General features: G+C 48.6%; 1 protein-coding gene across 1 annotated transcript; it reads right to left on the reverse strand.

The window, feature by feature from the left end:
- Positions 1 to 34,955: 34,955 nt before the first annotated feature.
- KRT8 (keratin 8) lies at positions 34,956 to 56,677 on the reverse strand. The gene is made up of 9 exons (XM_038752127.1): positions 56,294 to 56,677; positions 46,995 to 47,203; positions 44,042 to 44,102; positions 43,297 to 43,392; positions 41,904 to 42,068; positions 40,304 to 40,429; positions 38,410 to 38,630; positions 36,972 to 37,033; positions 34,956 to 35,422 (listed from the first exon to the last, which is right to left on the reverse strand). Exons 1-9 carry the CDS (start codon positions 56,588 to 56,590, stop codon positions 35,250 to 35,252), a joined length of 1,410 nt encoding a protein of 469 aa, XP_038608055.1. The 5' UTR covers positions 56,591 to 56,677; the 3' UTR covers positions 34,956 to 35,249.
- Between the last annotated feature and the right edge of the window lie 15,412 nt (positions 56,678 to 72,089).

The raw sequence follows: 72,089 nt of genomic DNA on the forward strand, positions 1-72,089 counted from the left end.
CATTCATTGAATCGTATTTGTTGAACGCTTACTGTGTGCAGAGCACTGTACTAAGCGCTTGGGAAGTGCAAGTTGGCAACATATAGAGACGGTCCCTACCCATCATGGATGGGTGAGATGATCTCTGAACTTCCTTTCCAGCAAGTCACTTCCCTTCTCTGGGCCTCAGTTCCCTCATCTGTAAAAATAATAATAATAATGTTGGTATTTGTTAAGCGCTTGCTATGTGCCAAGCACTGTTCTAAGCACTGGGGTAGATATAAGGTGATCAGTTTGTCCCATGGGGGGCTCACAGTCTTTATCCTTATTTTACAGATGAGGTAACTGAGGCACAGTGAAGTGACTTACCCAAAGTCACACAGCTGATAAGTGACAGAGCCGGGATTAGAACCCACGACCCCTGACTCCCAGCCCCTGCTCTTTCCAGTAAGCCACGCTGCTTCTCTAAAATGGGGATGGAGACTGTGAGCTCTACGTGGGACAGGGACTGTGTCCAACTCTATTTGCTTAGTACAGTGCTCTGCACACAGTAAGCGCTCAATAAATACGATTGAATAAATTTGCTTGTATCCACTCCAAGGCTTAGTCCAGTACCAGGCACATAGTAAGCGCTTAACAAATAGCATCATTATTATTATTGTTATTAGTATCTGTGCCTGTGCTTGTATGTGTGTGAGTGTGTGTGCACATCTGTGTATACACATATGTACATGTGTGGGGGAATAGTGGGGCAACTATTGGGAAGCAGCGTGGCTCAGTGGAAAAAAGCATGGGCTTTGGAGTCAGAGGTCATGGGTTCAAATCCCAGCTCCGCCAATTGGCAGCTGTGTGACTTTGGGCAAGTCACTTAACTTCTCTGTGCCTCCGTTCCCTCAACTGTAAAATGGGGATGAAGACTGTGAGCCCCATGTGGGACAACCTGATCACCTTGTAACCTCCCCGGAGCTTAGAACAGTGCTTTGCACATAGTAAGCGCTTAATAAATGCCATCGTTATTAATATTATTATTATTAACTGCTCTAGAATCCAGTTTTTCCTCCTGCTGAGCCCATGGGGGCTAAAAACAGCCCTGCTTCCCACCGGCTGGGAACCACCAGGCCCAGGAACCGAAACCAGAAAGGGACCCAGCCCAGCCCCTCCCCACCCTCCAGCTTCTCCTGGGAACGGGGGCCAGGGGGTTGGCCTCCCACACACACTGACACCCCGTCCTTACCCCTGCCTCTATCCCTGTCACTCATTCAATTGTATTTATTGAGCGCTTATGGTGTGCAGAGCACTGCACTAAGCGCTTGGAAGAGCACGCTACAACAATAAACAGACACATTCCCTGTCCACAACAAGCTTACTGTCTGGGGCTGGGGGAGACAGACATGAATAGAAATAAATAAACGACAGCTATCAACCAATCAATCATATTTATTGAGCGCTTACTGTGTACAGAGCACTGTACTAAGCGCTTGGGAAGTACAAGTTGGCAACACATAGAGACAATCCCTACCCAACAATCAATCAATCAATCGTATTTATTGAGCGCTTACTGTGTGCCGAGCACTGTACTAAGTGCTTGGGAAGTACAAGTTGGCAACACATAGAGACGATCCCTACCCAACAATCAATCAATCAATCATATTTATTGAGCACTTACTGTGTCCAGAGCACTGTACTAAGCGCTTGGGAAGTACAAGTTGGCAACACATAGAGACGGTCCCTACCCAACAGTGGGCTCACAGTCTAGAAGGGGGAGATAGAGAACAAAACCAAACATGCTAACAAAATAAATAAATAGAATAGACATGTACAAGTAAAATAAATAAATAGAGTAATAAATACGTACAAACATATATACAGGTGCGTATATACAGCTATGGTGTGGGGCTGGGAGGGGGGATCAAGTCAGGGTGAAGCAGAAAGGAGTGGGAGAAGAGGAGAGCAGGGCTTAGTCAGGGAAGGAAGGCCTCTTGGAGGCCTTGCAGAGAAGCAGCATGGCTCAGTGGAAGGAGCACGGGCTTTGGAGTCAGAGGGCATGGGTTCGAATCCCGGCTCCGCCACATGTCTGCTGTGTGACCTTGGGCAAGTCACTTAACTTCTCTGAGCCTCAGTTACCTCATCAGTAAAATGGAGATTAAGACTGTGAACCCCACATGGGACAACCTGATCACTTTGTATCTCCCCAGGCGCTTAGAACAGTGCTTTGCACATAGTAAAGTCTCCCCCTTTTAGACTGTGAGCCCACTGTTGGGTAGGGACTGTCTCTATATGTTGCCAATTTGTACTTCCCAAGCGCTTAGTACAGTGCTCTGCACATAGTAAGTGCTCAATAAATACAATTGATGATGATGATGATAGTAAGCGCTTCACAAATGCCAACATTATTATTACTGGAGGAGGCGTGCCTTCAATAATACTTTGAAGCGGGGGAAATTGTCTTTGTCTGACTCTGCTCTTCTCCCCAGCCCTGCCCCTGCTTCTACCAGGAAGACCCCCCCACCCCACCTGCCTCAGTTTCCTTTCTCATCACCCCACCCCGGCCCCTCAATCCATCCTGCACCCAAATCTGTCTCAGTTCCCCCCACCCAGCGCCATCAGCACGGTGTCTGCTCCCAGCCCTGGGGCACGGGCACAGCCGGGAAAACAAACCGGTCTCTCGCCCCTGGCAGGGTTGGGGGGTGGAGGGCGGGATTCCTGCCGGGGCAGGCCCAGGGAGGTTACCTGCGGTCAGGATTCCCCCGCCTCCAGTGAGGAGGGGAGGGACACTACAGGGAGCTGGGAGAAGTCCCGAAAAAAGGAAGGAAAGACAGGAGTCAGGGCACTTTCGGGGGGCAGAGGAAGAGAGGGGGGCAGGATCATGGAAGAGCTGGGCTTTCTGATTGCATCTGTGAGGCCTGTGAGACTGTGAGCCCTCTGTTGGGTAGGGACCGTCTCTATATGTTGCCAACTTGTACTTCCCAAGCGCTTAGTACAGTGCTCTGCACACAATAAGCGCTCAATAAATACGACTGATGATGATGATGATGATCTGCTGAGGCCTGGAGGTAGGAGGTGGCACCTGCTGACTCTGGGGGAACTTCAGGGCCAGTTCTGGGGTCCTCTACCTTGCCCGTCCACTATCTAAGAGCAAGGAAATCAGCCTCGCTTTTTAATCATTATTATCTAAGAGCCAGGAAACCAGTCTCACTTTTTAATCATGATAATTGGTGGTATCTGTTAATCAATCAATCAATCGTATTTATTAAGCGCTTACTGTGTGCAGAGCATTGTACTAAGCACTAGGGAAGTACAAGTTGGCAACATCTAGAGACGGTCCCTACGCAACAGTGGGCTCACAGTCTAGAAGGGGAAGGCAGAGAACGAAACAAAACATGTTAACAAAATAAATAGGATATGTACAAGTAAAATAAATAAATAAATAAATAAATAAATAGAGAAATAAATCCGTACAAACATATATACATATATACGGGGGTTGTGGGGAAGAGAAGGAGGTAAGGCGGGGGGATGGAGAGGGGGAGGAGGGGGAGAGGAAGGAGGGGGCTCAGTCTGGGAAGGCCTCCTGGAGGAGGTGAGCTCTCAGTAGGGCCTTGAAGGGAGGAAGAGAGCTAGCTCTGCGGATGTCTGTACTAAGCACTGAGGCGGAGACAAACAAATCGGGTTGGACATAATTCCTGGCCCACGTGGGGCTCACAGTCTCAATCTCCATTTGACATTCTCCATTTTAACTGAGGCACAGAGTAGTTGTGATTTGCCCATGTTCACACTCCATTATTATTAATAATAATAATAATAAATAATTAAATAATAATATAATTATAATAATGATGATGGCATTTGTTAAGCGCTTACTATGTGCAAAGCACTGTTCTAAGCACTGGGGGGGATACAAGGTGATCAAGTTATCCCACGTGGGCTCACAGTCTTAATCCCCATTTTACAGGTGAGGTACTGAGGCTCAGAGAAGTTAAGTGACTTCCTCAAGGTCACACAGCAGACTTGGGGCGGAGCTGGGATTCGAACCCATGACCTCTGACTCCAAAGCCCGGGCTCTTTCCACTGAGCCACGAAATAAATAATAATAAAATAATAATTTTTATTATTGAAAATAATAATAATGGTACTTGTTAAGCGCTTACTATGTGCCAAGCACTGTTCCAAGTACTCGGGTAGATACAAGATAATCAGGTGGGACACAATCCCTGTCCCACATGGGGGTCACAGTCAAAGTAGGAGGGAGAATAGGGATTGAATCCCCAGTTTACAAATGAGGTAATTGAAGTACAGTGAATGGCTCAATGAGGAAAAGCATGGGCTTGGGAGTCAGAAGCCATGGGTTCTAATCCCGACTCCACCACTTGTCAACTGTGTGACTTTGCACAAGTCACTTAACTTCTCTGTACGTCAGTTACCTCATCTGTAAAATGGGGATTAAAAGTGTGAGCCTCATGTGGAACAACCTGACTACCTTTTACTCCCACCCCCTCACCAGCGCTTAGAACAGTGCTTGGCACACAGTAAGCGCTTAACAAATGCCCTCATTATTATTATTATTAAGTGACTTGCCCAAGTTCAAACAGCAGGCACGTGGTAGAGCTGGGGTTAGAACTAGATTGTCTGATTCCCAGGACTGTGCTCTTTCCACCTGGCCACGCTGCTTTTCTCCGCTTCTCATTTTATCCTGGCTAGTAAAACCCTCCATCCCAACTGAGTGGAGGGAAAGGGAGATGGGTTGGGGGGAGGGGGGGGTACTTAAAACCACCCTCTCTCTCCTCACATATCTGGAGAAGCAGCGTGGCACAATGGAAAGAGCACGGGCTCTGGAGTCAGAGGTCAGAGGTTCAAATCCTGGCTCCACCACTTGTCAGCAGTGAGTCTTTGGGCAAGTCACTTAACTTCTCTGGGCCTCACTTACCTCATCTGCAAAATGGGGGTTAAGACTGTGAGCCCCTTGGGACAACCTGATCGCCTTGTAACCTCCCCAGCACTTAGAACAGTGCTTTGCACATAGTAAGTGCTTAATAAATGCCATTATTATTATATCTCTGAAACCACTTTCAGCCTCCTCCTTCCCACTGGCACTCTACCTGACTGAGTCCCTTTCCAGAGAATCAATTAATCATATTTATTGAGCGCTTACTGTGTGCAGAGCACTGTACTAAGCGCTTGGGAAGTACAAGTTGGCAACATATAGAGACAGTCCCTACCCAACAGTGGGCTCACAGTCTAGAAAAAGTCTAGTCTCTAGTCTAGAGAAAGCCCAGAATGCACTGATGTTCCTTCCATGAATGCAGGGTGGGCAGGCTGGCTGGTGGATCTGGGTGGGCTGGTACTTATTTTCAATAATAATAATAATAATGGCATTTATTAAATGCTTACTATGTGCAAAGCACTGTTCTAAGCGCTGGGGAGGTTACAAGGTGATCAGGTTGTCCCATGGGGGCTCACAGTCTTCATCCCCATTTTACAGATGAGGTCACTGAGGCACGGAGAAGTGAAGTGACTTGCCCAAAGTCGCACAGCCCAAAATGCCAATGCCTGGATTGGGAGGGGCGCTGAGGGGAAAGGAGTCAGCAAAGGTCTCAGGCTTTTGTGAGATTTCTGGGGGCTGGGAGAACAGGGGGTACAGAGGGTGGGGCAGAGGGGAGAAGTGGCAGGGTCCCTGCCCTCGAGAGGCTGCCAACCTGCTAGGGGAAAGAATGAGTGTGTACACACACACACACACACACACACACACACACACACACACACACACACACACACACACACACACACACACACACACACACCCCACCACCACCACCACCACCACCACCCCCCCCCCATCCCCAGGCCTCCAGGAGCACAGCCACCAGACACACAGACAAGGAGTGCTGTAGGGTTGCAGTAATCAATCAATCAGTGGTATTTATCGAGCACTTACTGCATGCAGAGCACTGTACTAAGCTATTGGGAGAGTCCAATACAATAATACCAATACAATAATAACAATAATGATGCTGATGATGGAATAGTAATAACAATAATGGTATTTGTTAAGCGCTTACTTTGTTCCACGTAGAGCCTTTCCCTGCCCACACTGAGCTGGCAGTCTAGAGGGATAATGATGGCATTTATTAAGCGCTTACTATGTGCAAAGCACTGCTCTAAGCGCTGGATGATCAGAGGGATGATCAGAGGAACCAGAGCCTGGTGGGGGGCAGTCTAGGAGAACTTCCAGGGGGAGGAGCTGGGTTTTCGGTCTCCTTCGGGAGCAGGTGGTTCTGCAAAGAGGAAGGGGCCAGGGGCATCCAGACTATCCAACCCTCTCCTCTCCTGCTCCCCCTCCTTCTGGGGCCGGGGTGCGGTGGGGGTCCCAGACTGAGCCCCCTTTTTCCTCTCCTTATCCCCATCCCCCCACCCTACCTCCTTCCCCTCCCCACAGCACTTGTATATATATTTGTACAGATTTATTACTCTATTTTACTTGTATACATTTACTATTCTATTTATTTTGTTAATGATGTGCATCTAGCTTTAATTCTATTTTCATTCATTCATTCATTCAATCGTATTTATTGAGCGCTTACTGTGCGCTGAGCACTGGATATTTGTTCTGACGATTTTAACACCTGTCTCCATGTTTCGTTTTGTTGTCTGTCTCCCCCTTCTAGACTGTGAGCCCATTAGTGGGTAGGGACCGTCTCTAGATGTTGCCGAGTTGGACTTCCCAAGTGCTTAGTCCAGTGCTCTGCACACAGTAAGTGCTCAATAAATATGATTGAATGAATTAATGAATGAATGCTCTGTTCGGGGGGGTGGGGGGTGAATCTGGGGGTGCAGCCTTGGGCCTGAGGGGTGGGAGGGAGGAGCAGAGAGCAGGGAAATCTGTACAATCTGTACAAGTACAGATCTGTTGCCAAATTCGTTCATTCATTCCTTCAAGTGTATTTATTGAGCGCTTACTGTGTGCTGAGCACTGGACTAAGCACTTGGGAAGTACAAGTCGGCAACACACAGAGACGGTCACTACCCAACAACGGGCTCACAGTCTCCAAGGAGGAGACAGACAACAAAACAAAACATGTAGACAGGTGTCAAAACTGTCAGAACAAACAGAATTATAGCTACATTCATTCATTTGATCGTATTTATTGAGCGCTTACTGTGTGCAGAGCACTGGACTAAGCTATATGCACTTCATTAACAAAACAGAGTAGCAAATATGTACAAGTAAAATAGAGTAATAGATCTGTAAAAATATATACAAGTGCTGTGGGGAGGGGAAGGAGGAAAGGTGGGAGGGGTGGGGAGGAGGAGAGGAAAAAGGGGGCTTAGTCTGGAAAGGCCTCCTGGAGGAGGTGAGCTCCCTTTTTCCTTTTTCCATTATTATTATTATTACTATTATTATGAATGAATGAATGAATGAATAGGTCTGCCCCACTGAAACCACATCAGTCCCCGCCTGGGCCAGGAGGTGGCGCCAGTCTGTGTCAGCGCCCCATCCTTAATAATAATAATAATAATAATAATGGTATTTCTTAAGCGCTTACTATGTGCAAAGCACTGTTCTAAGCGCTGGGGAGATGACAAGGTGATCAGGTTGTCCCACGGGGGGGCTCACAGTTTTTAATCCCCATTTTACAGATGAGGGAACTGAGGCACAGAGAAGTTAAGCCTTAGCCTCCTCTCATCCATCTGTTTGTCTGAGGGGGCAGAGTTGGAGTCTCCTCGCCCCCAACCCTGACCCCCTAACTCTTCCTTAGTTAGTTAGTTAGTTAGTCTAGTTAGTTAGTTAGTTAGTCTCCCACCTCCAGGCTCTCCCCCTCACGGTAGAAATGCCCTCCATCCTCCTCTTCCCCCCAATCACAACCCTGATTTGCCCTAGGTGAAACCCACCTCCTCCAGGAGATTCTCCCAGATTAGTCCTGGAAGTGTCTACCAACTCTGTTAGACTGGACGCTCCCAAACGTTTAGGACAGCGGTCGAACAGGCTCCAGTCTCTCTGATTTCTTCCAACTGACCCCCTGCCCCCTGTCTCTGCAGATGTTTGTGCCTTTAGCAATCTGTATTTTGGGGGGTGACTCTGTGTGCAACGCTTCTGTTGTTCGTACTTTTGGCAATCTGCATTTTAGGGGGGTAATGTGCGTGTGGAACGTTTCTGCTGTTGGTGCCTTTAACACTCTGTATTTTAGGGGAGAGGCTGTGTGTGTTTGTGTGTGCATGTATGGGGGAATGTTTCTGCCATTTGTGCCTTTGGCAATCTGAATTTTGGGGGGGGTAACTGTGTGTGGGTGTGAGGTGTGAGGTTTCTGTTGTTTGTGCCTTAAGCAATCTGTATGGGGGGGCGTGTGTCTGTGTGTGTGTAACATTTCTGTACAGTGCTCTTTGCACACAGTAAGCGCTCAATTCATTCATTCATTCATTCAATCGTATTTATTGAGCGCGTACTGTGTGCACAGCACTGTACTAAGCGCTTGGGAACTACAAGTTGGCAACATCTAGAGACGGTCCCTACCCAATAGCGGGCTCACAGTCTAGAAGGGGGAGACAGACAACAAAACATATTAACAAAAATAAAATAAATAGAGTTCATTCATTCATTCAATTGTATTTATGGAGCGTTTACTGTGTGCAAAGCACCTGACTAAGCGCTTGGGAACTACAAGTTGGCAACATCTAGAGACGGTCCCTACCCAACAGCGGGCTCACAGTCTAGAAGGGGGAGACAGACAACAAAACATATTAACAAAATAAAATAAATAGAATTCATTCATTCATTCAATCGTATTTATTGAGCGCTTACTGTGTGCAGAGCAGTGTACTAAGCGCTTGGGAACTACAAGTTGTCAACATCTAGAGACGGTCACTACCCGACAGTGGGCTCGCAGTCTAGAAGGGGGAATACAGACAACAAAACAAAACATATTAACAAAATAAAATAAATAGAATAAATATGTACAAGTAAAATAAATAGAGTAGTAAATATGCACAAACATATATACATATATACAGGTGCTGTGGGGAGGGGAAGGAGGTAAATAAATACGATTGAATGAATGAATGTTATTTGTACCTTTAGCAGTCTGTATTTGGGGAGGTAACTGTGTGTCTGTGTGTGAGGAACGTTTATGTTGTTTGTGCATTTAGCAATCTGTATTTGGGGGTGACTGTGTGTGTGTGTATGTGTGTGCAAAACATTTCTGTTTGTGCCTTTAACAGTCTGTATTTTGTGGGGGTAACTGTGTGCATGTGTGTGTGTTGACTCCCCCAGCAGCCCCTCAAGGGCAATCAATCAATCAATCAATCAATCGTATTTATTGAGCACTTACTGTCTGCAGAGCACTGTACTAAGCGCTTGGGAAGTACAATTCGGCAACACATAGAGACAGTCCCTACCCAACAGCGGGCTCACAGTCTAGAAGGGGGAGACAGAGAACAAAACCAAACATACTGACAAAATAAAATAAATAGAATAGATATGTACAAGATAAATAAATAGAGTAATAAATATGTACAAACATGTATTCAGGTGCTGTGGGGAAGGGAAGGAGGTAAGATGGGGGGGATGGAGAGGGGGATGAGGGGGAGAGGAAGGAAGGCCCTGCTGAGAGCTCACCTCCTCCAGGAGGCCTTCCCAGACTGAGCCCCTTCCTTCCTCTCCCCCTCGTCCCCCTCTCCATCCCCTGCATCTTACCTCCTTCCCTTCCCCAAAGCACCTGTATATATGTATATATGTTTGTACATATTTATTACTCTATTTATTTATTTTACTTGTACCTATTTATTCTATTTATTTTATTTTGTTAGTATGTTTGGTTTTGTTCTCTGTCTCCCACTGTTGGGTAGGGACTGTCTCTCTATGTTGCCAGCTTGTACTTCCCAAGCGCTTAGTCCAGTGCTCTGCACACAGTAAGCGCTCAATAAATACGATTGACGACGATGATGTTGAGTTCTCCCCCTTCTAGACGGTGAGCCCACTGTTAGGTAGGGACTGTCTCTATATGTTGCCAGCTTGTACTTCCCAAGCGCTTAGTCCAGTGCTCTGCACACAGTAAGCGCTCAATAAATATGATTGGTTGATTGATCGATCGATGGGGGTCAGCCTGGGAAGGCCTCCTGGAGGAGGTGAGCTCTCAGTAGGGCCTTGAAGCTCTCAGTAGGGCCTTGAAGGGCAGGGACCCTGTCTTCCCCTTCTCCACCCCACATACCCCACGAATGAGCCCCCGTGGGGGACCAAAGGGGGACCCCTTCCCCAGTGGGCCGGACCACCTGCGTTCAGCCCAGTCCCACAGTGAGGACGCCCCAGGGGACCTGGTGGGTGGACCCGTTTTCCCAGGATCCTATAGGCCTGGGGTGACTCACTGCTGACAGTGGGCCTTTCCTGGGCCCTGGGCTGTGGGTGATGTCACCCCCAAAGAAGCTGACTCCCCCTCTTCCCCGCCCCCATGAGCCACCTGAGAGGTCAACCCATCCATCCCCCTGTCTCCGGGCCGCTCCCAACACCCTCCATGCACACACGCTCCACTTACGGGCCCCCTCCCCACTGCTTGGGTGGAAGGAACTGTCTTCCCTGCGTCCTTCCTACTGCTGTCCCAGCCCCGCAGTGGGGAAAGAAGGAGGAGGACAGGAATCAATCAATCAATCAATCGTATTTATTGAGCGCTTACTATGTGCAGAGCACTGTACTAAGCGCTTGGGAAGTACAAATTGGCAACACGTAGAGACAGTCCCTACCCAACAGTGGGCTCACAGTCTAAAAGGGGGAGACAGAGAACAGAACCAAACATACCAACAGAATAAAATAAATAGGATAGAAATGTACAAGTAAAATAAATAAATAAATAAATAGAGTAATAAATATGTTTTCATGGTATTTGCTAAGTGCCTACTATCTTACTTCTCTTCCCCACAGCACCTGTATATATGTTTATACATATTTATTGTACATATTTATTACTCTATTAATTATTACTATTACTATTATTACTATTACTCTATTAATTGTTAATTACTCTATTGATTATTATTAATTACAAATAATTACATATTTAGTACAGTGCTCTGCACACAGTAAGCGCTCAATAAATATGATTGATGATATTTATTACTCTATTTATTTATTTTACTTGTACATATCTATTCTATTTATTTTATTTTGTTAGTATGTTTGGTTTTGTTCTCTGTCTCCCCCTTTTAGACTGGGAGCCCACTGTTGGGTAGGGACTGTCTCCATATGTTGCCAACTTGGACTTCCCAAGCGCTTAGTACAGTGCTCTGCACACAGTAAGCGCACAATAAATACGATTGATTGACTGATTGATTGTATTAAGCATTGAGAAGCAGCGTGGTTCAGTGGAAAGAGCCCGGGCTTTGGAGTCAGAGGTCATGGGTTCAAATCCCGGCTCCACCGCTTGTCAGCTGTGTGACTTTGGGCAAGTCACTTCACTTCTCTGGGCCTCAGAAACCTCATCTGTGAAATGGGGATGAAGACTGTGAGCCCCCCATGGGACAACCTGTTCACCTTGTAACCTCCCCAGTGCTTAGAACAGTGCTTTGCACATAGTTATTTTTAGAAGCAGTGTGGCTCGGCGGAAAGAGCCCGGGCTTTGGAGTCAGTGGTCATGGGTTCAAATCCTGACTCCGCCGCTTGTCAGCTGTGTGACTTTGGGCAAGTCACTTCACTTCTCTGGGCCTCAGTGACCTCATCTGTAAAATGGGGATGAAGATTGTGAGCCCCTCGTGGGACAACCTGATTACCTTGTATCAACCCCAGCGCTTAGAACATTGAGCCCACTGTTGGGTAGGGACCGTCTCTATATGTTGCCAACTTGTACTTCCCAAGCGCTTAGTCCAGTGCTCTGCACACAGTAAGCGCTCAATAAATACGATTGAATGAATGAATGCTTTGCACATAGTAAGCGCTTACAAATACCAACATTATTTATTATTATTACCCCAGCGCTATGTGCGGGGCACATAGTGAGCACTTAATAAACACCATAATTATTATGATTATGATCATTAATCGAGTTGGACACAGTCCCTGTCCCACAGCGGGCCCCCAGTCTCCCTCCTCATTTTCCAATCAATCGATCAATCATTGAGCGCTTACTGTGTGCAGAGCACTGGACTGAGCGCTTGGGAAGTACAAGTTGGCAACATAGAGAGACAGTCCCTACCCAACAGTGGGCTGACAGTCTAGAAGGTTCCAGACGAGGCCCGGAAAAGTGAAGTGACTTGTCCAAGGTCACACAGCAGCCAAGGATTAAGGGGAGAGGAGGGGGGGTGGGGGCGGGGACCCTTAGAAATCCCAAAAATGTCCCGAGCCAGCAGATCTGCTTGTTGTCTTCCGAAAAAGGCCGCCCCCTCCCTCTCCCTCCAGCTGGCTGGGCCTGTGAATCAGAGGCAGGTTAGGGAAGAGGGCCATGGGTGTGTGTGTGAAAATCGAATTCCCCTCGGGGACGCTCAGGCAATTACCGGCGTGAAAACGAGCAGGAGGCAAATTCGGGCTTCGCCAACAATAGGTCCCGGGCCCCACCCCTCCGCCTCACCTGGGACCAGGTATGCGGGGCCGGAGACGGCTGGGAAAAACAGGACCGCGCTGGACCCACCCGGTGACCTCTCCGGGGAAGGGTGGTCGGGTAATAATAATAGTAATATTGCTATTTGTTCATGACGATGGCATTTGTTACGCACTTACTATGTGCAAAGCACTGATACAAGGTGATCAGATTGTCCCACTTGGGGCTCACAGTCTTCATCCCCATTTTCCAGGCGAGGTAACTGAGGCACAGAGAAGCTAAGTGACTCGCCCAGGGTCACCCAGCAGACAAGTGGAGGAGCCGGGATTCGAACCTACGACATCTGACTCCAAAGCCCGGGCGCTTTCCACTGATCCATGCTGCTTCTCAAGCGCTTACTATGTGCCAAGCACTGTTCTAAGAGCTGGGGGGGGCGGGGGGATACAAGGTCATCAAGGTTGTCCCAGGTGGGGCTCACAGTCTTCATCCCCATTTTCCAGACGAGGGAACTGAGGCCCAGAGAAGTGAAGTGACTGGCCCACAGTCACCCAGCTGACAAGTGGCAGAACTGGGATTCAAACCCATGACCTCTGACTCCAAAGCCCGGGCTCTTTCCACTGATCCATGCTGCTTCTCAAGCACTTACTATGTGCCAAGCACTGTTCTAAGAGCTGGGGGTGATACAAGGTCATCAAGGTTGTCCCTCGTTGGGTCACAGTCTTCATCCCCATTTTCCAGACAAGGGAACTGAGGCCCAGAGAATAATAATAATAATAATACGATGGAATTTATTAAGCTCTTACTATGAGCAAAGTACTGTACTAAGCACTGGGGAGGTTACAAGGTGATCAGGTTGTCCCATGGTGGCGGGCTCACAGTCTTAATCCCCATTTTACAAATGCTGTAACTGAGGCCCAGAGAAGCGAAGTGACTGGCCCAAAGTCACCCAGCTGACAAGTGGCGGAGCCGGGATTAGAATCCATGACCTCTGACTCCCGGGCTCTTTCCACCAAGCCACGCTGCTTCTCTAGAGGTTGGGTAGAATTCATTCAATCGTATTTACTAAGCGCTTACTGTGTGCAGAGCACTGGACTAAGCGCTAGAATAGCAACAGCCCCAAAGCAGCGGGGAATGGGTCTGTTGGTTCATTCTTCAATCATATTTATTGAGCGCTTACTGTGTGTTGAGCACTGGACTAAGCGCTTGGGAAGTACAAGTTGGCAACATATAGAGATGGTTCCTACCCAGCGTTGGTTGTTGCAGTGTGCTCTCCCAAGAGCTTTGTACAGTGCTCTGCATTCAGGAGGCGCTCAGTAAATACCACTGACTCGCACCGTGCCTTGTTCTCGCCTGTTTTGCCGCCAACCCCTGACACATGTCTTGCCCCTGACCTGGAATGCCCGCCCTCCTCAAATCCGACAGACAAGTACTCTCCCCCCACCCCCTTCAAAGCCTTATTGAGCGCCTTTCTTCTCCAAGAGGCCTTCCCAATCAATCATATTTATTGAGCGCTTATTGTGTGCAGAGCACTGTACTAAGCACTTGGGAAGTACAAGTTGGCAACATATAGAGACGGTCCCTACCCAACAGTGGGCTCACAGTCTAGACTAAGCCCTACTTTTCCTCGTCTCCCACTCTCTTCTACGTCGCCCCACTTTCTCCCTTTGCTCTTCCCTCCTACCAGCCCCGTGGCATTTATGCACATATCTGTCATTTTATTTATTTATATTGATGTCTGTCTCCCCACCACAGACTGTAAGCTAGCTGTGGGCAGGGAATGGCACTGTATTAAGCTCATTCATTCAATCATATTTATTGAGCACTTACTGTGTGCAGAGCACTGTACTAAGTGTTTGGGAAGTACAAGTTGGCAACATATAGAGATGGCCCCTACCCAACAGTGGGCTCACAGTCTAGAAGGGGGAGACAGACAACAAAACAAAACATGTGGACAGGTGTATAAATGGTGACAGAATAAACAGTGTGTTGTACTTTCCCGAGAGCTTAGTACAGTGCTCTGCACACAGTAAGTGCTCAATAAATGCTATCGAATGAATGAATGGATTGACTGAATGATTGTAGGAGCCAAGGTGCGGGGAGGCGGGGATCAGAGAGGCTGAAACTGCCCTAAAGAGATCCACAATTCCTTCCATTCTGTCGTCCTGGGAGACCAGCAAACTGGACCACGCTCTTTCCACTGAGCCACGCCGCTTCTCCCCTTCAAAGCGTGGGCTTTGGAGTCAGAGGTCATGGGTTCGAATGTCTGCTGTGTGACCATGGGCAAGTCACTTCACTTCTCTGAGCCTCAGTTCCCTCATCTGTAAAATGGGGATGAAGACTGTGAGCCCCCCCAGTGGGACAACCTGATCACCTTGTAACCTCTCCGGCGCTTAGAACATAGTAAGCGCTTAACAGATGCCATTGTTGTTATTATTATTGTGTGGCGTGATGGGAAAAATCAGGATCCAAGCTGCGACCCTGGCGGGTGAGCAGGAAGGAGGGCGGAGGCATCCAGGGGAATCAAAGCGACTCATCCCTGTGGGGTGAGGGGGAGGAGAGTTGGGAAGCCGCCCCACCCAGACGCCACCGCTGAAGGCCTCCCTCCTCCCCTCCCTTCAATTCCCATCACACCCTGAGTAGTAAAACTGGCTTTTATGACCACTGTGGGGGCTGCTGCTTGTGTGTGTGTGTGTTTGTGTGTGTGTGTGTGGGCCCGCTGTGGCTGGGGGGAAGAGCGGGGGGGTGGGGGGCATACCTGTGTGGGAGGGTATGTCCCTGCATGCCTGTGTGTGTGAATGTGAGAGCACCTGTGTGTGTGCATACGTGCATGCCTGGGTGCCTCCTTGGAGTTGTGTGTTTGTGTAGTTGTAGGTTTGAGGGGACTGTGGAGGCGGTGTGCATACCTACGTGCCTAAATAAGATTGAATACCTAGAGAAGCAGCATGGGCTAGTGGATAGAGTACGGGCCTGAGGGTCAGAAGGAACTGGGTTCTAATCCAGACTCTTCCGGGTGACCTTGAGCAAGTCTCTCCTCTGGGCCTCAGTTCCCTCATCTGGAAAATGGGGATTAAGATCGTGAGCCCCTTATGGGACTGTATCCAACCCGATTTGCTTGTTTAGTACAGTGCCTGGAACATAGTAAGCGCTTAACAAATGCCACAATTATTACGAATATTATTACATGCCTGCGTGTGTGACTGTTTATATTCATGCCTGTCTCTGGGTGTTTGCGTGTGGGTGTGTGTAGGCAGCTGTATGTGTGAGTGTGTGGGGAACAGTGGGGGGTGACCAGCACACTGTCCCGTTGTTAGCCCCCAGCTCCCCGAGCTCAGGGAGGCGCCCAGGCACAGAGGGCCCCGGGGGACCCTCACCCTCTGTGGACCCTGGCAAAGGTGCCAGGGACTCTGTGCCCCTGCCATGGCTCAAAGCATTATTTGCTAGCCTTAATTAGGGCAGGGGTTGGGGTTCGACTGCTTGGACTCCTCTGGAGGCAGGAAGGGGAGGGGGTTCTGCGGCCTTGGCCTCTCTGGGTGGGGAGGAGGGGTCTCTGCAGACCTAACCCCACTGTACACATGCAGTTCACCCCTGGGCACTACTAGCTGAGAACTCTTCCCTAGGGTCTGGAAGAAGCTGCAGAGACGGGGCAGGGGGCACGACAGAGACCAGTCCACTCCAAACCCTGACTCCCCCCAACCCTTGAGCTCTCGGGGGTCTTGGTGGGCATGACCAGTGGCCATCCTGCTGCTGTCCTGAACCAGCCTGCGACCCAGGGGCACCGGGCAGGGCCCAAATCTGGCCCAGAGAGCCAGAGAGGGCAGGGAACAGAGGACATTCATTCATTCAATCGTATTTATTGAGCGCTTACTGTGTGCAGAGCACTGTACTAAGCGCTTGGGAAGTACAACTTGTACTTATAATAATAATAATGGTATTTGTTAAGCGCTTACTATGTGCAAAGCACTGTTCTAAGCGCTGGGAGGGGATACAAGGTGATGAGGTTGTCCCATGTCGGGCTCACGGTCTCACTCCCCATTTTACAGATGAGGTAACTGAGGCTCAGAGAAGTTAAGTGACTTGCCCAAGGTCACAAAGCAGACATGTGGCGGAGCTGGGATTCGAACCCATGACCTCTGACTCCAAAGCCCGGGCTCTTTCCACTGAGCAACGCTGAGTGCTCTGCACACAGTAAGCACTCAATAAATACGTTTGAATGGATGAATGAATGAATGAAAAGGACAGGGAGCAGGGGGGCAAGAGGCAGAGAAGCAGCATGGCTCACTGGAAAGAGCCTGGGCTTTGGAGTCAGAAGTCATGGGTTCAAATCCCGGCTCTGCCACTTGTCAGCTGTGTGACTTTGGGCAAGTCACTTAACTTCTCTGGGCCTCAGTTACCTCATCTGTAAAATGGGGATTAAGTGGGACAACCTGATCACCCTGTATCCTCCCCAGCACTTAGAACAGTGCTTTGCACCTAGTAAGCGCTTAACAAATGTCATTATTATTATTATTATTATTAGAGAGACAGAGGCAAAGGCGGGGGGAGACAGAAGGCGGAGGGGGCAGAGGGCAGAGATGGGGGCTCTTGGGGTTGAGGAGTGGGGGAAATGGTGGGAGCAAAACAGGTTCCCCCCCTTGAGAGCCAGGGCCAGAGGGGTTCGGGCAGGGGGACCCATGTGGGCCCGGCCCCCAGCTGTGCCCATGAGTGCCCACGGGACCGAGCGGAGAGCCAGTTGGCACCCGCTGATTGGCTGGGCAGCGGCTCTCCCCAGGGAAGGGAGGAGGGTCAGGGCGGCTCCGGCTGAGTCACCAGGCCCGGCCTGGCGCTGGCCCTGTGCCCGGGGCCCGGGGGGCCCAGCGGCCCCGCCTCACCCGTGCCCTTGCCCCCTCCCACCCGGCCCGCTGGGATCTGCTGAATCAGCCGGGGAGAGTTGAGGCCTGTCCTGGCCAGCCAGGAGGGTGTGGGAGAGGGGGGCTCTTCCAGCTGGGAACACTGAGTCCTCGCGGGCCTTCCAAGGGACAGGCACAGCGGGCAGGGGGGCTTCTATAAGGGAGTGGGTCTCTGTAGCTGAAACTTTCTGGGGTCTCTATAGCCCAGGCCCTACTGGGGAGGGTCTCTGCAGGTTTGGCCCTGCTGGGCTCCCTGCAGTCTGAGCCCCTCAGAAGGATTCTGTAGTCCAGGCCCCTCTGGGGTCTCCCCAGACTGAATCCTCCCCCCCCCCCCCCCGGCCACGGGGTCTCTGCAGCCTGAAAACCCTGGTGGGAGAGGGGGGCTTTTCCCACTGGGAACACTGGGTCCTCGCGGCCTTCCGAGGGACAGGCACAGCGGGCAGGGGGGCTTCTATAAGGGAGCGGGTCTCTGTAGCCGAAACTTTCTGGGGTCTCTAGAGCCCAGGCCCTTCTGGGGAGGGTCTCCGCAGGTTTGGCCCTGCTGGGTTCCCTCTAGTCTGAGCTCCTCAGAAGGATTTTGTAGTCCAGGCCCCTCTGGGGTCTCCCCAGACTGAATCCTCCCCCCCGGTCTCTGCAGCCTGAAAACCCTGGTGGGAGAGGGGGGCTTTTCCCACTGGGAACACTGGGTCCTCGCGGCCTTCCGAGGGACAGGCACAGCGGGCAGGGGGGCTTCTATAAGGGAGTGGGTCTCTGTAGCTGAAACTTTCTGGGGTCTCTAGAGCCCAGGCCCTTTTGGGGAGGGTCTCTGCAGGTTTGGCCCTGCTGGGGTCCCTGCAGTCTGAGTCCCTCAGAAGGATTCTGTAGTCCAGGCCCCTCTGGGGTCTCTCCAGACTGAATCCCTCCCTCCCCCCCGGGGTCTCTGCAGCCTGAAAACCCTGGGGTCTCTGCAGTCTGAAACCCTCCGGATCCCCGCGGCCTGGGACCCCCAAAACTGTAGCCAGTGACTGATTCGGGGGCTCTTGAGGGAGACCTCAAAGAGGTCAGGGGTGTGGGGGTGGGCGGTCTGGCCTGGTCTCCCCTCTGCTCAGGGAGCCGGGGAGGAAGCCGGGCTGGACCGGAGCTGGAGATGGCTTAGAGAAGCAGGGTGGCTCAGTGGAAAGAGCCCGGGCTTTGGAGTCAGAGGTCGTGGGTTCAAATCCCGGCTCTGCCAATTGTCAGCTGGGTGACTTTGGGCAAGTCACTTCGCTTCTCTGGGCCTTAGTTGCCTCATCTGCAAAATGGGGATGAAGACTGTGAGCCCCCTTTGGGACAACCTGCTCACTCTGTAACCTCCCCAGCGCTTAGAACAGTGCTTTGCACATAGTAGGCGCTTAATAAATATCATCATTATTATTATGGGGTGGGGTGGGAGTTGGGGGGGGTCAGAGGGGCTGGAGTCAGATGGGACCAGGGGGGCTGAGTCCGAGGGGCTGGAGCCGGACCGGAGCTGAGTCGGGGGCCGGGCACTGAAGTGGGCAGCCCTGCCTGGATGGTCGGCTCCCAGCAGAGGGGCCCACAGCCCTGGCACCAGTTTCCATTCATTCATTCATTCAATCGTATTTATTGAGCACTTACTGTGTGCAGAGCACTGTACTAAGTGCTTGGAAAGCACAGCTTCACCCCCCTCACCCCAACTCCTTGCCCCCACCTACCCTCAGACCCCCGGCCCCTGCGGTAGTCCTGGGATTCCCCCCGACCCCTCTGAGGATCTCAGAGCACACTTTAAGGCCCAGGCAGGTGAGCAGGCAAGGTGTGCGTCCCCGGGGGTCCCGGTTCCCAGATCCCCCCACTTTCCAGCCCTGCCATGGCTGCGGCCCGGGGTGGGGTGGGGGAAGTGACACGCAAATTCATGAAGCGTTCCACATTTTTCTATTTATTCCGATGCCATGGCACCTGTCCACATATTTTGTTTTGTTGTCCGTCTCTTCCTTCTAGACTGTGTGCCCGTTGTTGGGTAGGGGCCGTCTCTAGATGTTGCCGACTTGGGCTTCCCAAGCGCTTAGTACAGTGCTCTGCACACAGTAAGCGCTCAATAAATACGATTGAATGAATGGGTTGGGGGGATTCACACCTTGAGGCCTGTGGGTTCTGTGGGGCCTAAGCCAAGGGGTTAAGGAAGGGGCGGAGGGTGTTTGTGATGTTGCCAGAGCAACCACGTTGTGTCAGCCAGACCGGCCTGGCCGCACCCCACACACCTCCTCCCTCCCACCCTGCCCTGCCCCAGGGCAGGGATTGACACACATACACACTCTCACACACACCACACACACACTGACTCCCTTAGACTCTGCACACATGCAGACATGCAGAGTCCCACCGACTCCACACATTCACACACATTCAGACACATACAATGCAGAGCCTTCACACAGTGCTTTGCACATTGTAAGCACTTAGTCCAGTGCTCTGCACACAGTCAGCGCTCAGTAAATACGACTGAATTGAATGAATGAATGAATGTAAGCACTTAACAAATGCCATCATTAGTATATTATTATTATTATTCACAAGGACACACATACATGCGGAAAGATACATACAGTCGTGCTATGCACACATTTCCTGTGAACTCCACACACACACACACACACACACACACACACTCTTCCGTACAAATGCCTTCACACATTTTCATTCAAACACACACACACACACACACACACATTCAGACATAAAAACACAAACACACTCAGTGTGTACACACACTCCCAAGTTCCCATGCTCCCACGCTGTCACAAATGCATTTGCCAACACACTCAGGGAAAGACATACACACACATACACACACACCTAGGCATTCAGACATGAACACAAACACACTCAATGTGTACGCACACTCCCAAGTGCCCAGGCTCCCACACTCTCAAAAACACATTTGCAAACACACTCAGGGAAAGACACACACACTCTCTCCCCCAAACACCCCGGATGGCGCACACACACACACACACACACACACACACTCACTCACTCACTCCCTTAGACTCTGCACACATGCAGACATACAGAGTCCCACCGACTCCACACAGACACACACATTCAGACACTTACAATGCAGAGCCTTCACACGGTGCTTTACATATTGTAAGTGCTTAGTACAGTGCTCTGCACACAGTAAGCGCTCAATAAATACTATTGAATGAATGAATGTAAGCACTTAACAAATGCCATTATTAGTATATTATTATTATTCACAAGGACACACACACATCCATGTGGAGAGATACATACAGAGTCATGCTATGCACACATTTCCTGTGGACTCACACACACACACACATACACACTGTTCCACACAAATGCCTTCACATATTTTCATTCAAACTCACACACACACATGCACACTCTTCCACACAAATGCCTTCACACATTTTCATTCAAACTCACACACACATACACACTCTTCCATACAAATGCCTTCACACATTTTCATTCAAACACACACACACACACACACACACACCCTGGGCATTCAGACATAAAAACACAAACACACTCAGTGTGTACACACACTCCCAAGTTCCCTGCTCCCACGCTCTCACAAACGCATTTGCCAACACACTCAGGGAAAGACATACACACATATACACACACACCTAGGCATTCAGACATAAACACAAACACACTCAACGTGTACGCACACTCCCAAGTGCCCAGGCTCCCACACTCTTAAAAACACATTTGCAAACACACTCAGGGAAAGACACACACACTCTCTCCCCCAAACACCCCGATGACGTGTGCGCATACACACACACACCCACATACCCATAGATCTCTGGATCTCTACACACTCACCAATGAAACACATAGAGCCCCATAAACACATCCTGACATCACACAAACCAGCCCACTCTCCCGCACACCACAGTGTCACTCTGTCACACATAAATGCCACATCCATTCGGTCACACATTTTCACTCCCATTACTACCCCATCACACTCACACACTGACACATACCCAATAAAACGCACCTCATTACTATCCCACGTTGTCACACCAGTCATACACATTCAATTTCCCACACAATGTCCCTCTCATAGTCATAGTCACACACACACACAGTATATAGCACGCATAAACACTCTACACAACCCAACACTGTCAGCACTTATGTATATATCTGTAATTTTATTGATTTAAATAATAATAATGATAATAATGGTATTTATTAAGCGCTTACTAGGTGCAAAGCACTGTTCTAAGTTCTGGGGGGATACAAGGTAATCAGGTTGTCCCACAGGGGGTCACAGTCTTAATCCCCATTTTACAGATGAGGTGACTGAGGCACAGAGAAGTTAAGTGACTTGTCCAAAGTCACACAGCTAATGAATGTCTGTCTCCCCCGCCCCAGACAGAGCTCGACGTGGGCAGGGAATGTCACTGCTTATCGTCGAATTGTACTTTCCCAAGCGCTTAGTACAGTGCTCCCCACACAGTAAGCGCTTAATAAATGGGATTGAATGAATGACTGAATGAATTCACAGTCACATATTGCCGCACTGTCACAGATAACCGCAAATTGTCACACACTCCCACAGTATTATACACACTTGCACACACAAACCAGCACAAATGATCGTATTGTACCGCACTGTCACAGTTACACACTGCCTCCCTGCTCCACACAATCACACTCAGAGCCGTGCATGTCCAACCAATCGGTGCTATTTATTGAGCGCTTGCACTGCGCAGAGCACTGCTTGGGAAAGTCCAATACAACAGAATTAGCAGGCACGTTTCCTGCCCATAACGAGCCGACAGCCTAAACTGTCGCGAGCGGAGGCATGCCACTGTACGTGGGCTCACAAACTCAGGCTCGCACCTCGAGGACAAACACACAGAATCACTCGCCAGTGCACACAGGGTCGTCATCATCATCAATCGTATTTACTGAGCGCTTACTATGTGCAGAGCACTGTACTAAGCGCTTGGGAAGTACAAACTGGCAACATATAGAGACGGTCCCTACCCAACGGTGGGCTCACAGTCTAAAAGGGGGAGACAGAGAACAAAGGTTACACAACCACAGGGCCGCAGATCCACGCAGAAGCGCGCCGACGCTCACAAAGTGCGCACAAAGAGGCCCATCATCATCATCATCATCATCAATCGTATTTATTGAGCGCTTACTGTGTGCAGAGCACTGTACTAAGCGCTTGGGAAGTACAAGTTGGCAACATATAGAGACAGTCCCTACCCTTCTCCTTATGTCCCTGCCCGCTGTGCCCACCCTCTGCCCCCGGTCCGAGCCCCCCAGCCCTGCCCGCCCCAAGCCCCCAGACCCACAAAGTGGCTCCCCAACACCCCCAGGCCCCCCCCATCTGCCCGCCGGCCCCCCACCCTCCTCTCCGGAGGCTCTGAGACGCTGCTTGCCCGGGCCTGTTTGGGCGCGGCTACTCCCTACCCGCCTCCTGCTCAGCTTCCTCGACTGGCAGCGGGCAGGGGTTGGCACCAGCCAGCCCCCACAAGCCACCCTGGGGAGGGTCCCCACTTCACTGGGCCCGTCCCCCCTTCTCCCAGGTTTCGGGGACTCCCAGACAGAGTGGCTGGGGAAACTGAGGCTCCAGCCCCCACCCTATCGCCCTCTCTGGGGGAGTCTTTAAAAATAATAATAATAATGATAATGGCAAGTCGCTTCACTTCTCTGTGCCTCAGTTACCTCCTCTGTAAAACGGGGATGAAGACTGTGAGGCCCCCCGTGGGACAACCTGATCGCCTTGTAACCTCCTCAGCGCTTAGAACGGTGCTTTGCACCTAGTAAGAATAATAATAATAATAATGATGGCATTTGTTAAGCGCTTACTATGTGCAAAGCACTGTTCTAAGCGCTGGGGCGCTTAACAAATACTATTATTATTATTATTATTATTATTATTATTATTATTAAAAGGGGGGCTTAATCTGGGAAGACCTCTTGGAGGAGGTGAGCCTTCAGTTGGGCTCTGAAGGGGGGAAGTGTGCTAGTTTGCAGATGTGAGGAGGGAGGGCTAGTGAAGTGTATATATGTTTGTACATTTTTATTACTCTATTTAGTTTACTTGTACATATCTATTCTATTTATTTTATTTTGTTAGTATGTTTGGTTTTGTTCTCTGTCTCCCCTTTTAGACTGTGAGCCCAATGTTGGGTAGGGACTGCCTCTATATGTTGCCATTTTGTACTTCCCAAGCGCTTAGTACAGTGCTCTGCACATAGTAAGCGCTCAATAAATATGATTGATTGATTGATTGATTGCAAAGCATTTTAGACTGTGAGCCCACTGTTGGGTAGGGACTGTCTCTATATGTTGCCAATTTGTACTTCCCAAGCACTTAGTACAGTGCTCTGCACATAGTAAGCGCTCAATAAATACGATTGATGATGATGCAAAGCACTGTTCTAAGCACTGGGGGGGTTACAAGGTGATCAGGTTGTCCCACAGTCTTAATCCCCATTTTACAGATGAGGGAACTGAGGCCCAGAGAAGTGAAGTGACTTGCCCAAAGTCCCACAGCTGACAATCGGAGGAGTCGGGATTTGAACCCATGACCTCTGACTCCAAAGCCCGGGCTCTTTCCACTGAGGCACGCTGCTTTGGAGCCCAGGTCTCTGCAGCCTGGGTGTCTCTGGGATCTCTGCACTATCCCGGTGTGGACCCCCGGCCCACGTCCCGCCTCTGGCCTGGAATGCCTTCCCTCCTCACATCTGCAAACTAGCACACATCCCCCCTTCAGAGAAGGCTCACCTCCTCCGAGAGGTCTTCCCAGATTAAGCCCCCCTTTTAATAATAATAATAATAATGATGATGGTATTTGTTAAGCGCTTACTAGGTGCAAAGCACCGTTCTAAGCGCTGAGGAGGTTACAAGGTGATCAGGTTGTCCCACGGGGAGCCTCACCATCTTCATCCCCATTTTACAGATGAGGTAACTGAGGCACAGAGAAGTGAAGCGACTTGCCCAAACTCACACAGCTGACAGTTGGCGGAGCAGGAATTTGAACCCATGACCTCTGACTCCAAAGCCCGGGCTCTTTCCACTGAGCCATGCTGCCTTTTCCCCAGCTCCCCCTCCCCATCGCCCCAATTTGCTCCCTTTACTCTACCCCAGTGCCCGCCCCACAGCACTTACAGTGCTCTGCACACAGTAAGCGCTCAATAAATACGATTGATGATGATATGTACATCATCATCATCATCAATCGTATTTATTGAGCGCTTACTGTGTGCAGAGCACTGTACTAAGCGCTTGGGAAGTACAAGTTGGCAACATATAGAGACAGTCCCTACCCAATAGTACATATCTATAATTCTATTTATTTATATTAATGCCTGTTTACTTGTTTTGATAATAATAATGATGGTATTTGTTAAGCACTTACTATGTGCAAAACACTGTTCTAAGTGCCGGGGAGGTTACAAAGTGATCAGATTTCCCCCTTCTAGACTGTGAGCCCACTGTTGGGTAGGGACCGTCTCTATACGTTGCCAACTTGTACTTCCCAAGCGCTTAGTACGGTGCTCTGCACACAGTAAGCGCTCAATAAATACGATTGAATGAATGAATGAAAGGTTGTCCCACTTGGGGCTCACAGTCTTAATCCCCATTTTACAGATGAGGCAACTGAGGCCCAGAGAAGTGAAGCGACTTACCCAAAGTCACACAGCTGACAAGTGGCGGAGCCGGGATTCGAACCCATGACTTCTGAATCCCAAGCCCGCGCTCTTTCCACTGAGCCACGCTGCATCCCCGCTGATGTGTATATATCTATAATTCTTTTTATTTCTATCGATGCCGTTGATCCCTGTCTACTTGGTTTGATGTCTGTCTCCCCCCTTCTAGACTGTGAGCCCGTTGTGGGCAGGGATTGTCTCTGTTGCTGAATTGTCCTTTCTAAGTGCTTAGTACAGTGCTCTGCACACAGTAAGCGCCCAATAAATATGATTGAGTGAATGAATGAAAGGAAGGCTCTCTGCAGCTCTTTCTTCTAGACTGTAAGCCCACTCTTCTAGACTGTAAGCCCACTGTTGGGTAGGGACCGTCTCTATATGTTGCCAACTTGTACTTCCCAAGCGCTTAGTACAGTGCTCTGCACCCAGTAAGCGCTCAATAAATACGATTGAATGAATGCAGCCCGGATGTCTCTGCAAGAAGTCTCTGCAGCCTGGGTCTCTCGGGGAGGTCTCTGAAACTGGTTCCTCATGGTAGGGGTCTCTGTAGCCCGGGCTTCATTCATTCATTCATTCAATCATATTTATTGAGTGCTTACTGTGTGCAGAGCACTGTACTAAGCGCTTGGGAGAGTACAACATAATAAACAGTGCTTTTTCTGCAGAGTCTCTGCAGGCAGGGTGTCTCTGGGATCTCTACAGCCTAGCTGACCCTGCAGGAAGTCAGCCCTGGTCTCTCGGGGAGATCCCTGTAACTGGAATGCGGACTTGGGAGTCCGAAAGTCATGGGTTCTAATTCCGACTCCACCGCTTGTCTGCTGTGTGACCTTGGGCAAGTCACTTCTCTTCTCTGTGCCTCAGTTACCTCATCTGGAAAATGGGGAGTGAGACTGTGAGCCCCACATGGGACAGGGACCGTGTCCAGCCCAGTTTGCTTGTATCTACCCCCGCGCTTAGTACAGTGCCTGGTGCACACAGTAAGTGCTTAACAAATACTACATTATTATTATTATTATTATTATTATTATTATTATTATCATCATTATCATTATCTGGGTCCTCTGTGAATCTCTACAGGCCAGGTATCTCTATAGGGAGTCTTGCAGCCCAGGTATCTCTGCAGAGACTCTCCGCAGTCCAGGTCTCTGTGGGGTCTCTGAAATCCCTCAAGGCCCTACTGAGAGCCCACCTCATCATCATCATCATCATCAATCGTATTTATTGAGCGCTTAATATGTGCAGAGCACTGTACTAAGCGCTTGGGAAGTACAAATTGGCAACACAAATTGGCAACCTCCTCCAGGAGGGCTTCCCAGACTGAGCCCCCTCCTTCCTCTCCCCCTCCTCCCCCTCTCCATTCCCCCCGTCTTACCTCCTTCCCCTCCCCACAGCACCTGCATATATGTATATATGTTTGTATGTACTTATTACTCTAATTATTGACTTATTTTATTTGTACGTATTTATTCAATTTATTTTATTTTGTTAATATGTTTGTTTTTGTTCTCTGTCTCCCCTTTCTAGACTGTGAGCCCACTGTTGGGTGGGGACCGTCTCTATAGGTTGCCGACTTGGACTTCCCAAGCGCTTAGTACAGTGCTCTGCACACAGTAAGAAGCAGCATAGCTCACTGGAAAGAGCCCGGGCTTTGGAGTCAGAGGTCATGGGTTCAAATCCCAGCTCTGCCAATTGTCAGCTGTGTGACTTTGGGCAAGTCACTTCACTTCTCTGGGCCTCAGTTCCCTCTTCTGTAAAATGGGGATGAAGACTGTAAGCCCCCCGTGGGACAACCTGATCACCTTGTAACCTCCCCAGCGCTTAGAACAGTGCTTAGCACAGAGTAAGCGCTTAATAAATGCCATTATTATTATTATTCTCTGGGCCTCAGTTCCCTCATCTAGAAAATGGGGATGAAGACTGTGAGCCCCTGTGGGACAACCTGATCACCTTGTAACCTCCCCAGCGCTTAGAACAGTGCTTTGCACAGAGTAAGTGCTTAATAAATGCCATTATTATTATTCTCTGGGCCTCAGTTCCCTCATCTAGAAAATGGGGATGAAGACCGTGAGCCCCTGTGGGACAACCTGATCACCTTGTAACCACCCCAGAGCTTAGAACAGTGCTTTGCACAGAGTAAGTGCTTAATAAATGCCATTATTATTATTCTCTGGGCCTCAGTTCTCTCATCTAGAAAATGGGGATGAAGACCGTGAGCCCCTATGGGACAACCTGATCATCAATCGCATTTATTGAGCGCTTACTGTGTGCAGAGCACTGTACTAAGCGCTTGGGAAGTACAAATTGGCAACATATAGAGACAGTCCCTACCCAACAGTGGGCTCACCACCTTGTAACCCCCCCAGCGCTTAGAACAGTGCTCTGCACAGAGTAAGCACTTAATAAATGCCATCATCATTATTATTATTATTCTCTGGGCCTCAGTTCCCCCATCTGGAAAATGGGGATGAAGACTGGGAGCCCCACCTGGGACCACCTGATGACCTTGTATCTCCCCCAGCGCTTAGAAGAGTGCTTGGCACATAGTAAGTGCTTAAAAAACACTATTATTATTATTATTATTATTATTATCCCCACCCCCACCCGTACCTCCTTGGGGAAGCAGAGAAAGAGGGAGAGCGCCCCCTTGGGAAAGAAGGGAAGTAGTGACCCGGGCCTCTGGATCTCTCTCTCCCCCTCGTCCCCCTCTCCATCCCCCCCATCTTACCTCCTTCCCTTCCCCACAGCACCTGTATAGATGTATATATGTTTGTACAGATTTATTACTCTATTTATTGATTTATTTTACTTGTACGTATCTATTCTATTTATTTTATTTGGTTAATATGTTTGGTTTTGTCCTCTGTCTCCCCCTTCTAGACTGTGAGCCCGCTGTTGGGTAGGGACCGTCTCTAGATGTTGCCAACTTGGACTTCCCAAGCGCTTAGTCCATCGCTCTGCACACAGTAAGCGCTCAATAAATACGATTGATTGATTGATTGCCTTAGTGTCTCTCTGTCTCTGCCTTTCCGTCTCTGTCTCCCTGCTCAGGACGGAACAGTCGTCAGGAGGAGGAGGAGGAGGTGGTGGAAATCCAGGGCGGGAGAAGAGCTCCAGGACGGACGACGCGTGAAAGGTTAGATGGAGTTAAAGGAGTTGCTAAGCGCTTAGTACAGTGCTCTGCACACAGTAAGCGCTCAATAAAGACGGTGGAATGAATTAAATGAATGAGTTCGGACGAGAACCCGATTCCCTGTTGACTTCTCGGGGCTCCGTCCCATCAATCTAGAACAGTGCTCCAGCACTTAGAACAGTGCTTTGAACATAGTAAGCGCTTAACAAATGCCATCATTATTATTATTATTATCAATCTATGGCTCTTTATAGGGAAGCAGCAGGGCTCAGGGGAAAGATCCTGGGCTTGGGAGTCAGAGGTTGTGGGTTCCAATTCTGACTTTGGGCAAGTCACTTCACATTTCTGGGCCTCAGTTACCTCATCTGTAAAATGGGGGTTAAAAGTGTGAGCCCCACTTGGGACAATCTGATCACCCTGTACCTACCCCAGCGCTTAGAACAGTGCTTGGCACATAGTAAGTGCTTAACAAATACCATCATTATTAGTAAGCGCTCGATAAATACAGTGGAAAGAGCTCAGGCTTTGGAGTCAGGGGTCATGGGTTCAAATCCCTGCTCCGCCAATTGTCAGCTGTGTGACTTCGGGCAAGTCTCCAGGCCTCAGTTCCCTCATCTGTAAAATGGGGATGAAGACCGTGAGCCCTCTGTGGGACAACCTGATAATAATAATAATAATAATAATAATAATAATAATAATAATGGCATTTATTAAGCGTTTACTATGTGCAAAGCACTGTTCTAAGCATTGGGGAGGTTACAAGGTTGTAACAGGTTGTCCCACAGGGGGCTGATGGTCTTCATCCCCATTTTACAGGTGAGGTAACTGAGGCCCAGAGAAGTTAACTGACTTGCCCAAAGTCACACAGCTGACAATTGGCAGAGCAGAGAAGCAGCGTGGCTCAGTGGAAAGAGCCCGGGCTTGGGAGTCAAAGGTCACAGGTTCTAATCCCGGCTCTGCCACGTGTCTGCTATGTGACCTTGGGCAAGTCACTTAACTTCTCTGAGCCTCAGTTACCTCATCTGTAAAATGGGGATTAAGACTGTGAGCCCCACCTGGGACAACCTGATCACCTCGTATCCCTCCAGCGCTTAGAACAGTGCTTTGCACATAGGAAGCGCTTAACAAACGCCATCATTATTATTATTATTATTTGAACCCATGATCTCTGACTCCAAAGCCCACGCTCTTTTCCACTGAGCCACCTGATCACCTTGTAACCTCCCCAGCGCTTAGAACAGTGCTTTGCACATAGTAAGCGATTAATAAATGCCATTATTATTATAAATACGAATGAATGAATTAATGGATGGATGGATGGATGAATGAATGATCGCTCAGCGCCGCCTGCTCCGCTGCGCCCCTAGCGGCTGGAGGAGGAACTGGCGCGGAGCCGCCCACCTTCATTTCTGCTCCTCTGCTGCCCCCCAGCGGTCACAATCAACCAATCCACCCATGAGATTTACTGAGCGCTTACGTTGTGCGGACCACTGTACTAAACATTTGGGAGAGTGCAAACCATCAGAATTGTTAATAATAATAATAATGAATGGTTAGTGATTATTATAATAATCAATACAATATATGATATATGTAAATGCTATATACAAATTAAATGTTATATAAATGCTATATAACATACATGCAAACCATCAGAATTGTTAATAATAATAATGAATGGTCAATGATTATTATAATAGTAAATACAATATATGTAAATGTTATATAAAAATTAAACGTTGTATAAATGTTATAGAACTTTATATATGTATATATTATATGCAATTATATATTACATAAATATTATATAATTATATATAATAGAGTATTATATTATATAATTTATGTTTATGAATGAATGTCACATAAATATAAAATATGTAATAATAGTGGTGTGTATTATATATAAGAAATATACAAAATATAACTCTAATATAAATGTATGTGTGGTATATAAAATAATATATAACAATAATTAATATTGGTAATGATAATTGTATTTGTTAAGCGCTTACTTTGTGCAGAGCACTGAACTAAACATTTGGGAGAGTACAAAACAACAGAATTAATAATAATAATGATGGTATCTGTTCTAAGCACTGGGGAGGTTACAAGGTGATCAGATTGTTCCATGTGGGGCTCACAGTCTAAATCCCCATTTTATAGATGAGGGAACTGAGGTACAGAGAAGTTAAGTGAGTTGCCCAAAGTCACACTGCTGACAAGTGGCAGAGCCAGAATTTGAACCCATGACCTCTGACTCCCAAGCCCGTGCTCTTTCCATTGAGCCACACTGCTTCTCTAATAATAATAATAATGATGGCCTTTGTTAAGCGCTTACTATGTGCCAAGCACTGTTCTAAGCTCTGGGGGAGATACAAGGTGATCAGGTTGTCCTACGTGGGGCTCGCGGTCTTCATCCCCATTTTACAGATGAGGGAACTGAGGCACCGAAAAGTGAAGTGACTTGCCCAAGGCAACACAGCAGACAAGGGGCGGAGAAGCAGCTTGTCTTAGGGGAAAGAGCCCGGGTTTGGGAGTCAGAAGTAGTGGGTTCTAATCCCGGGTCCTCTACTTGGCAGCTGTGTGACTTTGGGAAAGTAGCTTAACTTCTCTGTGCCTCAGTCACCTTATCTGTAAAATGGGGATTGAGACTGTGAGCCCCACGTGGGACAGGGACCCTGTCCAACCCCATTTGCTTGTATCCACCCCAGTGCTTAATAATAACAGCAATAATAATTACGGTATTTAAGTGCTTACTATGTGCCAAGCACTGTTCTAAGCACTGGGGTAGATACAAGGTAATCAGGTGGTCCCCCGTGGGGCTCACAGTCTTCATCCCTATTTTACAGATGTGGGAACTGAGGCCCAGAGAGGTTAAGTTGAGAAGCGGAGAAGTAGCTGTGAAGCAGCTGTGGCTTAGTGGAAAGATCGTGGGCTTTGGAGTCAGAGGTCATGGGTTCGAATCCCGGCTGTGCCACTTGTCAGCTGTGTGATTTTGGGCAAGTCACTTCACTTCTCTGGGCCTCAGTTCCCTCATCTGTAAAATGGGGACTAAGACTGTGAGCCCCATGTGGGACAACCTGATAACCTTGTATCTTCCCCACTGCTTTGCACATAGCGCTTAACAAATACCATTATTAATATTATTATTATTAAGTGACTTACCCAAGGTCACACAGCAGACAAGTGGAAGAGCCGGGATTAGAACCATTGTCCTCTGACTCTCAAGCCCGGGCTCTTTCCTCTAAACCACGGGTTTAGTACAGTGCCTGGTGCATACAGTTAAGCGCTTAACAAATACCATTATTATTATTAATATTATTATTAATATCACCTCCAACATCCGCCCAAAGACAGAAGGGAAGGGGAAGGGCGCCCTCTGGTGGTCTGGAAAGGGAGAGATTCAGGACTGTTTCCCCCTAAATAATAAAATAATAATAATAATAATAATAATATTTGTTCATTTATTCAATCGTATTTATTGAGCGCTTACTGTGTGCAGAACACTGTACTATGTGCCAAGCACTGTTCTAAGCGCTGGGGGACCGTGATCCCGTTCCCACTGTTAGGTAGGGACTGTCTCTATATGTTGCCATCTTGTACTTCCCAAGCGCTTAGTACAGTGCTCTGCACACAGTAAGCGCTCACTAAAATACGATTGATTGATTGATTGATTGACCGTCTCTAGATGTTGCCAACTTGTACTTCCCAAGCGCTCAGTCCAGTGCTCTGCACACAGTAAGCGCTCAATAAATACGATTGAATGAATGAATGGGGGAGATACAGGGCGATCAGGTTGTCCCACGTAGGGCTCACAGGCTTCATCCCCATTTTACATCATCAATCGTATTTATTGAGCGCTTACTATGTGCAGAGCACTGGACTAAGCGCTTGGGAAGTACAAATTGGCAACATATAGAGACAGTCCCTACCCAACAGTGGGCTCACAGTCTAGAAGGGGGAGACAGACAACAAAACATGTTAACAAAATAAAATAAATAGAATAAATATATACAAGTAAAATAAATAAGTAAATAGAGTTCATCTCATCTGACACAGAGACGGTCACGGGTGTTGGTGGAGAAATAATAATAATAATAATAATGATGGCATTTGTTATGCGCTTACTATGTGCAGAGCACTGTTCTAAGCGCTGGGGGGGGGGATATAAGGCGATCAGGTTGTCCCACGTGGGGCTCACAGTCTTCATCCCATTTTACAGATGAGGTAACTGACGCACAGGGAAGTTCAGCGGCTTGCCCAAGGTCACACAGCAGACATGCGGCAGAGCCGGGATTAGAACCCATGACCTAATAATAATAATGATAATGGCATTTATTAAGCGCTTACTATGTGCAAAGCACACAGCAGACATGCGGCAGAGCCGGGATTAGAACCCATGACCTAATAATAATAATAGTGGCATTTATTAAGCGCTTACTATGTGCAAAGCACTGTTCTAAGCGCTGGGGAGGTTACAAGGTGATCAGGTTGTCCCACGGGGGGCTCACAATCTTAATCCCCATTTTACAGATGAGGGATTAAGAGAAGTCAAGCTGATAATTGGCGGAGCCGGAATTTGAACCCAGGACCTCCGACTCCAAAGCCCATGCTCTTTTCCACTGAGCCACACTGTTTCCCTAGAAAGCTCCAGAGAGCTCAGGTTAAGGGTGTCGGGGTTGGTGGGAAATCTAGGAAGGCTTCTGGGAGGAGGTGGATATTCGCAGAGTTGGGAAGGAATGGAGGGAAGTGAGTTCCTGAGGAGTGGGGAGGACATTCCAGGTGGGAAAATGTTTGAGGGGGGAAAACGAGGACAACGCCTCTCCCCCACTTCAAAGCCTATTAAAGGCTCACCTCCTCCAAGAGGCCTTCCCTGATTAAGCGCTCCTTTCCCCTTCTCCCACTCCCTTCTGTGTCACCCTGACTTGCTCCCTTTATTCATTCAATCCTATTTATTGAGCGCTTACTGTGTGCAGAGCACTGTACTAAGCGCTTGGGAAAGGACAGTATAACAATAAACAGACACATTCCCTGCCCATAAGGAGTGGCCTGTTGTGGGCAGGGATTGTCTCTCTCTGTTGCTGAATTATACTTTCCAAGCGCTTAGTACAGTGCTCTGCACACAGTAAGCGCTCAATAAATACATTTGAATGAATGCGTGAATTAATGTTATTCATCCCCCAATCCAGCCCCACAGCACTTTGTCCATAGCTGTAATTTTATTTGTTTCTATTAATGTCTGTCTCCCCAACTAGGATGTAGGCTCATTGTGCGTAGGGACGGTGTCTGTTTATTGTTATAGTTTACTCTCTCAAGTGCTTAGTACAGTGCTTTGCACACAGTAAGCGCTCAATAAGTATGATTGAATAAATGGATGATGGTGTGCTTGTTTGTCTGGGCGGGAACAGAAAAGGGGGCATGGGAAGGGGCAGCTGGAACAGTCAAGACTCCTTTGGGAGCCAGAAAGTCATGGGTTCTAATCCCAAACTCCACCACTTATCTGCTGTGTGACCCGGGGCAAGTCACTCCACCTCTCTGTGCCGCAGTTCCGTCATCTGTAAAATGGGGATCGAGACTGTGAGCCTCACGTGGGACAGGGACTGGGTCCAACCTGATTTCCTTGTGTCCATCTCAGCGCTTAGGACAGTGCTTGGCACTATTACTCTATTTATTTATTATTACTCTATTTATTTATTTATTTTACTATTACTCTATTTATTTTACTTGTACGTATTTATTCTACTTATTTCATTTTGTTAATATGTTTTGTTCTCTGTCTCCCCCCTTCTAGACTGTGAGCCCACTGTTGGGTAGGGACCGTCTCTATATGTTGCCAACTTGGACTTCCCAAGCGCTTAGTACAGTGCTCTGCACAGAGTAAGCGCTCAATAAATACGATTGAATGAATGAATGAATGAATGAATGAATGATAGTGTGCTTGTTTGTCTGGGCGGGAACAGAAAAGGGGGCACAGGAAGGGGCAGCTGGAACAGTCAAGACTCCTTTGGGAGCCAGAAAGTCATGGGTTCTAATCCCAAACTACACCACTTATCTGCTGTGTGACCTGGGGCAAGTCACTCCACCTCTCTGTGCCGCAGTTCCCTCATCTGTAAAATGGGGATCGAGACTGTGAGCCTCACGTGGGACAGGGACTGGGTCCAACCTGATTTCCTTGTGTCCATCTCAGCGCTTAGGACAGTGCCTGGCACTATTACTCTATTTATTATTACTCTATTTATTTATTTATTTTACTATTACTCTATTTATTTTACTTGTACATATTTATTCTACTTATTTTATTTTGTTAGTATGTTTTGTTCTGTCTCCCCCTTCTAGACTGTGAGCCCACTGTTGGGTAGGGACCGTCTCTATATTTTGCAAACTTCTACTTCCCAAGTGCTTAGTACAGTGCTCTGCACATAGTAAGTGCTCAATAAATATGATTGAATGAATGAATTAATCAATGGTCAGTGCAGAACACTAGAATAAGCACTTGGGCGAATACAATCCAACGGAGTTGGTAGGTGTGTTTCTTGCCCACAAGGAGCTTTCAGTCTAGCAGATGCTACCCTTTGCCCTCGCTCCGCCCGGCTCCAAGCCACCTCCTCCAGAAAGCCCTCCCCGAGTCGCTTCCCTCTCCACTCTCCCGGTCCTGTGTGTCTGGCCCCGTGCCGGGAACAGACCCACTCCCCATTACGCCCCCGCATCGCTGTCCCCCCCCCACACACACAATTAAGGAGACAGAGCCCGTCAATCAATCGATCAGCGAACTATATTGAGCATCTAACGTACTGAGCACTTGAGAGCCCAGCGGAAGCGAAACCTGTGCCCGAAACCTTTTACAGGCTGATGCGTGGTGTGGAGGGGAAAAACAGCACCAACTGGGACTCTTATCTTCCTCCTTCTCTGAGGAGGGTTTTACCCCGGGCCCCCCAAGATGGGGGTAATTTGGGGGCAGGGGCTGTGAATCCCCCCCAACCTTGTCAGTGGTCCCCAGGCACCCCCCGGGGGGTCTTGGCTCTGGGGCGGGGGGCAGGCCCCCGTTCACTTAGAGGACGTCGGAGGACTCGGATACCATCTTCCCGTCGCGGGTCTCGATCTTCTTCACCAGGAGCACCCCCTTGGTGCTACGGGGGGTGGTGGGGGAGGACGGCTGCAAGAAGTCTCTGCCGCTGAAACCCGCCCCTGGGCTCAGGATCTTGTGGGTAGTATTCAGCCCACCTGCGGGGGTGGGCAGGGGTCAGCCGGCACCCGGAGTGCCCCCTTCAATCCCTGGCAGTGACCCAGCCCCGGCCTGGCCCCTCGGGGCCCTGGTTCCTTACACGTTCATTACAGAGAGCACCGAATCCTGGCTAAGTGGACGGAGAGATCGACCTAGAGGCCGTGTGGGCATGCTGAGGCGCTGGGTTTCCTCCTCCCCGCTCTGTCCCTTCCCAGTGCCCAAGAGAGGGTGTGGATGCCCTGTCTCCCCCCACTTCGACTGGCAGCCCCTAAAGGGCAGGGGCCGTGCTCCTCTTCCCTCTATCCCTTCCCAGTGTCTAGCACATTCCATCCTCCCGTTTCGGGTGGCAGCCTTTCGAGGGCAGGCGTTGTGTCTCCTTTGTCCAGGAGAGAGGAGGGAGAGAGACAGAGACAGGATGGAGACAGAGAGAGAGAGACTGTGTGTGTATCTTTCTTGTCTTCTCCATTCAACTGGGAGCCTCTCAAGGGCAGGGGTTGCAACCCTTCCTCTGTCCCTCCCCCAGCACAAAGGAGAGACAGACAGAAAGTGTGTGTGTTTGTGTGTGTTTTGTCTTCTCCATTCAACTGGGAGCCTCTCAAGGGCAGGGGCTGCATCTTCTCCTTACTCTGTCCCTCCCACAAGTGTGTGTGTGTGTGTGTGTGTGGGGGGGGGGGAGAGAGAGAGAGAGAGAGAGAGAGAGAGAGAGTGTGTGTGTGTGTGTGTGTGTGTGTGTATCTTTCTTGTCTTCTCCATTCAACTGGGAGCCTCTCAAGGGCAGGGGTGGCATCTCTTCCTTCCTCTGTCCCTCCCCCAGCGCCCAGGAGAGAGAGACAGACAGAGACAGAAAATGTGTGTGTGTTTGTGTGTATTTTGTCTTCTCCATTCAACTGGGAGCCTCTCAAGGGCAGGGGCTGCATCTCCTCCTTACTCTGTCCCTCCCCCAAGTGCCGAGAGAGAGAGAGAGAGAGAGAGAGAGAGAGAGAGAGAGAGAGAGAGAGAGAGAGAGAGAGAGTGTGTGTGTGTGTGTGTATCTTGTCTTCTCCATTCAACTGGGAGCCTCTCAAGGGCAGGGGTGGCAACTCTTCCTTCCTCTGTCCTTCCCCCAGCGCCCAGGAGAGAAAGACAGACAGAGACAGAAAATGTGTGTGTGTTTGTGTGTGTGTATTTTGGCTTCTCCATTCAACTGGGAGCCTCTCAAGGGCAGGGGCTGCATCTCCTCCTTACTCTGTCCCTCCCACAAGTGGAGAGAGAGAGAGAGAGAGAGAGAGAGAGAGAGAGAGAGAGAGAGAGAGAGAGAGAGTGTGTGCGTGAGTGTGTGTCTGTCCCCATCCCTCCCCAGTCTTCCCGCTTCAACTGGCAGCCCCTTGAGGGCAATGGCCATGTCTCTTCCTCTTCCTTTGTTGCTTCGCGGAGCGGCCAGCACGGGGCTCTACCTCCTGGGGAGACCAACTGGCCGCCCTGGCAGAGCAATGACCAAGTTGGAGCCGCCATTGCCCTCCCCACCCCCCGCGGCCCCACCCCGCCTCCCCCCAGGGCTCGGTCCGTTACCTCCGTAGTAGCCGGTGGTAGCCTTGGTGTGAATACTCATGTTCTGCAGCCCTGCCTCCAGCCTGGAGAGAGAGAGAGAGAGAGAGAGAGAGAGAGAGAGAGAGAGAGAGAGAGAGAGAGAGAGAGAGAGAGAGAAAGCACGGGTCCAGCCCCAGCCGCTCGGGGACCCAGGACAACCCAGCTCCCCGTGTCGGCAGAGGCTCAGAACGGGGATCCCCAGGAGGGGAAGGGGGAGAAAATGGATGGGTGTGGTGGAGGGGGGAGAAGCAGTACGGTCTAGTGGATACAGCCGGGCCTGGGCGTCAGAAGGTCATGGGTCTTAAGAAGCAGCGTGGCTCAGTGGAAAGAGCCCGGGCTTTGAAGTCTAGGTCATGGGTTTGAATCCCAGCTCCGCCAAAACTCAGCTGTGTGACTCTGGGCAAGTGACAATTCTCTGTGCCTCAGTGACCTCATCTGGAAAATGGGGATTAAGACTGGGAGCCCCCCGTGGGACAACCTGATCACCTTGTAACCTCCCCAGCGCTTAGAACAGTGCTTGGCACATAGTAAGTGCTTAATAAATGCCATCATCATTATTATTATTATGAGAAGCAGCGTGGCTCAGTGGAAAGAGCCCGGGCTTTGGAGTCGGAGGTCATGGGTCCAAATCCCGGCTCTGCCAGTTGTCAGCTGTGTGACTCTGGGCAAGTCACTTCACTTCTCTGGGCCTCAGTTCCCTCATCTGTAAAATGGGGATCAAGACTGTGAGCCCCCTGTGGGACATCCTGATCGCCTTGTAACCTCCCCAGTGCTTAGAACAGTGCTTTGCACATAGTAAGCACTTAATAAATGCCATTATTATGATGATGATGGGCTCAAATCTCAGCTCCACCACCCATCTACTGGGTGACCTTCACTTCCCTGCGCCTCAGAGAAATGGGGGTCGAGACTGTGAGCCCCCGTGGGACATCCTGATCGCCTTGTAACCTCCCCAGTGCTTAGAACAGTGCTTTGCACATAGTAAGCGCTTAATAAATGCCATTATTATGATGATGATGGGTTCAAATCTCAGCTCCACCACTCGTCTACTGGGTGACCTTCGCTTCCCTGCGCCTCAGAGAAATGGGGGTCGAGACTGTGAGCCCCCTGTGGGACATCCTGATCACCTTGTAACCTCCCCAGTGCTTAGAACAGTGCTTTGCACATAGTAAGCGCTTAATAAATGCCATTATTATGATGATGATGGGTTCAAATCTCAGCTCCACCACTCGTCTACTGGGTGACCTCCGCTTCTCTGCGCCTCAGAGAAATGGGGGGCGAGACTGTGAGCCCCACGTGGGACGGGGACCGAGTCCAACCTGGTGATCTATCTATCCCAGAGCTTAGTACGGGGCCTGGCACGTAGGAAGCGCTTAAGAAACACCCTAATCATCGTTATTATCATGGTGCCCACTCTCACCTGCTCTCCTCGCCTTCCAGCAGCTTGCGGTAGGTGGCTATCTCAACGTCCAGGGCCAGCTTGACGCTCAGCAGCTCCTGGTACTCGCGCAGCTGGCGGGCCATCTCCTGCTTGGCCTTCTGCAGGGCGGCCTCCAGCTCCTCCAGCTTGGCCCGGGCGTCCTTGAGGGCCAGCTCACCGCGCTCCTCCGCCTCGGCGATGGAGGCCTGCAGCCCTTTATTCTACAGCGAAGGGGGCGGGACGTGGGGTTGGGGGGTGAGCATCTGGGAGCGGTCAGTCAATCATATTTACCGAGGGTTTACTACGTGCGGCGCACTCTACTAAGAGCTACGGAGAGTATGACCAAGACACGTTCCTTAATAATAACAATGGCATTTATTAAGCGCTTACTATGTGCAAAGCCCTGTTCTAAGCGCTGTGGAGTTTACAAGGTGATCAGGTTGTCCCACCTGGGGCTCACAGTCTTAATCCCCATTTTCCAGATGAGGGAACTGAGGCCCAGAGAAGTGAAGTGACTTGCCCAAAGTCACCCAGCTGACAAGTGGCAGAGCCAGGATTTGAACCGATGACCTCTGACTCCGAAGCCCGGGCTTATATATGTGTGTGTATATACATATATACATATATATATGTATACACACACACACACACACACACACACACACACACACACACACACACACATATGTATATATATGTATATATACATACATACACACACACATATATATACATATATATACATAAATATATGTTTGTACATATTTATTACTCTATTTTATTTGTACATATCTATTCTATTCATTTTATTTTGTTAATATGTTTGGTTTTGTTCTCTGTCTCCCCCTTCTAGACTGTGAGCCCACTGTTGGGTAGGGACTGTCTCTATATGTTGCCAACTTGGACTTCCCAAGCGCTTAGTCCAGTGCTCTGCACACAGTAAGTGCTCAATAAATACGATTGATTGATTGATTTCCACTGAGCCACGCTGCTTCCCCGGCTTCCTTGTCCACAACGAGCTTACAGTCGAGAGGGGGAGATCGACGTTAGTAGAAATAAATAAATGCAGACATGGACCCTGGGGCTTGGGATGAAGAAGCAGCGTGGCTTAGTGGCAAGAGCCCAGGCTTTGGAGTCAGAGGTCATGGGTTCAAATCCCAGTTCTGCCATTTGTCAGCTGTGTGATTTCGGGCAAGCCACTTCACTTCTCTGGGCCTCAGTTCCCTCATCTGTAAAATGGGGATGAAGACTGTGAGCCCCACGTGGGACAACCTGATCACCTTGTATCCCCACCCAGTGCTTAGAACAGTGCTTTGCACATAGCAAGAGCTTAACAAATGCCATCATTATTGTCTGCTGTGCGACCTTGGGCAAGCCACTTTACTTCTCTGTGCCTCAGTTATCTCATCTGTAAAATGGGGATTAAGACTGTGAGCCCCACCTGGGACAACCTGATCACCTTGTATCCCCCCCAGCGCTTAGAACAGTGCTTCACACATAGTAAGCGCTTTACAAATGCCATCATTATTATTATGTCTGCTGTACAACCTTGGGAAGCCACTTCACTTCTCTGCTCCTCAGTTATCTCATCTGTAAAATGGGGATTAAGACTATGAGCCCCAGGTGGGACCACCTGGTGACCCCGGACCTACCCCAGCGCTTAGCACATAGTAAGCGCCTAACAAATACCATCTTTATTCTTATTATAAAGGGAGCAAGTCAGGGGGACGCAGAAGGGAGCGGGAGAAGAGGACGAGAGGCTTAGTCAGGGAAGGCCTCTTGGAGGAAATGGGCTTTCAATAAGGCTTTGAAGCATGGAGGGAGAGGGTTGGTCTGTAGGATAGGAGGAAGGGAGGGTGTTCCAGGACAGAGCAGGAGGGAGGAGCTCCCGCACCTGAGCCTTGACGGCATCCATCTCGCTCTGCAGGCGGCTGATGGAGCGGTGAATCTCGGAGATCTCCGTCTTGGTGCGAGTCAGGTTGTCGCCGTGCTGGCCCGCCAGCAACTGCAGCTCCTCGTACTGCCAGGAGAAAGAGACCCCAAGCGTGGACCCCCAAGATAGGGCCAAGGGGGGCACCCTCCCCTCACCCCCAAAATGCCCGGGGTCCATCCCCTCGCCGTAGTCCGGATGTGCTGCGAGGCCAGGGCCCGTGTCCGACTCTCGCAAGCGCTCAGTCACTTCAGTTCTCCGTGCCTCAGTTACCTCTTCTCATCATCATCATCATCATCATCAATCGTATTTATTGAGCGCTTACTATGGGCAGAGCACTGTACTAAGCGCTTGGGAAGTACAAATTGGCAAATGGGGGCTAAAACTGGGAGCCCCAACTGGGACAGGGTCTGTGTCCAACCTGTGTCCAACCTCCCCTTCGTCCCCCTCTCCATTCCCCCCCTTACCTCCTTCCCTTCCCCACAGCACCTGTATATATGTATATATATTTGTACAGATTTATTATTTTATTTATTTATTTTACTTGTACATATCTATTCTATTTATTTTATTTTGTATGTTTGGTTTTGTTCTCTGTCTCCCCCTTTTAGACTGTGAGCCCACTGTTGGGTAGGGACTGTCTCTGTATGTTGCCAACTTGTACTTCCCAAGCGTTTAGTACAGTGCTCTGCACACAGTAAGCGCTCAATAAATAGGATTGATGATGATGATCCCCCATCTTACCTCTGTCCCTTCCCCACAGCACCTGTTTACATGTATATATGTTTGTACATATTTATTACTCTATTTATTTATTTATTTTGCCTGTACATATCTATTCTATTTATTTTCTTTTGTTAGTATGTTTGGTTTTGTTCTCTGTCTCCCCCTTTTAGACTGTGAGCCCACTGCTGGGTAGGGACTGTCTCTATATGTTGCCAACTTGGACTTCCCAAGCGCTTAGTACAGTGCTCAGCACACAGTAAGCGCTCAATAAATACGACTGATTGATTGATTGATTAGCTCGAATCTACCGCAGCGCCTAGGATGCTGTCTGGCACGTAGTAAGCACTTAACGAATACCATAAAAAACAGGAAAATAGGCATTCTGTAGATACCACTGAAATATCAATAGTTGTGGCATCCACAACTGTGCCAAGCGCTGTGCGAAGGGCTGGGGGAGAGACAGGATAATCAGATTGGACACAGTCCCCCGTGAAGAAAGAAGACAGACAGAAGGAAAGGGGGGATCTTCTCATTTTAGACTGTGAGCCCACTGTTGGGTAGGGACTGTCTCTATGTGTTGCTGACTTGACTTCCCAAGCGCTTAGTACAGTGCTCTGCACACAGTAAACGCTCAATAAATACAATTGATTGATTGATTTTACAGACGGGGAAACAGGCTCAGAGAGGTTAAGCGACTTGCCTGAGGTCCCACGGCAGGCAAGTAGCGGACTTGGAATGGCCTCGCTATCCAGCTCTCCCTCCCACCCCAACCTCTCCAGGCTGAATGGTCTAACCTAAAGCCCTCCCGCTGCAGCACTAGCTGGAGGCCCGGCCTGACCTTGATCTGGTACATGCTCTCGGCCTCGGCCTTGCTGCGCTGGGCGATCTCCTCGTACTGGGCCTTGACGTCGGCGATGATGCTTTCCAGGTCCAGGTGGCGGTTGTTGTCCATGGATAGGACCACCGACGTGTCCGAGATCTGGGCCTGCATCTCGCGCAGCTCCTGCAGCGGGGGGCGGGGGTGACAATAATAATAATAATGATAGCATTTATTAAGCGCTTACTATGTGCAAAGCGCTGTTCTAAGCGCTGGGGAGGTTACAAGGTGATCAGGTTGTCCCATGGGGGGCTCACAGTCTTCATCCCCATTTTACAGATGAGGTAACAGGCACAGAGAAGTTAAGTGACTTGCCCAAAGTCACACAGCTGACAAGTGGCGGAGCCGGGATTTGAACCCATGACCTCTGACTCCAAGCCCGGGCTCTTTCCACTGAGTCATGCTGAACTTCCCCATCGCCCACCTGCCCATCGCTGGCCAGTGCCAACCTGGGGCCGGTGACTGTTGTTCTACTGGACTCTCCCAAGCGCTTAGTACAGTGCTCTGCGCCCAGAAAGCGCTCAATAAATACATCTGACTGACTGACTAAAGGCGGGCTGAAACAGGGCTGAACCCAAAGGAAATCTGGGGCCACGACAAACCCCTCTAGGCTGTAAGCTTGTTGTGGGTAGGGAACGGGTCTATCAACTGTGCTGTACTGCACTCTTCGAAGCACTTAATACAGTGCTTCACACGTAGTAAGCGCTCAATAAATGCCACCGAAGGATAAACAATAAAGATGAGAAACAATAAGTCTAAGGCGGCCTGGGACATGGAAGAACAGACAGTTGAGCATCCTGGAACTTATAATAATCATAATAATGGCATTTGTTAAGCGCTTACTATGTGCAAAGCACTGTTCTAAGCGCTGGGAGGATACAAGGTGATCAGGTTGTCCCGCGTGGGGCTCACAGTCATCATCCCCATTTTACAGATGAGGAAACTGAGGCTCCGAGAAGTTAACTGACTTGCTCAAGGTCACACAGCAGACATGTTGGCGGAGCCAGAATTCAAATCCATGACCTCTGACTCCAAAGCCCGTGCTCTTTCCACCACTGAGCCATGCTGCTTCTCTATCTGCACGTGGGGGTTCATTCATTCATTCAATTGTATTTATTGAGCGCTTACTGTGTGCAGGGCACTGTACTAAGCGCTTGGGAAGTACAAGTCGGCAACGTACAGAGACGGTCCCTACCCAACGACGGGCTCACAGCCTAGAAGACGGGCTCACAGTCAGGGAAGGGGGACAGGCGAGATGCCAAGGCAGCCCGGGGTCAGCGCTTCATACAGCGCCCTGCACACGGTAAGCGCTCAATAAATACGACTGAATGAAGGGAGCACTGCCAGGGCTCACCTCTTCATGCAGCTGCCTCAGGAAGTTGATCTCGTCCGTCAGAGCCTCCAGCCGTGATTCCAGCTCCACCTTGTTCATGTACGCTTCGTCCACATCCTGGGGGGAGAGAGAGGAGGGAGGCTGTCCGTCCCGGGGCAGTGAGGGGGGTGACCACCTGAGACCCCCGCCTCCAGAAGGCTCTGGCGGGGAACGACTGGGTCATTCCTCAATCAATCAATCAATCAATTGTATTTATTGAGCGCTTACTGTGTGCAGAGCACTGGACTGAGCGCTTGGGAAGTCCAAGTTGGCAACATCTAGAGACGGTCCCTACCCAACAGTGGGCTCACAGTCTAGAAGGGGGAGGCAGAGAACAAAACATATTAACAAAATAAAAGAAATAGGATATGTACAAGTAAAATAAATAAATAGAGAAATAAATATGTACAAACATATATACATCTATACAGGTGCTGTGGGGAAGGGAAGGAGGTAAGGCGGGGGGGATGGAGAGCGGGAGGAGGGGGAGAGGAAGGAGGGGGCTACAGTCCTGAACAACTTGTACTTCCCAAGCACTTAGTACAGTGCTCTGCACACAGTAAGCGCTCAATAAATACGATTGAATGAATGGTGAGGGGCACACAGAGCAAGGGTGAGGGAGAGTGAGGGGGTGAGTGTGTGAGTGTATGTTTCTGGAGTGGGCGAAAGTGGGGTGCTGCCCCCACCCCCCCAGACCCTTCCACCCACCTGCTTCCCGCCAGCTCACCTTTTTGAGAAGCACAAACTCATTCTCCCTCTCGTTCCTCTTGTTGATTTCATCCTCGTACCTGCAGGAGGGGGAAACTGAGTCAGGCAAAGATGGGGGGATCCTGCTACCCCTCCAAGTCGGGGGGTGGTCTCCCAAAAACGCTTTCCGAGATCCTGACCACTGCCCTGGGCACCCCCCTACGCTGGGCAGGAATGGGTCTACCGACTCTGTCGTCGTGCAAGCTCTTAGTAAGATGCTCTGCACACAGTAAGCGCTCAATAAATACCACTGGTTGATAGCTGCCTCTGGGGCCCTGGAAACCCAATGCCAGACTGGGCCAGAGCATGGCTCGGCACAGTGAGCCGGGGCAGAGGGAGGATGCCCAGCATGGAGGCAGGAGGGGCAACTCTGGGGGTCCATCAGCAGCGTGGCTCAGTGGTTAGAGTCCGGGCTTGGGAGCCAAAAACATCTGGGTTCTCATCCCAGCTCCTCCACTCGCTTGCTGTGTGAGCTTAGCTAAATCACTTCACTTCTCTGGGCCTTCATTCTCTCGCCTGCAAAATGGGGATTGAGACTATGAGCCCCATGTGGGACAGGGACTGTGTCCAACATGATTAACTTGTATCTTCCCCAGTGCTTAGCACATAGTAAGCGCTTAACCAGTACCATAATTATTATTATTATTATTCACTTCTCTGGGCTTCGGTTCCCTTAACTGGAAAATGGGGATGAAGACTGTGAGCCCCATGTGGGACAGAGACTGTGTCCAACGTGATTAACTTGTATCTTCCCCAGTGCTTAGACCAGTGCTTGGCACATAGTAAGCACTTCACAAATACCATAATTATTATTATCATTCACTTCTCTGGGCTTCAGTTCCCTTAACTGTAAAATGGGGATTAAGACTGTAGTTCCCTTAACTGTAAAATGGGGATTAAGACTGTGAGCCCCATGTGGGACAGGGACTGTGTCCAAAGTGATTAACTTGTATCTACCCCAGCACTTAGACCAGTGCTTGGCACATAGTAAGCGCTTACCAAGTGCCATAATTATTATTATTATTCACTTCTCTGAGCTTCAGTTCCCGTAACTGTAAAATGGGGATGAAGACTGTGAGCCCCATGTGGGCCAGGGACTGTGTCCAACATGATTAACTTGTATCTTCCCCAGTGCTTAGCACATAGTAAGCGCTTAACCAGTACCATTATTATTATTATTATTCACTTCTCTGGGCTTCAGTTCCCTTAACTGTAAAATGGAGATAAAGACTGTGAGCCCCATGTGGGACAGGGACTGTGTCCAACGGGATTAACTTGTATCTTCCCCAGTGCTTAGACCAGTGCTTGGCACATAGTAAGCACTTAACAAATACCATAATTATTATTATCATTCACTTCTCTGGGCTTCAGTTCCCTTAACTGTAAAATGGGGATTAAGACTGTAGTTCCCTTAACTGTAAAATGGGGATTAAGACTGTGAGCCCCATGTGGGACAGGGACTGTGTCCAACGTGATTAACTTGTATCTACCCCAGCACTTAGACCAGTGCTTGGCACATAATAAGCACTTACCAAGTGCCATAATTATTATTATTATTCACTTCTCTGAGCTTCAGTTCCCATAACTGTAAAATGGGGATGAAGACTGGGAGCCCCATGTGGGACAGGGACTGCGATCAATGTGATTAACTTGTATCTACCCCAGCACGTAGACAAGTACTTGCCACATACTAAGCACTTAATAAGTACCATAATTATTATTATTATTCACTTCTCTGGGCTTCAGTTCCCTTAAACTGTAAAATAGGGATGAAGACTGTGAGCCCCATGTGGGACAGAGATTGTGTCCAACCTGGTTAACTTGTATCTACCCCATTCATTCATTCAATCGTATTTATTGAGCGCTTACTGTGTGCAGAGCACTGTACTAAGCGCTTGGGAAGTACAAGTTGGCAACCTATAGCACTTAGACCAGTGCTTGGCACACAGTAAGCGCTTAACCAGTACCGTAATTATTGACTTCTCTGGGCCCTCAACTGTAAAACATTCATTCATTCATTCAATCGTATTTATTGAGCGCTTGCAGTGTGCAGAGCATCATCATCAATCGTATTTATTGAGCGCTTACTGTGTGCAGAGCACTGTCCTAAGCGCTTGGGAAGTACAAGTTGGCAACATATAGAGACGGTCCAACATATAGAGACAGTCCCTGCCCAACAGCGGGGGAAGCACTGAGAAGCGACCTTGGGCAAGTCACTTCACTTCTCTCAGCCTCAGTTCCCTCATCTGTAAAATGGGGATTAAGACCGTGAACCCCGGCGTGGGGCAACCTGATCATCTTGTATCCCCCCAGCGCTTAGAACAGTGCTTTGCACATAGTAAGCGCCTAACAGATGCCATCATCATCATCAACAGCGGGCTCACAGTCTAGAAGGGATTAAACGGGGATTAAGACCACGAGCCCCACGTGGGACTGTGTCCAATGTGATTGAATCAATCAATCAATCAATCGTATTTATTGAGCGCTTACTATGTGCAGAGCTCTGTACTAAGCGCTTGGGAAGTACAAATTGGCAACACATAGAGACAGTCCCTACCCAACAGTGGGCTCACAGTCTAAAAAGCAGCGTGGCTCAGTGGAAAGAGCCCGGGCTACGGAGTCAGAGGTCATGGGTTCAAATCCCGGTGCCGCCAATTGTCAGCTGTGTGACTTTGGGCAAGTCACTTTACTTCTCTGTGCCTCAGTTACCTCATCTGTAAAACGGGGATTAAGACTGTGAGCCCCCCCCATGGGACAATCTGATCACCTTGTAACCTCTCCAGCGCTTAGAACAGTGCTCTGCACATAGTAAGCGCTTAATAAATGCCATCATTATTATTATTAGCGTTTATCTGCTCCAGCACTCAGAGCAGTGCCTGCCACATATTAAACACTTAATGAACCCAAAGAAAAAGATCATTTCCTGGACTTACTTGGCCCTGAGGTCCTCCACCAGGCCCTGCATGTTTCCCAGCTCCCCCTCCAGCCTCAGTTTGTCCTGGTCTAAGGATTCCAGCTGCCTGCGCAGGGAGCTGATGTACGTCTCGAACATTGCCGCCACGTTGCTCCGGGACGACTTCTGGCCCCGCAGCAGGCTCCACTTGGTCTCCAGCATCTTGTTCTGCTGCTCCAGGAACCGCACCTGGGGGAGGAGGGAGAAACTGACTCACTCATTCAATCGTATTTATTGAGCGCTTACTGCGTGCAGAGCGCTGTACCAAGTTGGCAGCGTACAAAGACGGTCCCTACACGACAACGGGCTCACAGTTGAGAAGGGGAAATGACTCTAACGGACCACAATTGTGGCAGGGGGGGAGACGCGACTCTTGGTGTGGGGTTGTGGGGGGGAGGGAGGTGCCCAAAAACTAGAAGCAGCGTGGCTCAGTGGAAAGAGCCTGGGCTTTGGAGTCAGAGGTCATGGGTTCAAATCCCGGCTCTGCCAATTGTCAGCTGTGTGACTTTGGGCAAGTCACTTCCCTTCTCTGTGCCTCAGTTACCTCATCTGTAAAATGGGGATTAAGACTGTGAGCCCCCTAAGGGACAACCTGATCGCCTTGTAACTTCCCCAGCGCTTAGAACAGTGCTTTGCACATAGTAAGCGCTTAATAAATGCCATCAAAACAAAAAACAAAAAACTAGGATTTGGACGGATCAGTGGTATTTATTGAGCGTTTACTTAGAGAAGCGGCGTGGCTTAGGGGATAGAGCACGAGCCAGCGAGTCAGGAGGACCCGGGTTCTAATCCCAGTTCTGCCATATGCCCGCGGTGTGACCTTGGGCAAATCACTTCACTTCTCTGGGCCTCAGTGACCTTATCTGTAAAATGGGGATTAAGACTGTGAGCCCCATGTGGGACAGGGACTGTTTCCAAGCTCTCAATACGACTGAATGAATGAACAAAACTCATTAACTCATTTTGACCCCAGCGTTTAGAACAGTGCATGGCACGTAGTAAGCACTTAAGTACCATAATTATTATATTATTATGAAGAGCACTGTATTAGATGCTGGGGAGAGGATCTCCCTCTCCCCCTCTAGACCGTAAATTGACTTTGGGCAGGGAACATGTTCATTCATTCATTCAGCCATATTTATTGAGCGCTTACTGTGTGCTGAGCACTGTACTAAGCACTTGGGAAGTACAAGTTGGCAACATATAGAGACGATCCCTACCCACCAGTGGGCTCACAGTCTAGAAGGGGGAGACAGAGAACACAACAGAACATATTAACAGAATGAAATAAACTAAATATGTACAAATAAAATAAATAGAGTAATAAATACGTACAAACATATATACATATATACAGGTATATATACAGGCAGACATTGATATAGATAAATAAATGTCAGATAAGGACAAAAGTGCTGTGGGGCTGAGGTGGGGGTGTGGGGAGGGTGTAGAGGGGAAAGGTCCAACCAACCTCAGCCAAGGTTTCAAAGAGCACAGTGGGGGCCCCTTATCTGGAAGGAAAGGGGGCTGGACCTAATAATAATAATAATGGCATTTATTAAGCGCTTACTTTGCGCAAAGCACTGCTCTAAGCGCTGGGGAGGTTACAAGGTGATCAGGTTGTCCCACGGGGGGCTCCCAGTCTTCATCCCCATTTTACAGATGAGGTAACAGGCACAGAGAAGTTAAGTGACTTGCCCAAAGGCACACAGCTGGCAAGTGGCAGAGCCGGGATTTGAACCCATGACCTCTGACTCCAAAGCCCGGGCTCTTTCCACTGAGCCACGCTGCTTCCCCGACCTAAAAGAAGCCAGGCTGTGGAGTATTCTGGGCCTGGGTTGGGACCCCCCCCCCCCCCCCCCCCACCATCCAGACTGTGAGCCCGTTGTTGGGTAGGGGCCGTCTCTTTCGAGAAGCAGCGTGGCTCAGTGGAAAGAGCCCGGGCTTTGGAGTCAGAGGCCATGGGTTCAAATCCCAGCCCTGCCACTTGTCAGCTGGGTGACTTTGGGCAGGTCACTTCACTTCTCTGGGCCTCAGTGGCCTCATCTGTAAAATGGGGATGAAGACTGGGAGCCCCCCATGGGACAACCTGATCACCCTGTAACTTCCCCAGCGCTTAGAACAGTGCTTTGCACATAGTAAGCATTTAATAAATGCCATCACTGTATGTTGCCGATTTGTACCTCCCAAGCGCTTAGACAGTGCTCTGTCACAGTAAATGCTCAATAAATATGATTGAATGAGCGCTTACTAAATGCCATTATTACTATTGAGAAGCAGTAAGTGCTCAATATATACGATTGAATGAGCACTCAATAAATGCCATTATTACTATTGAGAAGCAGTAAGTGCTCAATAAATATGATTGAATGAGCGCTTAATAAATGCCATTATTACTATTGAGAAGCAGCATGGCTCAGTGGAAAGAGCATGGGCTTGGGAGTCAGAGGTCATGGGTTCTAATCCCAGCTCCGTCACTTATCAGCTGTGTGACTTTGGGCAAGTCACTTAACTTCTCTGAGCCTCAGTTACCTCATCTGTAAAATGGGGATGAAGACTGTGAGCCCCACGTGGGACAACCTCATTTACCTTGTATCTCCCCCAGCGCTTAGAACAGTGCTTTGCATATAGTAAGTGTTTAATAAATGCCATCATTATTATTATATGTTGCCGATTTGTACTTTCAAAGCGCTCTGCTCACAGTAAGCGCTCAATAAATGTGACTGAATAAATGAATGACCCTCCCACCAACTCCAAGGCCTTGATGGAAGGAATCGCAAAATTGAGTGTAAGCTCCTTGTGGGCAGGGAATCTGCCTGTTGACCTTGGGCAAGTCACATCACTTCTCTGTGCCTCAGTTCCCTCATCTGTACAATGGGGATTAAGACGGTGAGCCCCACGTGAGACAAGCTGATCACTCTGTATCCCCCCCAGCGCTTAGAACAGTGCTTTGCACATGGTAAGCGCTTAAATACCATTATTATTATTATTATTATTATTATTATTATACTGTCCTCTCCTAATAGCTTAGTCCAGTGTTCTGCACACCATAATCGCCCAATAAATTTGACTGACTGATTGACAGAGAGCCACGGGTGCTGAAGGGCCCTGCCTCATAGGAACAGGTGTTTATTACCCGGATTCCCTGAGAAGCAGCGTGGCTCAGTGGAAAGAGCACGGGCTTTGGAGTCAGAGGTCATGGGTTCAAATCCCCACTCCGCCACATGTCTCCTGTGTGACCTTGGGCAAGTCACTTAATTTCTCTGAGCCTCAGTTACCTCATCTGTAAAATGGGGATGAAAACTGTGCACCCTATGTGGGACAACCTGATCACCATGTATCTCCCCCAGTCCTTAGAACAGTGTTTTGCACAGATTAAGTGCTTAACAAATACCATCATTATTATTATTGTTGTCTGCTGTGTGACCTTGGGCAAGTCACAACTTCTCTGAGCCTCAGTTCCTTCACCTGTAAAATGGGGGTGAAGACTGTGAGCCCCACGTGGGACCACCTGATCACCTTGTCGTCTGCCCCCCCCCCGAGCTTAGAACGGTGCTTTGCACATAGTAAGCGCTTAACAAATACCATCATTATTATTACTGTTGTCTGCTGTGTGACCTTGGGCAAGTCACAACTTCTCTGAGCCTCAGTTCCCTCATCTGTAAAATGGGGATGAAGACTGTGAGCCCCACGTGGGACCACCTGATCACCTTGTACCCCCCCCCAGAGCTTAGAACAGTGCTTTGCACATAGTAAGCGCTTAACAAATACCATTATTATTATTTTTATTATATTCCCCCGACCCAACCCAAAAAAGTGAGGGTCCAGCCAGTGCTTTGGCCTAATCTCTTTCCACACTGCCCCAGTCCAAAGATGAGGCCCAATCCCCAGCCTGAGCCCCCTCCTTCCTCTCCTCCTCCCCATCCCCCCTGCCCTACCTCCTTCCCCTCCCCACAACACCTGTATAGACGTTTGTACACATTACTCTATTTTACTTCTACATATTTCCCATTCTATTGATTTTATTTTGTTAATATGTTTTGTTGTCCGTCTCCCCCTTCTAGACTGTGAGCCCGTTGTGGGGTAGGGACCGCCTCTCTATGTTGCCAACTTGGCCTTCCCAAGCGCTTAGTACACAGTAAGCTGTATATATATGTATATATGTTTGTACATATTTGTTACTCTATTTATTTATTTATTTTACTTGTACATATCTATTCTATTTATTTTATTTTGTTAGTATGTTTGGTTTTGTTCTGTCTCCCCCTTTTAGACTGTGAGCCCACTGTTGGGTAGGGACTGTCTCTATACGTTGCCAACTTGTACTTCCCAAGCGCTTAGTACAGTGTTCTGCACACAGTAAGCGCTCAATAAATACGATTGATGATGATGATAAGCGCTCAATAAATACCATTGAATGAATGGATCCCCCTTCGCCGCAGGGGGGCGCGCTCCCCCGGCCGCCGGGAAAACCTGGGCCGGATCGTGGGAGCAGCCGGGAGCAGGGCCAGGAGATGAAAAATTCAATCAACTCCTGGGGTAGGCCCGTCCCAATCAATCAATCAATCAATCGTATTTATTGAGCGCTTACTGTGTGCAGAGCACTGCACTAAGCGCTTGGGAAGTCCAAGTTGGCAACATATAGAGACAGTCCCTACCCAACAGTGGGCTCACAGTCTAAAAGGGGGAGACAGAGAACAAAACCAAACACACTAACAAAATAAAATAAATAGAAAAAAAATCAATCAATCCATCAATCGTATTTATTGAGCGCTTACTGGGTGCAGAGCACTGTACTAAGCGCTTGGGAAGTCCAAGTTGGCAACATATAGAGACAGTCCCTACCCAACAGTGGGCTCACAGTCTAAAAGGGGGAGACAGAGAACAAAACCAAACACACTAACAAAATAAAATAAATAGAAAAAAAATCAATCAATCCATCAATCGTATTTATTGAGCGCTTACTGGGTGCAGAGCACTGGACTAAGCGCTTGGGAAGTCCAAGTTGGCAACATGTAGAGACAGTCCCTACCCAACAGTGGGCTCACAGTCTAAAAGGGGGAGACAGAGAACAAAACCAAACACACTAACAAAATAAAATAAATAGAAAAAAAATCAGTCAATCAATCCATCAATCGTATTTATTGAGCGCTTACTGTGTGCAGAGCACTGTACTAAGCGCTTGGGAAGTACAAGTTGGCAACATAGGGGGTTGTCCCACCCCCGAACAGGGGACAGATAAGAGGGGCGTCGCCTCTATCTTTATCAGGAGGTGCTCATAAGCCCCCAGATTTACGAGCTGCTCTCACCCCAACCCCCAAACCCGGAAACTTTGATTTTTGGATTCCTCCCCCATCCCCAGGCCCCAACTCCACCCTGGGGCAGAGTCGACCAGGATCCGGCTTAGCCCCTGCGCTCCCTCCCCTCCTAATAATAATAAGGATGGCATTTATTAAGCGCTTACTCTGTGCAAGACACTGTTCTAAGCGCTGGGGAGGTTACAAGGTGATCCAAAGCTCACCTCCTCCAGGAGCCCTTCCCAGACTGAGCCCTCTCCTTCCTCTCCCCCTCCTCCCCCAGCCTTACCTCCTTCCCCTCCCCACAGCACCTATATATATTATATATGTTTGCACATATTTATTACTCTATTTATTTATTTATTTTATTTGTACATATCTATTCTATTTATTTTATTTTGTTAGTATGTTTGGTTTTGTTCTCTGTCTCCCCCTTTTAGACTGTGAGCCCACTGTTGGGTAGGGACTGTCTCTATGTGTTGCCAATTTGTACTTCCCAAGCGCTTAGTACAGTGCTCTGCACATAGTAAGCGCTCAATAAATACGATTGATGATGATGATGATGATGATATGTTTGTACGGATTTATTACTCTACTTATTTTACTTGTACATATTTATTCTATTTATTTTATTTTGTTAATGTGTTTTATTTTGTTGTCTGTCTCCCCCTTCTAGACTGTGAGCCCGCTGTTGGGTAGGGGCCGTCTCTAGATGTTGCCAACTTGGACTTCCCAAGCGCTTAGTACAGTGCTCTGCACACAGTAAGCGCTCAATAACTACGATTAAATGAATGAATCAATCCGGCTGTCCCACGGTCTTCATCCCCATTTTACAGATGAGAGAACTGAGGCACAGAGAAGTAAAGTGACTTGCCCAAAGTCACCCAGCTGACAGTGGGCAGGGCCGGGATTTGAACCCATGCAAGACCTCTGACTCAAAAGCCCGGGCTCTTTCCACTGAGCCACACTGCTTCTCATAATAAAGGCACTTTATGAAGCGCTTACTATGTGCCCACTGTTCTTAGCACTGTGGGGAGGTTCCAAGCTGATCCGGTTGTCCCACAGGGGGCTCACAGTCTTAATCCCCATTTTACGGATGAGGGAACTGAGGCCCAGAGAAGTGAAGTGACTTGCCCAAAGTCACCCTGCTGACAATTGGCAGGGGTGGGATTTGAACCCATGACCTCTGACTCCAAAGCCCGGGCTCTTTCCACTGAGCCACACTGCTTCTCCTAGACGACCCTCCCCCTCCATCAGGGGATCAGAGGGGACCCAGGCGTCCCCGCCCCTGGCCTGAAATGGGGGAGGAAGAGAGGGTCCCCGCAGGATTTTATTTGTTCTGATGATTTTGACCTCTCTTCCTCCCTTCAAGGCCCTGCTGAGAGCTCACCTCCTCCAGGAGGCCTTCCCAGACTGAGCCCCTTCCTTCCTCTCCCCCTCGTCCCCCTCTCCATCCCCCCATCTTACCTCCTTCCCTTCCCCACAGCACCTGTATATATGTATATATGGTTGTACATATTTATTACTCTATTTATTTATTTATTTTGCTTGTACATTTCTATCCTATTTATTTTATTTTGTTGGTATGTTTGGTTCTGTTCTCTGTCTCCCCCTTTTAGACTGTGAGCCCACTGTTGGGTAGGGACTGTCTCTATGTGTTGCCAATTTGTACTTCCCAAGCGCTTAGTACAGTGCTCTGCACATAGTAAGCGCTCAATAAATACGATTGATTGATTGATTGACCCCTGTCTCCATGTTTTGTTTTGATGTCTGCCTCCCCCCCTAGACTGTGAGCCCGTTGTTGGGGAGGGACCGTCTCTAGATGTTGCCGACTTGGACTTCCCAAGCGCTTAGTACAGTGCTCTCCACACAGTCAGCGCTCAATAAATACGATTGAATGAATGAATGAACCTCCAGCTTCACGCCTTCCCCTTTCCACCTGTTCCAGGGGATCAAGAGGGGGTAAGAAGGGTAGGGGGCTAAGAAGGGGGTGGGGAGGAGGGTCTCTCCCATCCCCCGACTCTGGGGAACGATGGGGGAGACGCTTCTCTCGTCCTCCCCCTTCCCCACGACTGCGGCCTCTGGTCTGAGCAAACTGTTTTCCCAAACCTTTGGACGGCAGCGCAGGGGATTATTCTTTCAATTGTATTTATTGAGCGCTTACTGTGTGCAGAGCACTAAGGGTTAGGTGGGAGGGGGATTGTTCAGAAGCAAAACAATTAAGCTCTGAGATGCCACTTTCCCAGCGGGCTTCGACTGGGATAATAATTCATAATTACTATGGGATGTGTTAAGCGCTTACTGGAATCGAGGAAAGAGGGCATCTTAGGGAGGGGGTCGCTGCTTCCATTTAGGGGGTGGGAGGTACAGGGATATGGGAAGAGTGAGGACTGTAATAATAATAATAATAATTACTATTATAATAATTAATTCATTAATTAATTCATTAATTCATGAATTCATTCAATCGTATTTATTGAACGCTTACTGTGTTCAGAGCACTGGATTAAGCGCTTGGGAAGTCCAAGTTGGCAACATAAAGAGACGGTCCCTACCCAACAGCGGGCTCACAGTCTAGAAGGGGGAGACAGACAACAAAACAAAACATATTAACAAAATAAAGTAAATAGAATATGTACAAATAGAGTAATAAAAACGTACAAACATATTTACATTTATACAGGTGTATTAAGCGCTTACTACGTACCGGATACTGTACTGAGTGCCGGGGTGGGTCCAACCAAATCGGGTTGGACACAGTCCCTGTCCCCGGTGGGGCTCACACTCAATGCCCATTTTACACATGGGACTAACTGAGGCAGGGACTGTCCCTGTTTAGGTCATGGGTTCCAATCCCGACCCCGCCACTTGTCACCTGTGTGACTTTGGGGCAGTCACTTCACTTCTCTGGGCCTCAGTTCGCTCACCTGTAAAATGGGGATGGACACTGTGAGCCCCACGTGGGACAACCTGATGACCTTGTATCCTCCCCCAGCGCACATAGTAAGCGCTTAACCAACGTCATCATTATTATTATTATTATTGTTGTAGCGTACTTTCCCCAGCGCTTTAGCCCACGAAGCGCTCAGTCAATACGATGGACGGAATAATAATAATAATTTTGGGATTTGTTAAGCGCTTACTATGTGCAAAAGCACTGTTCTAAGCGCTGGGGGGATACAAGGTGATCAGGTTGTCCCACGTGGGGCTCACAGTCTTCATCCCCATTTTCCAGATAAGGGAACTAAAGCCCAGAGAAGTGAAGTGACTTGCCCAAAGTCACACAGCTGACAATTGGCAGGGCTGGGATTCATTCAATCGTATTTATTCATTCATTCAATCGTATTTACTGAGTGCTTACTGTGTGCAGAGCACTGCACTAAGCGCTTGGGAAGTCCAAGTTGGCAACATATAAAGACGGTCCCTACGCAACTGTGGGTTCGCAGTCTAGAAGAGCGCTTACTGTGTGCAGAGCACTGTACTAAGCGCTTGGGAAGTACAAATTGGCAACATCTAGAGCCGGTCCCTACCCAACAGCGGGCTCACAGTCTAGAAGAGCGCTTACTGTGTGCAGAGCACTGTACTAAGCGCTTGGGAAGTACAAGTTGGCAACATATAGAGACAGTCCCTACCCAACAGCGGGCTCACAGTCTAGAAGAACGCTTACTGTGTGCAGAGCACTGTACTAAGCGCTTGGGAAGTTCAAGTTGGCAACATCTAGAGCCGGTCCCTACCCCACAGCGGGCTCACAGTCTAGAAGAGCGCTTACTGTGTGCAGAGCACTGTACTAAGCGCTTGGGAAGTCCAAGTTGGCAACATATAGAGACAGTCCCTACCCAACAGCGGGCTCACAGTCTAGACGAGCGCTTACTGTGTGCAGAGCACTGTACTAAGCGCTTGGGAAGTACAAGTTGGCAACATATAGAGACAGTCCCTACCCCACAGCGGGCTCACAGTTCCCCTCGCCCCCCACCCTTCGCACCTTGTCGATGAAGGAGGCGAACTTGTCGTTGAGGGTCTTGATCTGCTCGCGCTCCTCCTTCCGCACCCGGTGGATGGTGGGGTCGATCTGCAGGTTGAGGGGGGCCAGCAGGCTCTGGTTGACGCTGACCGCCTCGAAGCCCCCCGGTCCGAAGCCCCCCAGTCCGAAGCCCCCCGGCCCAAAGCGGGCCGGGTAGCGGTAGGCCGCGCCCCCGCCGAAGGACCGGCTGCTGAAGTTGCTCGGGCCGGAGGAGGTGGTCCTCCGGACGGTGGTCTTCTGGCTCATCCGGACGGACATGGTGGAGGACCAAAAAGACTCTGAGCCCACTGTTGGGTAGGGACCGTCTTTATATTTGCCAACTTGGCGCTTAGTACAGTGCTCTGCACACAATAAGCGCTCAATAAATACGACTGACTGGCGACTGGTCGAGTGGAGGCCGGAGCCAAGGGATGGTGGGCGGGGGTCGGGCCCGGGGGGCTTTATAGGCCTCCGGAGGTGGGGCCCAAGGATGGGCAGGGCCTGGGGGCAGGGCCTAACCACCTGTACGCTGGGGTAGACGGAATAGGGGACGGGCCGCAGTGGGACCCCACCCCCAGTACAGAAACACCGAGCCCGGAGTTGTTTCTTTTTTTTTTAATGGCATTTATTAGGCGCTTACTATGTGCAAAGCACTGTTCTAAGCGCTGGGGAGGTTACAAGGTGATCAGGTTGTCCCACGGGGGAGTCACAGTCTTCATCCCCATTTTACAGATGAGGGAACTGAGGCTTAGAGAAGTTGTGACTTGCCCAAGGTCACACAGCAGACAACAATAATAATAATGATGGTATTTGTTAAGCGCTTACTATGTGCAAAGCACCGTTCTAAGCGCTGGGGAGGTTACAAGGTGATCAGGTTGTCCCACGGGGGAATCACGGTCTTCATCCCCGTTTTCCAGATGAGGGAACTGAGGACCAGAGAAGGGAAGTGACTTGCCCACAGTCACACAGCTGACAAGTGGTGGAGCTGGGATTTGAACCTATGACCTCCGACTCCAAAGCCCGTGCTCTTTCCACTGAGCCACGCGGGGGGGGGGGGGGGGGGTGTCATTCATTCAGTCATTCAATCGTATTTATTGAGCGCTTACTGTGTTGGGAAGTACAAGTTGGCAACGTAATAATAATAATGATGGCATTTATTAAGCGCTTACTACTTGCAAAGCACCGTTCTGAGCGATAATAATAATAATAATGATGGTATTTGTTAAGCGCTTACTATGTGCAAAGCACTGTAAGCGCTGGGGAGGTTACAAGGTGATCAGGTTGTCCCACGGGGGGCTCACAGTCTTCATCCCCGTTTTCCAGATGAGGGAACTGAGGCCCAGAGAAGTGAAGTGACTTGCCCAAAGTCACACAGCTGACAAGTGGCGGAGCTGGGATTTGAACCCATGACCTCCGACTCCAAAGCCCGGGCTCTGTCCACTGAACCACGCTGCTTCTCAGCAGTACTGAAAGACCGAGCTTGCCCGGAATTTGCAGCCCGGTGGCCACGGCAGAGTTTGGGGGCGGGGGGGGGGGGGGTCATTCATTCAGTCATTCAATCGTATTTATTGAGCGCTTACTGTGTTGGGAAGTACAAGTTGGCAACATAATAATAATAATAATGGCATTTATTAAGCACTTACTACTTGCAAAGCACTGTTCTAAGCGCTGGGGAGGTTACAAGGTGATCAGGTTGTCCCACGGGGGGCTCACAGTCTTCATCCCCTTTTAGACTGTGAGCCCACTGTTGGGTAGGGACTGTCTCTATATGTTGCCAACTTGTACTTCCCAAGCGCTTAGTACAGTGCTTCTGCACACAGAAGGGGAGGGGGATGGAGGGCATGGAAGGGGGGCTGCGGGAAAACGGGGGGGGGCAGGGAGGAGGAGGAGGGGAGGGGATGGGATGGGAGGGGAGAGATAATTGATGGCAAATAACCAGGCCGTCATATTTATTCCATTTCTTTTATTTTGTGAATATAATAATAATAATAATGGCATTTGTTAAGCGCTTACTATCATCGTCATCATCAATCGTATTTATTGAGCGCTTACTGTGTGCAGAGCACTGTTCTAAGCGCTGGGGGGGATACAAGGTGATCAAGTTGTCCCACGTGGGGCTCACAGTCTTAATTCCCATTTTACAGATGAGGGAACTGAGGCTCAGAGAAGTTAAGTGACTTGCCCAAGGTCACACAGTGGACATGTGGCGGAGCGGGACTCGAACCCATGACCTCTGACTCCAAAGCCCGTGCAGTTTCCAATGAGCCACATTGCTTCCCCAATATGTTTTGTTTTGTTCTCTGTCTCGCCCTTCTAGACTGTGAGCCCGCTGTTGGGTAGGGACCGTCTCTAGATGTTGCCAACTTGGACTTCCCAAGCGCTTTGTACAGTGCTCTGCACACAGTAAGCGCTCAATAAATACGATTGAGTGAATGAATGAATGAATTACTCTGTTTTACTTGTACATATTTATTCTATTTATTTTATTTTGTTAATATGTTTGATTTCGTTCCCTGTCTCCGGCTTCTAGACTGTGAGCCCACTGTTGGGTAGGGACCGTCTCTAGATGTCAACTTGGACTTCCCAAGCGCTTAGTACAGTGCTCTGCACACAGTAAGCGCTCAATAAAGACGACTGAAGGAAGGAAGAAGGCCGTCCTCCACTCCAGAGAGTGGTCGACGCCAGAGACACAGAGACAGAGACAAAGAGAGAGACAGAGACTGCGGGTGGGGGGGGGTCACAGGCCGGGGGCAACCTGGGGGCGGGGGGTTAGCTAGCCCCCCGCCCCAGGCGAGCACCTGTCGCAGGAGCGCGCTATAGTGGAAGCGGGTCCCGGGACGTTTGGGTCCCAACTTGTAATAATAATAACAATAATAATGGCATTTATTAAGAGCTTACTGTGTGCCAAGCACTGTTCTAAGCGCTGGGGAGGTTACAAGGTGATCAGGTTGTCCCACAGGGGGCTTACAGTCTTCATCCCCATTTCCCAGATGAGGGAACTGAGGCCCAGAGAAGTGAAGTGACTTGCCCAAAGTCACACAGCTGACAATTTTTTTAATGGCATTTATTAAGCACTTACTATGTGCCAAGCACTGTTCTAAGCGCTGGGGAGCTTACAAGGTGATCAGGTTGTCCCACAGGGGGCTTGCAGTCTTCATCCCCATTTTACAGATGAGGTCACTGAGGCCCAGAGAAGTGAAGTGACTTGCCCAAAGTCACACAGCTGACAGTGTTTTTTTAATGGCATTTATTAAGCGCTTCCTATGTGCCAAGCACTGTTTAAAGTGCTGGGGAGGTTACAAGGTAGTCAGGTTGTCCCACAGGGGGCTTACAGTCTTCATCCCCATTTTACAGATGAGGTCACTGAAGCCCAGAGAAGTGAAGTGACTTGCCCAAAGTCACACAGCTGACAATGTTTTTTTTAATGGCATTTATTAAGCGCTTCCTATGTGCCAAGCACTGTTTAAAGCGCTGGGGAGGTTACAAGGTAGTCAGGTTGTCCCACAGGGGGCTTACAGTCTTCATCCCCATTTCACAGATGAGGGAACCAAGGCCCAGAGAAGGGAAGTGACTTGCCCAAAGTCACACAGCTGGCAATTTTTTGAAATGGCATTTATTAAGCGCTTACTATGTGCCAAGCACTGTTCTAAGCGCTGGACAATTGGCAGAGCCGGGATTAGAACCCATGACCTCCGACTCCAAAGCCCGGGCTCTTTCCACTGACCCACAGTGCTTCTCTCTTGTTCTTCCCAAGCGCTTAGTCCAGTGCTCTGCACACAGTAAGCGCTCAATAAATACGATTGAATGAATAGGCAGGAATCTCCCAGAGGCGGAGAAGGAGCACAGGGGGACACAGGACGCCCCCTCCCCCCAGAGGAGCCCGGACTGTAGAGACCCCCTCCCTCAGAATAATAATAATAATGATGGTATTTGTCAAGCGCTTACTATGTGCAAAGCACTGTTCTAAGCGCTGACCCAAACTGCAGCCCCCCTCCCCCAGAGGGGCTGGGACGTTTGAGACCTCTCCCCACCATCCCCCACCGGGGTCCCGGGATGCAGAGACCCCCTAAATCGTGGCTCAGTGGAAAGAGCCCTGGCTTTGGAGTCCGAGGTCATGGGTTCGAATTCCGCCTCCGCCACATGTCTGCTGTGTGACCTGGGGCATGTCACTTCACTTCTCGGAGCCTCAGTTACCTCATCTGGAAAATGGGGATGAAGACTGTGAGCCCCACGTGGGACAACCTGATCACCTTGTATCCCCCCCAGCGCTTAGAACAGTGCTTTGCACATAGTAATAATAATAATGATGGCATTTATTTGCACTTACTATGTGCAAAGCACTGTACTAATTGCTGGAGAGGTTACAAGGTGATCAGGTTGTCCCACGTGAGGTAACTGAGGCCCAGAGAATCAATCAATCGTATTTATTGAGCGCTTACTGTGTGCAGAGCACTGTACTAAGCGCTTGGGAAGTCCAAGTTGGCAACATATAGAGACGGTCCCTACCCAACAGTGGGCTCACAGTCTAGAAGAGAAGTGAAGTGACTTGCCCAAAGTCACACAGATGACAATTGGCGGAGCCGGGATTTGAACCCATGACCTCTGCCTCCAAAGCCCGAGCTCTTTCCACTGAGCCACGCTGCTTCTCAAATGCCATCATTATTATTACTGTTGTTCTTATTAAATAATTATTAAATATTACTATTATTATAAGCAGCGCGGCTCAGTGGAAAGAGCCAGGGCTTTGGAGTCAGAGATCATAGGTTCGAATCCCGCCTCCGCCACATGTTTGCTGTGTGACCTTGGGTAACTCACTTAACTTCTCTGAGCCTCAGTTACCTCATCCGTAAAATGGGGATTAAGACTGTGAGCCCCACATATGGGACAACCTCATTACCATGTTCCCCCTCCCCAGCGCTTAGAACAGTGCTTGGCACATAGTAAGCGGTTACCAAATGCCATTATGACTGCACACAGTAAGCGCTCAATAAATACGATTGATTGATTAAAGGGGCCGGGCCACAGAGTCCCCCCAAGAGGGGTCCAGAATGCACAGACCCCCCCCTCAAAATGCCCCCCACACACACACACTCACTCTCACACACACACACACACACACACACACACACAGAGGCCGGATGGCAGAAATCCCAGACGGGTTTCAGTTTCTCCTTCCCCATTCCCCCCTCTGCCCCCCACATTTTTTTCGGAAACCAGTTTCTCCAGGATCATGCCACGCCCCCTCCCCGGAGAATAAAGGAAAAACGATCCCTTCCCTCCCCTTCCCTCCCCTTCCCTCCCCTTCCCTCCCCTTCCCTCCCCTTCCCTCCCCTTCCCTCCCCTTCCCTCCCCTTCCCTCCCCTTCCCTCCCCTTCCCTCCTTCATTCATTCATATTTATTGAGCGCTTACTGTGTGCAGAGCACTGTACTAAGCGCTTGGGAAGTCCAAGTTGGCAACATCATCATCATCATCAATCGTATTTATTGAGCGCTTACTGTGTGCAGAGCACTGGACTAAGCGCTTGGGAAGTCCAAGTTGGCAACATGTAGAGACAGTCCCTACCCAACGGTGGGCTCACAGTCTAAAAGGGGGAGACAGAGCACAAAACCAAACATACTAACAAAATAAAATAAATAGAATAGGTATGTACAAGTAAAATAAATAAATAAATAGAGTAACAAATATGTACAAACATATATACATATATATAGGTGCAGTGGGGCAACATATAGAGACGGTCCCTACCCAACAGTGGGCTCACAGTCTGGAAAACTGTGAGCCTTCCCTCCCCTTCCCCGGCTTGGTGTCCATCACACCCCCAGGGCCCGGAGAGAATTGTCGCTTCCCCTAAGTGACGACAGACAGAGACGGGGCGGGGGGCAGGAGGCTGGGAGGGACTCAGGTTAGAGTCTCCTTGTCCAATCAATCAATCAATCAATCAATCAATCAATCGTATTTATTGAGCGCTTACTATGTGCAGAGCACTGTACTAAGCGCTTGGGAAGTACAAATTGGCAACACATAGAGACAGTCCCTACCCAACAGTGGGCTCACAGTCTAAAAGGGGGAGACAGAGAACAAAACCAAACATACCAACAAAATAAAATAAATAGGATAGAAATGTACAAGTAAAATAAATAAATAAATAAATAAATAGAGTAATAAATATGTACAATATGTACAATATGTACAACCATAATTTCATAATAACCATTTATTGAGCGCTTACTGTGTGCTGAGCACTGGACTAAGCGCTTGGGAAGTCCAAGTTGGCAACATATAGAGACGGTCCCTGCCCAACAACGGGCTCACAGCCTAGAAGGGGGAGACGGACAACAAAACAACACACGGAGACAGGTGTCTGAGATAGTTACCCCATCAACAGGGGGGTCAAGCGCTTATATACAGGCAGACATTGATATAGATAAATAAATGTCAGATAAGGACAAAAGTGCTGTGGGGCTGAGGTGTGGGTGTGGGGAGGGTGTGGATGGATATTAATTCATTCAATCGTATTTATTGAGCGCTTACTGTGGGTACAGCACTGTACTAAGCTCTTGGGAAGTACAAGTTGGCAACATATAGAGACAGTCCCTACCCAACAGTGGGCTCACAGTCTAGAAGGGAGAGACAGAGAACAAAACAAAACATATTAACAAAATAAAATAAATAGAATAAATATGTACAAATAAAATGAATAAATAGAGTAATAAATACGTTGCACATGGTAAGCGCTTAATAAATGCCATCATTATTATATACAGGTATATATACAGGCAGACCGATATAGATAAATAAATGTCAGATAAGGACAAAAGTGCTGTGGGGCTGAGGTGGGGGTGTGGGGAGGGTGTGGATGAATATTAATTCATTCAATCGCATTTATTGAGCGCTTACTGTGGGTAGAACACTGTACTAAGCGCTTGAGAAGTCCAAGTCGGCAACTTCTAGAGCCGGTCCTTACCCAACAAGGGGTCACAGTCTAGAAGGGGGAGAGAGACAAATAAAGGGGGCAAACCACGGTGAAGCAGAAGGGAGTGGGAGAAGAGGAAAGGAGAGCTTAGTCAGGGAAGGCCTCTTGGAGGAGATGTGCTAGAAGGGGGAGACAGAGAACAAAACAAAACATATTAACAAAATAAAATAAATGGAATAAATATGTACAAATAAAATAGAGTAATAAATACCTACAAACATATATATATACAGGCAGACATTGATATAGATCTTCCCTCTCCACCCCCCCCCATCTTACCTCCTTCCCTTCCCCACAGCACCGGTATATATGTATATATGTTTGTACATATTTATTACTCTATTTATTGATTTATTTTACTTGTACATATTTATTCTATTTATTCTATTCTGTTAGTATGCTTGGTTTTGTTCTCTGTCTCCCCCTTCTAGACTGTGAGCCCACTGTTGAGTAGGGACTGTCTCTATGTGTTGCCGACTTGGACTTCCCAAGCGCTTAGTCCAGTGCTCTGCACACAGTAAGCGCTCAATAAATACGATTGATGATGATGATGATAAATAAATGTCAGATAAGGGCAAAAGTGCTGTCCCCACTTGAAGGGGGGACAGTAAAAGTTTGTCAGCCTGTCCAGCGCTGGATCTGGGGTGTGGGGTGCCCGGGATGGTTTCTGGGCAGGGAATGAATCTGTTTATAATTGTAGCCTACTCTCCCAAGCGCTTAGTACAGTGCAAGCACTGAAGAAATACGGTTGACTGAATGAATGGTTCCTTCCCAAAGCCCTGGAGTTCTTGGCTCCGGCTCCATTAGCATTCGTTTGCCTGCGGATTTCCATTTTATTTGCATAGTCTCCTTAATGTCCAGATGCTGAGATCCCTGGATTCGTGGGGGGGAGGCAGATTTCCCTAACAGGGAGGAGGGAGGAGTGGGGATTTTGGGAAAAGAAAGGGAGGGAGAGCAGGGGAGAGAAGAGAAAGGAGAGCAGGGAAGGGGAGGGAGATAGCAGGGAAGGGAGAGAAGGGAATCATAATTATTGTTATTATTATTAATAATAGTATTTGTTAAGCGCTTACTATGTGCCAGGCACTGTTCTAAGCGCTGGGATAGATAATAATAATAGAAGTGCCATAATTATGCCATTATTATTATTATTATTATTATTATTATTATTATTATTATTAAGTGGACCCGTCACTTCGCTTTTCCATGCCTCAGTTCCCTCACCTGCCAAATGGGGATTCAAAACTGTTCCCCCTCCTACTTAGATTGGGAATCCCCCTGCGGGACAGGCACCCTGCCCCATCCGATGAACTTGTTTTCATTCAGTCGTATTTATTGAGCACTTACTGTGTGCAGAGCACTGTACTAAGCACTTGCTTATCTACTTGCTTATAATAACAATGACATTTATTAAGCGCTTACTATGTGCAAAGCACTGTTCTAAGCACTGGGGAGGTTACAAGGTGATCAGGTTGTCCCACGGGGAGGGGGCTCACAGTCTTAATCCCCAGTTTACAGATGAGGTAACTGAGGCCCAGAGAAGTTAACCGACCTGCCCAAAGTCACCCAGCTGACAATTAGAGAAGCAGTGTGGCTCAGTGGAAAGAGCACGGGCTCTGGAGTCAGAGGTCATGGGTTCAAATCCCGCTCCGCCAATTCATTCATTCAATCGTTTTTATTGAGCGCTTACTGTGTGCAGAGCACTGTACTAAGCACTTGATTGCCAATTGCCAATTCATTCATTCAATTGTATTTATTGAGCGCTTACTGTGTGCAGAGCACTGGACTAAACGCTTGGGAAGTCCAAGTTGGCAACATATAGAGACGGTCCGTACCCAACAGTGGGCTCACAGTCTAGAAGGGGGACACAATTGCCAGCTGTGTGACTTTGGGCAAGTCACTTCACTTCCCTGGGCCTCAGTGACCTCATCTGTAAAATGGGGATTAAGACTGTGGGCTCCCCGTGGGACAACCTGATCACCTTGTAACCTCCCCATCGCTTAGAACAGTGCTTTGCACATCATCATCAATCGTATTTATTGAGCGCTTACTGTGTGCAGAGCACTGTACTAAGCGCTTGGGAAGTACAAGTTGGCAACATATAGAGACAGTCCACATAGTAAGCGCTTAATAAATGCGCTTTGGGATTTGAACCCATGACCTCTGACTTCAAAGCCCGGGCTCTCTCCACTGAGCCACGCTGCTTCTCATCTTATCTGCTTATCTACCCCAGGGCTTAGGACAGTGGTCCTAGCACATAGTAAGCGCTTAAAAAAGGAAAAGGAAAAGGAGGGGTGAGCCTTAAAAAAGAACAGTGTAGTACAGTGCTCTGCACACAGTAAGCGCTCAATAAATATGATTGATTGATTGAAAAAGGAAAAGGAGGGGTGAGCGGAGGAGGGAAGAGTGGGGAGAGCAGGGAGGGGGAGAAAACTCAGTGAGGTGAGAATCCGGAATGGGGAGGGACTGGCTGGGCTGGTCGGTCTCCTTTTGGGCAGTGAACCATCTGTGGCCGGAGGGACCAGCCAGAGGGAGAGCGACGGCCAAACCTTTCTTGGCAGAGCGAACACCACCAGTTCCGGGTCAGGGGTCAGGGGTCACGAGGCACTGGAGCCAGGGGGGTGGCCCCAGTGACCCCAGGAGTCCTCCCCACCTGCCCCCCACAAACCCAAGCCAACTAACTCTCCATTCTGGCCCGTAGAAAGGGAAAGCGGTGGGGGGGGGGAGACCAAAAAGAGGTTGTCATGGTCATCATCATCATCAGTGGTATTTATTGAGTGCTTAATAATAATAATGATGGCATTTATTAAGCGCTTACTATGTGCAAAGCAGTGCTCTAAGCGCTGGGGAGGTACACCAGCCCCCCACAAACCCAAGGCAATTAACTCTCCATTCTGGCCCATAGAAAGGGAAAGCCAGGGGGAGGCCAGAAAGAGGTTGTCATGATCATCATCATTAATGGTGTTTATTGAGCGCTTAATAATAATAATGATGGCATTCATTAAGTGCTTACTATGTGCAAAGCACTTTCTAAGCACTGGGGAGATACACCTGCCCCCCACAAACCCAAGCCAACTAACTCTCCATTCTCCCCGTAGAAAGGGAAAGCGGTGCGGAGGGGGGAGACCGAAAAGAGGTTGTCATGATCATCGTCATCAGTGGTATTTATTGAGCTCTTAATAATAATAATGATGGCATTTATTAAGCGCTTACTATGTGCAAAGCACTGTTCTAAGTGCTGGGGAGGTACACCTGCCCCCCACAAACCCAAGCCAATTAACTCTCCATTCTGGCCCATAGAAAGGGAAAGCAGGGGGGTGGGAAGGCCAAAAAGAGGTTGTCATGATCATCATCATTAATGGTGTTTATTGAGCGCTTAATAATAATAATGATGGCATTTATTAAGTGCTTACTATGTGCAAAGCACTTTCTAAGCGCTGGGGAGGTACACCTGCCCCCCACAAACCCAAGGCAACTAACACTCCATTCTGGCCCGTAGAAAGGGAAAGCCGCGGGGAGGCCAAAAAGAGGTTGTCATGATCATCATCATCAGTGGTATTTATTGAGCGCTTAATAATAATAATGATGGCATTTATTAAGTGCTTACTATGTGCAAAGCACTTTCTAAGTGCTGGGGAGGTACACCTGCCCCCCACAAACCCAAGGCAACTAACTCTCCATTCTGGCCCATAGAAAGGGAAAGCAGGGGGGTGGGAAGGCCAAAAAGAGGTTGTCATCATCATCATCATCAGTGGTATTTATTGAGCGCTTAATAATAATAATGATGGCATTTATTAAGTGCTTACTATGTGCAAAGCACTTTCTAAGCGCTGGGGAGGTACACCTGCCCCCCACAAACCCAAGGCAACTACACTCCATTCTGGCCCGTAGAAAGGGAAAGCCGGGGGGAGGCCAAAAAGAGGTTGTCATGATCATCAGTGGTATTTATTGAGTGTTTAATAATAATAATGATGGCATTTATTAAGCACTTACTATGTGAAAAGCCCTGTTCTAAGCGCTGGGGAGGTTACAAGGTGATCAGGTTGTCCCACGCGGGGCTCACAGTCTTCATCCCCATTTGACAGATGAGGGAACTGAGGCACAGAGAAGTGAAGTGACTTGCCCAAAGTCACACAGCTGACAATTGGCGGAGCCAGGATTTGAACCCATGACCTCTGACTCCAAAGCCCAGGCTCTTTTCCGCTGAGCCACGGCTGCTTAATGTGGGCAGAGCACTGTACTGAGCGCTTGGGAGAGGACAGTACAACAGAGTTGGTAGACACGTTCCCTGCCCCTGATGAGCGCACAGCCTAGAGGGGCATTAATATCAATAAATAATTTATATTTGCCCAATCAATCAATCAATCAATCGTATTTATTGAGCTCTTACTGTGTGCAGAGCACTGTACTAAGCGCTTGGGAAGTCCAAGTTGGCAACGTATAGAGACCGTCCCTACCCAACAGTGGGCTCACAGTCTAAAAGGGGGAGACAGAGAACAAAACCAAACATACTAACAAAATAAAATAAATAGAATAGATATGTACAAGTAGAATAAATAAATAAATAAATAGAGTAATAAATCTGTACAAACATATATACATATATACAGGTGCTGTGGGGAAGGGAAGGAGGTAAAATGGGGGGGATGGAGAGGGGAACGAGGGGGAGAGGAAGGAAGGGGCTCAGTCTGGGAAGGCCTCCTGGAGGAGGTGAGCTCTCAGTAGGGCCTTGAAGGGAGGAAGAGAGCTAGCTTGAGAGCTAGACCTTGCCCAAGGTCACACAGCAGTTGGGTAGTGGAACCTGGATTAGAACACACGAACTCTGTGTTTTGTTTTTTAGTTTGTTTTTAATGGTATTTGTTAAGTGCTTATTATCTACCATGTACCATACTAAGCCCTGGGGTAGATACAGGCTAGACTTCAAGCTCGTTGAGGGCAGGGAACGTGTCTGTTATATTGTTGTGTTGCACTCTCCCAAGCAAAGGGCCCTGCACACAGTAAGCGCTCCATAAATCGATCGAGTGACTGATAGTCAGATTGGGCACAGTCCCTGTCCCACATAGGGCCCTCAATCGTAATCCCCATTTTACAGATGAGGGAACTGAGGCAGAGAAGTGAAGTGACTTGCCCAAGGTCACCCGGCAGCCACGTGGCAGAGCCAGGATCAGAACCCAGGTCCTTCTGACTCCCGGGCTCTGGGCTCCATCCATTAAACCCTGCTGCCTCTCTGAGGTAACTGATTAATAATAATAATAATAATAATAATAATAATAATAATAATAATAACAATGGCATTTGTTAAGAGCTTACTATGTGCGAAGCACTGTTCTAAGCTCTGGGGAGGATACAAGGTGATCAGGTTGTCCCACGTGGGGCTCACAGTCTTAATCCCCATTTTACAGATGAGGTAACCGAGGCTCAGAGAAGTTAAGTGACTTGCCCAAGGTCACACAGCAGATGTGTGGCAGAGCCGGGATTAGAACCCATGACCTCTGACTCCCAAGCCCAGGCTCTTTCCACTGAGCCACGCTGTTCCTCCTCTAATAATAATAATAATAATGATAAAGGCATTTGTTAAGCGCTTACTCTGTGCAAAGCACTGTTCTAAGCGCTGGGAAGCTTACAAGGTGATCAGGTTGTCCCACGGGGGGCTCCCAGTCTTCATCCCCATTTTACAGATGAGGGAACTGAGGCCCAGCGAAGTGAAGTGACTTGCCCAAAGTCACACAGCTGACAGTTGACGGAGCCGGGATTTGTCCCGTTTGAATTCAGAACCTCCTTCTGCTGCCGCCCTCCAATCCTCACACCACCACCGGACTGGATTTGAATCCAGAGTCACTTTCTTCCACGTAAAAGCAATTCAGGGATAAACCTGTTAGGCTGTCAGCCCCAGCTGTGTTTACCCTAAACCCATGCCACTGTCATTTCCGGGACTGTAAAACAGGGGCGATTGTTTGTACAATATTTTTTTTTTCACATAAGGGTTGTGAGTGAAAACGCCTTCGCGTGTTTGTATATCTCTTTGTCTAAGGACACGTCCGGGGATCTGGGTTTAATAATCATTATGGCGTTTGGTATGTGCTTTTTTATCATATTTACTAAGCGCTTACTATGCACCAGGCACTGTAATAGTAATAGTAATAGTAATAGTAATAATAATAATAATAGCATTTATTAAGTGCTTACTATGTGCAAAGCACTGTTCTAAGCACTGTAATAACTTACTGTGTGCAGAGCACTGTACTAAGTTGGCAACATATAGAGACAGTCCCTACCCAACAGTGGGCTCACAGTCTAAAAGGGGGAGACAGAGAACAAAACCAAACATACTAACAAAATAAAATAAATAGAATAGATCTGTACAAGTAAAATAAATAAATAAATAAATAGAGTAATAAATATGTACAAACATATATACGTATATGCAAAGCACTGTTCTAAGCACTGTAGTAATAATAATGTTGGTATTTGTTAAGCGCTTACTATGTGCAAGGCAAGGTAATCAGGTTGTCCCAGGTGGGACTCACAGTCTTCATCCCCATTTTACAGATGAGGGAACTGAGGCCCAGAGAAGTTAAGTGACTTGTCCAAAGTTGCACAGCTGACAAGTGGCAGAGCCGGAATTTGAACCCACGACCTCTGACTCCAAAGCCCGGGCTCCTTCCACTGAGCCACGCTGCTTCCCTGCTGTATCAATCAATCAATCAATCAATCAATCAATCAATCGTATTTATTGAGCGCTTACTGTGTGCAGAGCAATGTACTAAGCGCTTGGGAAGTACAAGTTGGCAACATAGAGAGACAGTCCCTACCCAACAGTGGGCTGTCGGTCTGCTTGGGCGTGGCTCTCGGTTTTGTGTGTCTTTGTCAGCGCAGTCTAGGTGTAGGTGTGTGACCCTTGGTGGTTGTGTGTATGTGTATGTTTTTCATTCATTCATTCATTCAATCGTATTTATTGAGCGCTTACTGTGTGCAGAGCACTGTACTAAGCGCTTGGGAAGTACAAGTTGGCAACATCATCAATCGTATTTATTGAGTGCTTACTGTGTGCAGAGCACTGTAATAAGCACTTGGGAAGTACAAGTTGGCAACATATAGAGACAGTCCCTACCCAACAGTGGGCTCACAGTCTAAAAGAACATATAGAGATGGTCCCTAATTAATAATAATAATGGCGTTTATTAAGCGCTTACTATGTTCTAAGTGCTGGGGAGGTTACAAGGTGCTCAGGTTGTCCCACGGGGGCTCACAGTCTTAATCCCCATTTTCCAGACGAGGGAACTGAGGCCCAGAGAAGTGAAGTGACTTGCCCAAAGTCACACAGCGGACAGTTGGCGGAGTCGGGATTTGAACCCATGACCTCTGACTCCACACCCCGTGCTCTTTCCACTGAGCCACGCTGCTTCTCTACCCAACAACGCGCTCACAATCTAGAAGGGGGGGACAGACAACGAAACAAAACACGTGGACGGGGTCAAGCCGTCAGAATAAATAGAAATAAAGCTAGATGCACATCCTTAAGAAAATAAATAGAATAGTAAATCTGGACAAGGAAAAGAAATAGAGTAATAAATATATACAGGTGCTGTGGGGAGGGGAAGGAGGAGAGGAAAAAGGGGGCTCCGTCGGGGAAGGCCGCCCAACCTCCATCACTCTTTATTGTGCTCGCAATTCACAAGCATGAGTCAAATGTTTGTGTAGTCAACACACTCCCTTGTATGCTTTCCCCAACCCCTCCCTCCCTTCCCCTATTAAGATAATATACCAAAGAACAATTAACATATCCTTAGGGGAATATCTGGGTATTTAGCTGCTGTAGAGGTAAGAAAGTGTTTCATGTTGTTTTAAATATGCGGGTTGGGCTGTTGTCCCCTGTTGTCCCTGCCAAAGCATTCATCTTAGAGCCCTGACTACACTTATTGTGACATTATATGTATATATGTTTGTTATATGTATATATGTTTGTACATATTTATTACTCTATTTATTTATTTTACTTGTACATATCTATTCTATTTATTTTATTTTGTTAGGATGTTTGGTTTTGTTCTCTGTCTCCCCCTTTTAGACTGTGAGCCCACTGTTGGGTAGGGACTGTCTCTATCTGTTGCCAGCTTGTACTTCCCAAGCGCTTAGTACAGTGCTCTGCACATAGTAAGCGCTCAATAAATACGATTGATGATGATGATGATGATGATGACATTTCTTAAGCACCACTGTGTCACCCTCGTCCCCCTCTCCATCCCCCCATCTTACCTCCTTCCCTTCCCCACAGCACCTGTATATATGTATATGTTTGTACATTTTTATTACTCTATTTATTTATTTTACTTGTACCTATCTATTCTATTTATTTTATTTTGTTAGTATGTTTGGTTTTGTTCTCTGTCACCCCCTGCTAGACTGTGAGCCCACTGTAGGGTAGGGACTGTCTCTAGATGTTGCCAGCTTGTACTTCCCAAGCGCTTAGTACAGTGCTCTGCACACAGTAAGCGCTCAATCATCAATCGTATTTATTGAGCGCTTACTGTGTGCAGAGCACTGTACTAAGCACTTGTACTAAGCTCAATAAATACGACATTGATTGATTGTTTCAAGCACTGCAGTAAGCGCTGGGGCAGATACAAGATGATCAGGTTGGATATGAATACCATTATTATTATACAGTCTCTCCCACATAGAGCTCAAACTCTAGGAGGATGATCAAGTTCTGAATCCCCACTTTACAGATGAGGAAACTGAGGCACAGAGAAGTGACCTTTTTTAATGCTATTTATTCATCGCTTACTATGTGCTAGGCACTGTAT

This window comes from Tachyglossus aculeatus, chromosome 10 (assembly GCF_015852505.1).
Source record: "Tachyglossus aculeatus isolate mTacAcu1 chromosome 10, mTacAcu1.pri, whole genome shotgun sequence".
NCBI lineage: Eukaryota > Metazoa > Chordata > Mammalia > Monotremata > Tachyglossidae > Tachyglossus > Tachyglossus aculeatus.

Bases quoted from the DNA above. Each gene is read 5' to 3' on its own strand.
- KRT8 (XM_038752127.1), bottom strand. From the start codon at position 56,590: ATGTCCGTCCGGATGAGCCAGAAGACCACCGTCCGGAGGACCACCTCC. The intron at 47,204-56,293 runs GTGCGAAGGGTG...CTCCTCCCCCAG, and splicing joins TCGCCTCCTTCATCGACAAG to GTGCGGTTCCTGGAGCAGCA. The intron at 43,393-44,041 runs GTGAGCTGGCGG...CTCTCCCCCCAG, and splicing joins AGTTTGTGCTTCTCAAAAAG to GATGTGGACGAAGCGTACAT.